A 72,089-nucleotide genomic window follows, 5' to 3' on the forward strand; every position below is an offset into this window, starting at 1 on the left:
GAGGGTTACTGAGATGCCGAAATAGCTCACCAGTTATTTTGAAAAATAACGGGTGGCTTGTTAAGGCATCGGATAGTTTGGGATACCTTATCCCAAAATAGCTATGCAGTGTAGACGTACCTTGAGAGGGAAACCCGTTTGGTGCAGGGAGGTTATTTTATGTCAGCTACTGCAATAGGGATACAAATTACTCCCTGGAGCTGCTGCAACCTGCCCTGAGGTCTATGCTCGACCTGAGCAGATAAGAAAGACACACAGTGTCCCCTTTTGGTCCGTCTGTGGTGTGCAGTGGTGTGGGGTGAATTTCGACTGTACAGAATATGATCTGGGCAGAGCTGTGTGTCTTTCTCTCAGCCCTGGTCTACACTGGGCGTTATTTCAAAATAACCTCTCCTTAGGTTGAATTTATAAGCAGAGCGTCCACATTATCAAGCTTGTTATTTCGAAATACCAGGCTGGTTATTTCGATATCTGTCCTCCTGCTTTCCAAAGGAAATAATGCTAATTTCAAAATAGTTACTTCAAAATAGTGGTAGTGTGGACGCTGGTGCTGCTATTTTGAACTAACGACTCCCCAGAGTAATTTGAAGTAACTATTCCCCAGTGCTTCCTGGGGCTCTAAGTTGAGGTACCATGTCCACATTAACGGAGCCTGCCGCGGACTAATTTTGAGGCTCCTCCATTGTGGGGACACACGAGTTTGATTTTGTAAAATTGGGAGTTCTGACGTCCAATGTAGTTATTTTGAAATAATTTCCTCCTGTAGACGTGGCCTCCATGAGCGCCTTACCTCAGAGCATCTGAAAGCAGCAACGGCCAGTCACGCAGATCTGAGCGCATTTTTGAGGTGTACAAAGGGACTATTGGGTGCGAGCCGCAAGCTTGTTTTCACCGGTGAAAGACTAGCGTGTTAACCTATGGGTATATCACGTACCTCCTTTGGGAAAACCCTTTCTTCCCGGCAAAATACAGAGATGCTCCCTAGACAAATAAAAAAAGATGCAGAACACCAACTTATAACTCAGCAACACTTCAAAGTACAAAAAAATACCAACAGGAGAAATTTACAAAAGCCTTCTGCCGTCCAGTAATTTTCCAAAGGATTTCACTTGTATAAAATTACCACCAGAAAAAATGCCTTCATGCATAAACAACACGAACCTTCTGTTACCGGATTTATTCACAACGAGCCTTCTCCTGGGTAGCTTTTAAAGCATGACTGTTGCTCTAGCCTCTCCTCTTTAGACAGTGGCATTTTGTTGCTTTACTCATCTAAAGGAGCAAGCAAAATTAGTCTTGTAATTAAATGGACTTAATGGTGGTGGTTATGCAATGGGTTGTCTTGTTAGAGTGAGACAAAACTCAGAGGTCTTGGGTTGCATCATTTCATTTGCCCGCTCTCCGGGGGCTCTCGATGTTACCTCGGCATTTGCTAAAAGCATGGAAAAAATTGCAACTCAGAGTCACATACACTGTTTGAGCGACAGGGAGTCCGAAAGAAGAGGAGATTGCAAGAAGGGGCATGGGGTTAGGTCACCGATGGAAGTTTGGGACGTCATTACTGAAAGGGGCAAGAACGTAGGGATGAAAAGCTTGTCATTATCGCAACAGAAGAGTGCACCATGAGGAGGCGGAGTAAATTTATCTCTAAGTAGCAGGCTGACCTTGTTCAGAACGGTAATTTAAATGTAAGGCTAACCTTTGAAAATAGATCAAGTGGTATAAATTATTAAGGAGCAGGCATTTGTCAGATAGATGGTCCCTTTTAGTTATTTTATGCATGGACAGTTCCCTTCTGAGGTAGAGTTGTTGCCTGTGGAGAGGAAAAAAAAGTGAAGAACCCAGGTTTCCTTTGCGGGCCTAAGTTTGTCTTCTGATCCACATTTTGCCTCCCCAACCCAGTGCAGAGAGTGAAATTGGGTCTGTTGTCTCTTTCCCCAATATGGTGCCCCACTTGAAACAGAACAGAACCACTTGGGAAACTTGTGCCTGAAAAATGCAACATTTTCAGAGTTTGGCTCCGGTGGCTGTTTATCTTCTCCTGTCAGCTGCTGCTCTGTGTGTGCACGGCTGAGCAGTAGAGAACATCAGTTCAAGACCAGCTGGCACCGCTGGGGTGAAGTTGGGCAAAGGTCCCTGGCTGAGGGAGGGAGTCATCTCTTTGTCATGCAGGCTCGCAGCCGTGGAGTTCTGCTACGTTCGAGGCCGTCTCTGGTGGGCTGCAAGGCAGCTGCAGCTGGGAGCAAACTTCCCCCCCAAAGAATGTGGTCAGGAAAAAGATGAAATCCATCATTTGGAGGCACTTTTTTTGGTCCGTTTTGGCATCTGGAGGCAAAAAGATGAAAGTGTTGTGTTGGATTTTTAACTCGTTCGACTTGTTTCCTTTTGGATGCAAGCCCCCCATCCAGACCTCGTCACACTGAGCTCACACCAGGGCCACAAAGTCCACCTCAGGGGAAGCCAGTCTCTGTGTAAACTGCAGCTGCCTGCCTATTGGCCCTGCCTCTCCATTCTGCGGTTCCTGTGCTTGGCACTGGGGCTGGGAGCGGGAAAAGTGGATTTCAGCTTCGTATTTCCAGCCTGGTCACTAGTGTTGGCTGGAGCCACTTTGGGCCTCTTCCCAGTTCATCTCTGCTCCCTTTAGCCACCGTTAGGGCAGGTGGTGTGCAACCTTTTTTTATTCGCAGCCCCCCACGCCTCAGGGGCCGCCAGCGGCCGGGCCCAGCCCCCAGTTGGTAGGGTTGCCAGATGGTGTCACCAAAAACACCAGACCCGCTGCTTTAGGGTATCACGCATTCCCAGGAATGGACTCTGCTTTGTCGTGGGCTCTGGTGGGGAGTGGGCAGGGTTGGGGAGGATCCCGGAGCTCTTCCCCCTCTGTGCAGAGATGTTCCCTGTACGATTGAGATACACTTGGATTCGTTTTCTTCACCGCTGCTACCAAATCCGATGTCGAAGATAAGGTGTCCCATTGGCCATTCTCTGCCATGACTCTTCTCCATTTCCCACCTAACCGGGGGAGTAAAATGCGCATTGTAAGTGGAGCCTAGTGCACAGCCGCTGATCTCGTCTGACATTTCCATTCGCTCCAGGGGCAAGAGGGGAATAATCAACAACAGCTGGTCTCTGCAAATTCCCTTCGGTCCCCGCAGACAACTTAACCAATCAGATCAGAGCGTGCAAGGATTTCAGTGAAGCAACTCCACAGGCGAGAGCTGGTTTAAATCATAGCCGGTGCGTGTCGGCCGGCTATCCCGCTCAATGGGAATTCTCAGTTTCTCACCCTCCAGATGTCATTCCCAGCAGCCCGGTCTCCTCTCTCAGGACTACTCGGAGGCTTCCCTATGGACATATTAATTGATGGCTCTGCGGAGGAAATACCAGCAGAGAGAAGACATTTATTCTCCTGTTCGGCTCTACTCCTCTGCAGCATGAAGCAACTGTCAAAGCACAGCTGGAAATGCGTGCATTACTCCAGCACCTAAGAATGTTACCCGCCTCCCTTGCGCTTCTCTCTTCCTGCCTTCATTCTTCACCTGATTGATTTCCTCTGAGGTTTCTTACTAGGGTGCTGGAGAGCTGAGTTTAATTCTCAGCTCTGTCACCGGCTCCCTTTGCGACCTGTGGCAAGTTATTTCAGGTCTCGGTGGCTCAGTCCCCCGTTTTGTAATCTTTCCAAGTAGGGCTTGTCCACATTGAAAAATTACATTGTGTCAGAGCAAAGTAACTAGTGCCATACAAAATAGCTGGGGCCAGGTTCTCCTCTCCCCAAAGCCCCTTTACACGGCTTTGCCTTGTCAGAATGGTGTAAAGGGGCCTGATTGGAAAGAGAATCACATCCTGGAGTGTCATGCTGGTCATGGTTCCCCTAAATCCACCCTAACAGGCTTGTTTAAAAGACGCAGAATAGCTATTTCAGGATACCAGAAGTATCCCGAAATAGCACCACTGTTTACACGCACCTAAGGTGCCACCGGACTACTTGTTGTAATCTAGTGGGTGCACATCGGATTGATAGCATGTTGCTGTCAGTTAATTGTGGCTGCAAAACCAACCCATTTACTAATACACTCAAATTAGACCCTTTAGAATTAGGCCCCTGCTAAGGCTGTTTGCAGCCTTAGCATCTTACATTTCCCCTGCTGCAGGAAGAGGCTTTGCAGTTTTATTAATTTGTTTGTACTTAACAGGAATTCAGTGTTCTGCACATTACAGGACCAGGTCTGCTCCCTCCCTGTTTGTTGCAGTCGCTTGCTGTCTTTTGTGTGACAAGGTGAGCTCTTTGGGGGCAAAGACACCTTTTTGTTGCATGTTTGCACCATGCCTAGCACAGTAGGGTGGCGGCATCTAGACACTATTATACAGCTTGCTGTCGCTATACACGGTGCTCTACAGACACGTAAGATAATGGGTATCAACCCAAAGAGCATCTTGTCCTCTCTAGCCATTTACCCAGAGAATGGTGGTTCATTTCTGTGGCTTAAATTTACAACCTTGGAAGATTATTTTAAAGCAGCTGAGCTTCTGAAATTGGTGTATGTGAGCAGAATTCGGGACTCGTGGATTTTCTTCTTCCTTCTACCTTAACCTCTTTTTGCCTGTTTCTCAATCAGAAAAGCAGGCACAATAGAATTAAAAGGGCTTGCCACATTGCTGGAGGAACTTGCACTAAGGCTGTGTCTAGACTGGCCAGTTTTTCCAGAAAATCAGCCGCTTTTCCGGAAAAACTTGCCAGCTGTCTACACTGGCCGCTTGTATTTCTGCAAAAGCACTGACTTCCTACGGTAAGAAATCAGTGCTTCTTGCGGAAATACTATGCTGCTCCCATTCAGGCAAAAGTCCCTTTTGCGCAAAACTTTTGCGCAAAAGGGCCAGTGTAGACAGCTGAGATTTGTTTTGCGTAAAAAAGCCCTGATTGCGAAAATGGCGATTGGGGCTTTTTTGTGCAAAAGCGCATCTAGATTGGCACGGACGCTTTTCTGCAAAAAGTGCTTTTGTGGAAAAGCGTCCGTGCCAATCTAGACGCTCTTTTCCGAAAATGCTTTTAACGGAAAACTTTTCCGTTAAAAGCATTTCCGGAAAATCATGCCAGTCTAGATGTAGCCTAAGTGTTTACTTTTTAATGCCAATCACTGTCTAGAAAGGAGTTCAAAAGCTTCAGAGGGGGAGCCGAGTTAGCCTGTAACTGGAAAAACTTAAAAACCAACAAGTAGTCTTGCAGCACCTTAAAGACTCACAAAACGTGTCGATGGTATCATGAGCTTTCGTGGGTGCAGCCCACTTCTTCAGGTGGATGGAGTTATTAAAGATCCAGTTTTGACATAATTAGGGGGGTGTGACGGGGCGATCCAAACCCGCACTGGCCAAGGGGAGAGCAAACTGGCCTGCTGGGTTGAGAAGGCCCCTCCCCCGCAGCAGTGCTGGGCATGCTCCAACTGAGGGCCAGGTATAAAGGCCAAGGAGACAGCTCAGTCTGGGCTGACCTCCAGAAGGGAAGGAGCTCTTGCCCGCACATAGGAGCAGCTGCCACCGCCTCCTGAGCCAATGCTCCAGCTACAGATATCATACCAGTCTCTGCCGCCCCGTCGCCCACGGCTTGCAGCCACCCTCGCCGCCATCACCGCACCAACTGCCGCCGTGCCAACGGCCAACCCCAAACCCGACACCGCCGTTGCACCAGACGCTGTGCCTACCAGCACCGCTGCCACAGCCAGACCTGCATATACAGGTGTGACCTAAGCCGGCCAGGGAGACAGGGCAGGGAGCCCAGGGCAGGGAGCAGGAAAGGTCCTGGCGGGCTCGGCGCGTTTTAGGGAGATCTCGCCGCCAAGCCAGTGGTGGGATCCACCCACCACTGATAGGACCCTGGGTTGGGGCCCGGTGGAGAGGGAGGGCCCGGGCCCACCTACCCCTCCTTCCCAGATCCCAGACTAGGAGCAGATCCTAAGAGACGCGGCCTGAGGGTCTGTTTGTGAGAGACTCGGCCCCAGGCCGGATTGCGGGGGGGGTAGACACCCCACCACGGGGTGGGAGGGAGAGTTCTTAAGTACCCATGGTTTGGTTTTTGATGTCATTAGGGTGTGGAATGTAGCGGGCCATCCAGCCAATGTCTTTATTCGTACCTTTAGTCATATTTTTGAAGGGAGTTGTTAGGCATCGTGTTTCTGAAAGGCAGGGAGATCCTCCGTGTATGTCCACACAGCAGTTAAATATTGGCAGCGCGTCCCTGTGAGCTCCATTGCAGTATAGACGTCTGGGCTCGCACAAGGTGCTAGGGAAGGGCTCGTGGCTTGTTAGTGAAGCATTGTCTTTGGCACAGCGCTTTGGGAAATCTCCGGCACGAACAGATTTCAGAAATCCAGCTCCATCCTTCAGCCTGACGAGGAAGCTTTGCCTCTGCAGCAAGGCGCTGCTTTTCAATCTTCCAGCCTTTCTCATGTAATTAATAACCAAATTTGTCAGTAGCCCTGCTTAAAATCGTCCCCATTTTGCCATGGTTAACTTCACCCCCGTGTCTGCTGAGTTCCTGCTCTACGATAATGAGAATACCTCCAGAACAAAGGAAATTCTAACACCGTGATTTAGCTATCTAAGGCAATTGAAGAGATCTAAGTTGGATCACTGTGTCTATTTCTGGTTGTTTCTGATCTCCCTCCCGGCCATCTGTTTAGATTGCCAATTGTTTTGCATAGACAGACCTGCAGGGTTAATATCCCGCTCTGCTGGTATTATTTTAAAGGAATATTAATGAACCGCTTATGGGTGTGACATCTTTAAAAACTTCCATCAGGGTGGTTTTTTGTGATGGTAAAAACACTGTTGAAGTGCCCCTCGGGTACATGCAGCTTAAAGTGGTTCATGCATTTTAATTAGCAAAGAAATCCACAGATAAGGACGCAACATTTGTCTTCCTCAGGCAAACCAAAAGAACATCAGGCCCACAGGTAGCAAGATTTAACTCCAGAGAGATTCCATTTATATCTCCTAGTCTAAATCTTTAAAATGCCTTCCTGAGACGGGCAGCACATTTCAAGACGACGTGCAAGCAACTCCTCTGTGGAAGCTTTTTCTTGCTGCACTGCATTATAGTTTCTTAGCTAACCAAAAACAATGGGAAATGACTGTACAGTCTGTGTGTGTCTTTCTGTCTGCATACTGTGTGCACGTATATGTGCATACATAAAATGTGGGTGATTTGTTCTATGGAATGGATTGTGCCTCCTGCGGCTGCCAGTTCTGTACCAGCAGCTAGGCAAAGTACATTTGTATATTGTGCCTAAAAATCGGTCAGTTTCTGTGCTGTTTCAGATGTAAGGTTCAGTGAGTTTTTAAATGTTGGGCACTAGCTGGATCAGCTCCTACCGGCTTCACTGGGTCCGTGGGCAATTAAAAGCAGGTAGTTTTGTCATATTGTTATCCTCTGTAGGATCCTCAGCTTTCCTTCCACTGAGGAGTCAACCCTCCCTCTGCACATACAAGCGCTACCGCCCATCCCGAACCCTGGAAGCCCCCTTATCTCTTCATGGACTCCCTTTGAAGTCTGTCACTGTTCTGGAACCAACCGGAGAGGAAACTGAGTGAAGAAGAGGCTCCGTGTTCTCTTACTGGAGAGTGGGAGGCAGGGCCAGGCGGGGAAGGACGCCGAGGGTGAGTTCTAGTTGCTAGAGCAGGAGCGGGCAAAAGCCACACAGCATGTGTAGGGCTTTGATCTGGCCCATACGGTTGCTCCAGGCCCTGCCCCCTAGCACGTTGCCTAGGGAGCTGGAGCCGCGAAAGCCCTTTCAACTGCTTCTATTTAAAGGCTCCTCCCCTTCCACCTGAGGCTCCGCCTCTTCTGCCTGAGGCCACGCCCTTTCTGGGGTGGCTCACGGCCACTTAGAAAATTTTTGACGTGATCCCCGCTCACAAATGATTGGCTCGCCCCTGTGTTAGAGGTTGGTCCTGGAGTCAGGACTCTTGGGCGCCTTGTCTCTGTCGCTGATCGTTACTGTGGAGCTCAAGCAAGGTGTGCACCTGTCTTTGTCCCAGCTCCTCTGCTGGCATAAGACTAGTCCCCATTATACCTAACAGCCCCTCCTCTCGCTCCTGCCGGCACAGAGGTCCAAAGACAGCAAACTGGAGACAGGCGGCTGCATAGGAGTGGAGAATGATTTGCAAGGCCTCCTGGGGCAGGGAGGGGGAGGTCCTTCTGTTATGGAGTTTGTGTATTGGTGCATGGTGTGAGGCCTGGGATTTGGGGCAAAGGTGAAGAACCCCGTACTAGAATATTCTACTGGCTATTGTCCTTGCAGAGTGGGGGGCTGGAGCTAGGGGTTTTCTGAAGCATCACTGGCACATGCTAAGCAATGCTGCCTTGAGCAGAGACTCTTTCCAGTCTGCCCTCGTAGAACGTCCCAGCACTCCACCTGGATATTTGGGCTGTGAACGCAGGTCGCGCTTTGCCCCTTTGTTGGCATGAATTTCTCGGGAATGGGATGACAGACGGGGCAGTACCAAATCCTGCTATATAACACCATCCTCGTGTAACGCCAACAGGCGGAATCAAACCGGGGACCTCTGGTGTTCTTTTATGTTCTCTGTCGCGTGAGCATGAAGCCAGCTGGCGCTCCACGAAGGCTGTAGAACGGGCTCATTATTCTCTCTCTAAGTGATCTTCATGCCACTAGCTAGGACAGTGCACCACACCCAGGAGGTGTAAGGGTTACTCTCACACATCCGTCTCTCTCAAACATGTCATGAGTCTACAAAAGTGGGGGGCTTTTTTGGAGGGGGGGAACATTGGCCCCTGGAAAGAAGCTCGATGGAGGCATTACTGAAGTATTTTGCTCAGACTGCAGTCTCGCGTCTCTGAAAGCAAGGACGCCTGCTCCTGGGAAAAGAGACGATGAGCACGTTTTGTAGCTGTGGGAGAGAGACGGAAAATCCCTAAGGGCATGGCCGTGGGAAACCGAGAAGGGAAGATAATTGATAAACCCAAGAAAGCTCATTTTAGCTGTTGCAGCTCTTTTTCAGAAGTACTTCCCCTCTTCTAGCTGCGCGTGTGGCGAGGGTGCGGGGAAGTCTGGGTGACTTGCCCAAGGTTATAAAGAGAGAGATGTCCAATCTAATCCTCCCTTTCTGCAACTGAAGCCCATTGCTTCTGCCCTGAGTAAAGAACCCAAGAGCCCCGTTTGTCAGTGAGATGAGTGAATCATGAATACAACCATTTACTCTCCCTTCTGTCCTTAGAAGACTGCCCCAGCGGCTGTCAGAGGGCATGGTAAGTGGATGACATCACGGCCGAAGTAGCATTGTTGAAAGATTTGCAAAAACTTCCTGGCCAAGACCACTGTGAAAACCAGTCAGATGGGTCTCCCATGAGGGACCCTGCTGCACATGAAATAAAACAATTGGATTAGAGCACCTTCCCGTTTTAGGATGGGCTGAGAAAGGATGTCCAACCCTGTTCTATGACAGCCTGCAGCTCGCGGCAAGGCCCCCTGTGCTGTACCCCAAGAAGATGCTGAACACAGCACAAAACCTGGGCAAGACACAGTGGGACATTCAGTATAGCAAAGCATTTCTGAACAGTGCCACTTCTGCAGGCGTGCAAGAGGGGGTTGATTTCCAGACCTTCCGGGTGCCTTGCGTCTGGCTGTGCAGTGCTCCAGCCCGGATCTGGGGAGAGAGGGAGGGAAAAACAACACTGCCTGCATGCCACCTCTGCCCTCCTCTGATCCCTGGTCCTCCTCAGGCCTGGCTTGGCACTGCTTGAATTTATGCCAGCAGGAAATAGCCTCCAAAGGGCAGCTACATGGACTGGGGATTGCTAGCGTGCTGCTGCCCTCTTCCGGCTATGCCTGCACTTCGGGGTGTCAGAAGGAGGCGGTATAGAGCCAGCTGTGCCGGCTCAGGCATCTTGGGATTGCACACTCAGGTGGAACATGTGTATTGAGAGCAGCCTAGAGCTGGTGCTTATGGGCACAGGATCCGCCTTGATGCATAAAGCTTTAAGGAACAGCGCATCTTCAGCCATCCGGCAGGGTTACGTACTCTTGCAAGTGGGCGCATTAGCGAATGGATCAGGAATATGGATCCTTTGACCATCTGAGAGCTCTTCTCTGGAAATCTTTGTCACGCGGCCACTCTTCAGTGTGGCCTTATGTAACATAAGTTGTTGCTGCCTGCAGTCCAATTCCTGGTACAGTCAATAGCTTTTCACTTCTCCAAAACCAGCCAGCCCGGGGCTTCCCCTTTGGTTATAGATGGTGGTATGTTGGTGGAATGGACTCGCACAGCTTTTGCACTTTGTGGAAGACCAGCGTTTTCAAAAAATGAAGGCTTAAATTAAGCTCCCATGTCAACTTTAAACTTCTGCTGGATTTTCAGAAGTGTCAAACACTCAGTTGTTCCCATCGGAAAACCAGGCAGGTGCTAAAATATCAGTGTAGGAGCCTACCTTTGGCATTCTCTCTTTGAACATCTGTTCCTGAAGAGAGAAGTTACGGTTTCCAGTGGCCTGAATTGGACACTTTTTTCAACAGGACAAAAAAGGTCAATTATTAATAAAAGAAATGAAAAAAGATAGTTGCTGCAGGGATGACACAATCTTAGCTTTGACTTTCTTTCTTCTCCAGCACCGACTCCCTTATATTCTATAGACTTCGCAAGCCCCTGGCAAACAACCAACTCCATTTAATGTATTTGAAGATCAAATAACTCACAGGAAACAGGTGTTGTTTGGTACCAACAATACAAAAATATTTAGCCTGTTGTGTGTGTACTCACACATCATTTGGGGGAATTAAGTTTCTTTGAAGCAAACGGCTTATTTCAAGTTTACAGCATTATGTAATTAGCAAGTTTGTTATATTAACTCCATTGACAGAAGATATTACCAATGTTGTCGACTTCCACCCATGTTTACAAGGTTGTATTAGTTTCTTGCTTGCTTAGGGATCTCTCTGTCAACAGTAAAACTGATGAGTAAATGTGGCACATACGTGTCATGGTATTTCATTGCTTGCTTCTCTTATCAGTCAGCAACACACTTGTTGCAAATAAATAAAAGCGACAAGGGACCAGATGAGTCTTAGGGGCTTCTTTTGCCACTGTCGGCATTTTGTCACGTTGCTAAGTTACAGCCGATCAGGCTTGTCCTTTAGGGAGCAGACATTATTTTAAAATGGATAATGGACAGATTACCCGGGCCCCCAAAGCCGTTCTGCATGTGGCAATAAGATTGCAAGGGGACTCGGGAGACCCTCAATGCAAAATGCCTGAGTTCTATAAAACCAATTCCCAAGGCTGAATCTAATTACAAAGAAGAGTAAATCGCTTGGAAAATAAATACCCCAAGTGATAAGTGTCTTAACTGTAACCAAAACAATAATTAACAACCAAAGATGATGCTACCCTTCCGATAGCCTGACAGTGATTAGCACTGAGAATGTGTTTGTAATGTATGGCTGAGACTGCAGGAACGTTAAAGAATTAATTACTGGAGCCGATTAAAATTTATCATTTTCCAATTAGCACCCCTGCAACTAAAAGAATGAGAAGATGCTGCATCATAAGTCTAAGAGACCTTGCTGTCCCATTTCTGAAGGGGTTCTGGGTCCTTGTTTGCATCTTCACCCTCCCCCCCATCATATTGCCGCCTCTGCTGACTGATGCGTTCCAGAGATGGAGATAAGGAATCGGCCATGGGAACTTTTTAAACAGTTGTGCAAGTTAATTCTTTGAACCAGCAACTAGCTAGCTAGCGGCAAATTCAATCAGTGGGAAGCATCCCTACAGAAGAATGGTGTCTAGGAGCACCTAGAAGACTAACAAAACATGTAGACGGTATCACGAGCTTTCGTGGGCACAGCCCACTTCTTCAGATGACCGGAGGATTAAAGGTCCATTTCCAGCACACCTCCATCATAATCATCCAGGAACCCACCCCTGCAATCAGCCCCAGTGCCAACTCTGTCAACACATCTACACAAGCGATTTCATCACTGGACCCAACCACATCAGCCACCAAATCAAGGGCTCTGTGATCTATGCCATCAAACGCCAGCAATGCCCCTCTGCCATGTGTATTGGCCAAACTGGACAGTCTCTACGGGAAAGAATCAATGGACACGAATCCAAGATCCGACAGGGCACCACACAGAAACCTGCTGGAGAACACTTTAACCTGCCCTGGCACTCATTAATGGATCTCAAAGTCACCTTGTTGTTTCAGGCCAATTCCACAAGCCAAATACACAGGGAAGGATTGCAACTTAACTTCATGTTCAGGTTTGGAACCCATCACAAAGGTCTGAATAAAGACATTAGCTGGCTAGCACACTGCCTTCTACATCCTAATGACTTAAAAAACCAGTTGCACCTTCTCTATCAGCTTCATGTAACATGAATACTCTAACTGACTTCCCCCTCCCTTTTCCCTTCCTCCTCACTCCCCACCCTCCATCCCCTTTTTATTTTGGAACTGGACCTCTCATAACTCCATTCATCTGAAGAAGTGGGCTGTGCCCACAAAAGCTCGCGATCCCATCTACGTGGTTTGTTAGTCTCTATGGAGCAGCAAGACTGTTGTTTTTTAAGTTTTTCCAGTTACAGGCTAACTTGGCTCCCCCTCTGAAGCTTTCAGACATGGAAGGTTGGTTTGGCATCATCATGAGCTTTCCACCTTTCGCCTTGGGAGGCTCTGTATTTACATGGGAGCAGTTTTAGATGAACATTGAACTTTATTGGTTATCAGCGTAAGACTAAATTGTGTGACTCTTCCTCTCACTGATGAACACAGATTGCCCCTGGTAAGTTTAACAGGCTGCTAGTGTGAGAGAGCCCTCCTCAACTCGAACGAGGGTTGTTAGAATTCTACGGCCGTGCTGCCTGGCATGGGTCACAGTTAAGAGCACCAACCTGAGGTCAGACTTCCGAAATACAGGGCATGAGCCCCAGCCTGGCGGTGTATGTATCATAAGATATCACCAAGCCAGGAACAAAAGTGAATTCTTGCAGCACTGCACTAGTTCACAACAGACCTCTGGGCACTGTAGCCTCTGTTACTACCCAGACAGATGGACTAAGTGATGGAAGATTATTAAAACCAAAATTCACCACACCTTGGGTTCCTCCAGTCCCAAAGGATCAGACACTCACCCCAGGTCAACATAATCTTTCAGAGTCTCACCAACTACTACACTGCAACCAATCTTTAGTAAGCTAACTACAGATTTATTTAAAACGAAAGGAAGTATTAAAGGGTTAAAGGAATCCTATACATTAAAGTTGATGTCAGAGTCTGTAGGTCAGGATATCATCAGTGATGGAAATTCTGCTGGCTTGCAGTAAGTCTCTTGGGGTCACCCAACAAGATTGGAGGGCCCTCAGTCCTTTCTTCAAAGCTTCCTTCTGCTTAGAAAATCACGTGTTGGAGAAAAGGAGCAGGAATGGAGAGGAGACGAGGTCACATTCTGCAACTGATACCTCTTGGCCTTCATGCATGTGTAACCCACACACCTGCTGGGTGTGGTTCACTGTCCCGTGTAGTGGCACTGAGACTACTTATAGAGAAAGAAAGTTTGCTCTCAAGCCTTAGCTGAGAGCCTGCTGGCTTTTAGCTCATGCAGTAGAGACTCACGCATCAAGCTCCAGCGGTCCTAGGTTCGGTTCCGCCTCTCGGCGTCACACATGGACATGCAAAATTACTGGCACACACATGGCGTCTTGATCACATGTGCCAAGCTGAGTCATGTGGTGTTCATTGACTACATGAAGTTTTCAAGGAGGGGTCCACTGGAAGAATTGATTCTCTCTAGTGGGCCATGAACAAACACACCGCCGACCCGGTTAGATGTCAGTCTGCCTTGAGGGTGTTACCCCAAAACACAACACGCACATAGCATATACTCGGAATGTCAGATACAATGATACATGGATACAATACAGTGGCGATACAATAGTGCAAACAAGGCCACCATTCCTTTATATAGCGTCACACCTACATTTTCATTGCAACGTAATTCTATTGGCCGTTCTTCATTCCTGATACCTGCCTGCTGCCTTGTCAGCCTCCTTTTTCACTCTAAGGCATTCACCTGAATTTTTACACCATTACCAGCTTTCCTGGACCACGTTCCCTTGACAACTGCTTGTATTAGTAGTATATGCTGTGCATGTCTGTTCCATTGCCTGTAATTCCTTTGGCTTTTGTTTTGAAACGCCCTCAACCCCTGGTGTCAAGAGGCAGAGACTGTCTGACTGTTGTTCTTGACTTGATTTGAATGCACAAAGATAAAGGAATTGCTTCTTCTGAGCTCCAGGAAGCTGTTCCTACCTGGGATATCCTCCGTCGTGTGTGGAGCGCCAGGGTTATCTACACTTTATTCCTCTCTCTCTTTAGAGGAATGCAAATGCAGACACCCAAAATTGCAAATGAAGCAGGGATTTAAATATCCCGCGTTTCATTTGCATAATTGTGGACTGGCGCTATTTCGCTATAGCGCTATTTTGTGGAAAAAACGGGGTTATTTTGAGAGAAAACTCTTCCCTTGAAATAACCCTTACTTTTCAAAAAATGAGGTTTAAGGGTTATTTCGAGGGAAGGGTTTTCTCTCGAAATAACCCTGCGAGGGCTGAGTTTGATGTCCCAAAATAGCGCTATTGCGGAAAAGCGGGAGTCTGTGATTATGTAGATGAAGCGCGGCATATTTAAATCCCCGTTTCATTTGCAATTTCGGATGTCTACATTTGCATTCCTCCCTCGAGAGAGGAATCAAGTGTAGTCATATCCCCAGCCTCAGTGTGCCCATCTTGGGAATGGGCAGAAGGCAGTGTAGATTGAGCCCTAGTGAGGGTTAATTATTGTTTTGCTAACAGTGTATTCAGCTGCCCTTCGGTGTACAAAATTTAAGACTTATCTGCATAATTATCATGTTTATGGCTGCCTGCAGCTGGAGAGATATGAAGAGTGTGCAGTTTTTGAGACACGCTATAAGTCAGAGCAGCTATAAGGGAAAAGGAAGATCTTTTACAGCCCGTGCAAAGCTATCGGCTGTAGTAGGAGAGCTGTCTGAGTTTGAAAAGCAAAAATCCCAGAACCAGATTTACTGGTGACATTGACATATGTGCGGGACTGCCTATTTATTTACTTCCATATGGAAACAACCCTGTTAGCATTTAACAGAGATGAGCGGTCAAGATTTTCTAAAGTGGCTCTTCCTTGGGTGCCCAATTTGAGATGCCTTAAATGTCAATCAGTCTTAATGCATGGAGGTTAGGTCCATCAATGGCTATTAGCCAGGATGGGTGGGAACAGTATCCCTGGTCTCTATTTGTCAGGGGCTGGAAATGGATGACAGGAGAGAAATCACGTGATGATTCCCTGTTCTCTTCAGTCCCACTGGGGCACCTGGCATTGGCCACTGTTGGAAGACAAGATACTTGGACTGGATGGCCCATGTGGCTGCTCTTATGTTCTTAAAAGAGACCAATTTTCAGCGGGGATGGGGAGCTCAGCATTTTGTGAACATCAAGGGACCGTTCAGTAGAGCTGGTTGGGAAGTTTTTCACACAATGACTTTTCTTTGGAAACCATCAGTTCACCTTTTCTCCAAAATGGATCTGCTTGGACCAAACTTTCACCGAGGAAGATTTCTCAGGTCCAGGGAGCAGTTGGGAGGGGTTGGGACTTGAATCTGAGTCTTCCATATGCCAGGTGAGTATCCTAAGGGCTGGGCCACTGGCTGTTCTAGGGTTAGGGTCTCTCTCTTTGGCTCTTGCAAAAGATTTGGTGAGGCCTTGGTTTCCTCTTGATGCCAAACGAGTAGTTTTTGGAAAGGACAAATTTTCACAGGATGGGAAAGCCATTTTGCATATAGCTTTGCCTCCTCCGGTGTCACAAATCGGGGCATCTAAAATCACTAAGCACAGTGAAAACCATACCCATTCCCAGCAGGCTTCTAAAACTATTAAACAGGGCCCCGGTTGTATGAATAGGAGTATACAAGTGTGACAATTCTGCAGTCTAGTCTGTAGTATTTGGCTACCGTTTTTAGCAATGTATAAATCCTTTAAATATTGGCTATAGTGTAACCTTAGGTGGACTAGACTTAATTGTCCTTCTCCAGTGCCTTAAAAGAACCCAACTGCCAGAGAAAAGTATCTGGGGACAACAGAGTTCAGTCTCTAAGGACTTTCAGTGAGGACTGCACAGGGTCTGCCTCCCCACATTCCAGTCCCAAAAGGAACTAAAGAAATGAATGTAATTAAATAACTTTATAAAAGTTTAGGAAGAAGAAACAAATAATAATGACATGTTTACAACCGAACAGGGCTATTTTACAACCCAGAGACATTATCTTCACCGTGACAACAAATGTAAAGAGAAAACCAAAAGTAAAATGCGAACAGTTTAGTCCACACAAAACTCTGCAAGAAGAAACGGAGAGATCCCAAAAGGTTGGGTTTAGTTCGCCTACGTCTCAGTGAGTGTCTTTGATCACCAAATCTGCACAATTTGCCGAGTCTGAAACAACTTCCCTCCACTTGCTTGTAGGAATCCTCAGTTGGAATCCAGGCCTTTTGTCGACAAAGCTATCCTTGCGTCTACACTACCGCCAAGTTCTGTTGACAGTAAGTCGACAGAACGCGGCAGATTTGTCGACGGCGGTAAACCTCATTCTACGAGGAATAACGTCGAAAAAAGGCGCTATTGCATCCACACTGTGCTTTTTCAAAAGAGAGCATCTAGACTCCCTGTCAAAAAAGCGGCTTGCTTTGTCGACAGAACTGGTTGTAGTCTAGACGCTCTTTTTCGACAGAGGCTTTGTCGACAGTATCTGTCGACAAAGCCTCTGTCGAAAAAAGCCTGTAGTCTAGACGTATCCTCAGTTAGGTCACAAGTACACAAACTTAAAGGAAGCCCTGTTACAAAAAAACAAAACAAACCAAGCCAAAAACAAAAGCTGAGAACAACAAAACAGAAATGGCTCTTTCCCAATGGCTACGTGTAAAGAAAAGGGTTTGAATCACACTGCTTGAGAAAGTGAACTAGGACAGTGTGTCTAAAATCCAAACAACATTCACAGCATACAATTAGAACAGAAGAAGTTATTTTTTCTTCCTCGTTTCCCTTTGCTATAACTAGCATGGCCCGTGATCCCTGGCAGAGGGCTAACATCACCACTACCTGCTGCAGAGGGAGGGGCCAGCAGCCTGCTCTCTGCTCCTGGCTCAGCCTCTCCCAGCTCACCCAGAGCACGAGGCCCTTAGCAAAGCCGCTGCCCTGCCTCCTGGCTCATGGAGTCTGACCCCAGCAACAGAGACAGAACCTCCTGGAGCAGACCCCAAACTACCACCCCCTATTCCAGAAGCTTCTGGGTGTGGAGAGCTAAATCTGTCTAGCATGGGTGGTCGGTTGAAAGTAGGGCTGGAGGAGGCAAGTGCCCAGCACCCACCCCCAGCCCCGCCCCTTCTGCCGAGGCCCCGCCCCCACGACTCCTTCCACCAGGGGGAGGAGAGGAGGCCAGGTGGCACATGGCTCCAGGGGACGGAGGACATGGAGAGGGGAGGCAGCAACACTCCACTCCCAGAATGCCTACAGTAGGCATTGTGGGGGCGGAGCTTGGGCGGGGCCAGGCCGGCGGTTTGGGAAGGCAACGCTTTCCGCCACCTAGCAACAGTGACCCAGACACAACTCACTCCTGCCTCCCGCCATGGGTCTCTTAAAGCGCTATCTCCCTATCAGGTGCCGGGGTGGCTGTAGCACCTCCCCGCGGGATGACCCCTGAAATCTGCAGCCAGCTCCATTGTGTGGGGGGAGGGCGGGAAGGGGGTTGCGTCTACAGTACAATCTGAAACCTGTGAGATACGCCAGTTCCCCAGCAGTGCCAACAAGGGAAGGAGACGGCTCTTGTCTCATCTTCACTACCCATGCCACATTTCCATGGCATCAGGGGCCGTCTTAGCACAGATGCCACATTTTCTGTTTAAACAGAGCATGTCAGAAAGCACTGGCCCCTGGCTTATGGAAAGAGGCTACGGAAGAATTAGAGGATGTAATGTTTCAGTTATTAGAGCCTTAACCATGAAGGGTAGGCTGCTACCGAGGAGATCAACACAGAAGCTAGGAAAGGAAGTGACACACCCAGGCTATGTCTACACTCGCGGCTTCTTGCGCAAGTAATATGTAAATGAGGCTAAGCGTGGAATATCGCCGAGCCTCATTTGCATACCTAATGAGCCACCATTTTTACACTGCCCCTTCTTGCGCAAGAAAAACCCTCTTGCGCAACGCCCTTAAACCTATTACTTTACAGGAAGAATGGATATATGGTTGTGACTATTTTCTTCCACTATTCGATCTGAGGAAGTGGGTCTGGCCCATGAAAGCTCATCATCTAATAAACCATCTTGTTAGTCTTTAAAGTGCTACATAGTCCTGTATTTTGTTTCAGCTACACCAGACTAACACGGCTACATTTCTATCACGAGAGAAAAATTGTTCTCCTTGGCCTCTGAGGACAAAGCAAGAAGCAATGGGCTTAAATTGCAACAAGGGAGGTTTAGGTTGGACATTAGGAAAAACTTCCTAACTGTCAGGGCGGTTAAACATGGGAATAAATTTTTGACTGGTCTCAGCCAGGAAGTTTGCAAATCTTTCAACAGTGCCACCTCAGCCTTGATGTCATTCACTTACCATGCCCTCTGACAGCCGCTAGGGAAGTCTTCTAAGGACCGAAAGGAAAGTAAATGGTTGTATTCATGATTCATTCATTTCACTGGGAGACAGGGAGCTCTTGGGTTCTTCCAATCAGGACATACTCAGGGCAGAAGCAATGGGCTTAAACTGTAACAAGGGAGGTTTAGGTTGGACATTAAGAAAAACTTCCTCACTGTCAGGGTGGTTAAACATTGGAATACGTTGCCTAGGGAGGTTGTGGAATCTCCATCACTGGAGATATTTAAGAGCAGGTTGGTTAGACACCTGTCAGGGATGATCTAGAAGTTGCTTGGTCCTGCCGTGAAGGCAGGGGACTGGTCTTGATGACCTCTCAAGGTCCCTTCCAGTTGTGTGATTCTATGATTCCATGGTTTGAGGAGTGTCTGCAGGTTTCAGATGAAGAATTCAGACTCCTGGTAGTTCTCCAAAAGAAACATCTGAATCTTAAGCTTGCTTTTCGCTAGCAGACTCCATTAATGTTATCGCCCTTGTTCCTTTTGAAATCTGATACTAAGATGTCCTTGACGTGTTGCACCACATTCAGCTGCGCCGTGCGGTATTATGTCATGTCATGTTCTATCTCGCCACTCACCAGCAAAGTGACTTCACCCAAGTGAAATGTGCTTAAAGCGGCTGAGACTCTGCTGGCTACCATCTGTATCCAACTTAAACAGCTGAAGAAAATGCTCAAGAACAAATGTACTGTGCTTGGCAGCATTCTTAATAAATAGTATGAAGGTCACAAGATTGAGGATAGAAAGTAAAGCCAATGGAACAATTCATTGCGCATTTAGCCAATTTTCCCGTTAGAGGGCTTGTAACAAAACGCTGGGGTTAGTTTCCCAAATCATTTGCCTTCTGCAAATGAACTTCAGCGTATGGGAGGTTTGTTCTGAGTACTTGTTCTCAGTACTAATTTCTCATCGGAGTAACATGGTGGTGTTTCTGCACCTTGAGCGGATGGCTGACTCTTTAAAGCTGGAGAGTGGCAAGAGGCGCATAACGCACCGTTAAATCGGATTCCTTCACCAAATGAACATGTATGCTAAATAAGAGAAACCGCCACAATGTGCTTCCTGCATCCTCCCAGTCCAAAGCCATCCTCAAGCCCCCAAAGCCCAGCAAACAGAACTCGCTTCTGGCATTACCAAACGTAGCCGCTGGTACTGACCTGGGGCGTAGCCAGGATGAGACAAGTGGGTGGGCCCTGGCAGTAGGTGGGCAGGCAATGTTGGGGCTGCCTCTCTCTCCCCCCCCACCCAGCTGGCCGTGGGGAATGGAGGGAGAGATGCACTGGCGAGGGGCCCCTGTAAAAATGCCTTGTACTCCCCACCTGGCACTCGGGGCTTGGCTGGATTGCCGGGGCTTGCCCCCGCTCTGGTGCTCCCATCCTGAAACAGGATCAGGGGGTTGCCCCTCTTCCCCTGCCCACCCGGTGCTCCCGCTGGGGAACCGGCTCAGGGCATGGGGGGCTTGCAAGTCCCCAACTCCGCTCGCTGGCAGGAATGCCAGGCAAACAGACCCAGGCTAGCCCCTGGCTCCACTCCCCAGGCCTGGCTGGAGCACTGGGCAGAGAGGGGGCAAGCTCCTGCCAATCACTCTGCAGTGCGCCAACAGAGTCCAATGGCACAACCGCCCTTACAAATATGGGGGGGGAGGGGAGGTTCACGACATCGGTACAAAGTGCAAATCACCCACAGCAGTGAAAAATGTCAAGTACAACCGTCGGCGGCGGTAACCCACACACCTCCTGGGTGTGGTGCGCTGTGGCACGGAGACCACGTCCCGAGGGTATAGAGTCTGCTGTACAGGCGTAGCTGAGACCCAGCCACCTTGTAGCTCGTGCGCTAGAGACTCGTGCCCTGAGCGCCAGAGGTCCTAGATGAGGTTCCCTCTAGGCCGCGCACCGAGCTGCCTGACTGGGCGGGGCTGACTAAGCAGCCGTGGGGCTGTGTTGCTGTGCAGCTTAGAGGGAGCCGTGGCCCCAGGTCAGGCCTGGGAAAATCAGGAGCTTACCAGCCGTCTGCCCGGGGAGGGCTGCACTGGAGACGGCCCAAACACACTGAATCATAGAACCATAGAGCTGGAAGAGACCTCAGAAGGTCATCAAGTCCGGCCCCCTGCTCTAAGCAGGACCAATCCCAACTAAATCAACCCAGCCAGGGCTTTGTCAAGCCGAGACTTAAACACCTCTAGGGATGGAGACTCCACTACTTCCCTAGGGAACCCATTCCAGTGCTTCACCACCCTCCTAGGGAAATAGTTTTTCCTAATATCCAAACCTGGACCTCTCCCACCACAGCTTGAGACCATTGCTCCTTGTTCTGCCATCTGCCCCCACTGAGAACAGCCTCTCTCCAGCCTCTTTGGAACCTCCCTTCAGGAAGTTGAAGGCTGCTCTCAAATCCCCCCTCACTCATCTCTTCTGCAGAGTAAACGGACCCAACTCCCTCAGCCTCTCCTTGTAGGTCATATGCTCCAGCCCCCTAATTATTTTGGTTGCCCTCCGCTGGACTCTCTCCAATGCGTCCACATCCTTTTTGTAGTGGGGGGCCCAGAACTGGACACAACACTCCAGATGTGGCCTCACCAGAGCCAAATAAAGGGGAATAATCACATCTCTGGATCTGCTGGCAATGCCCCTCTTAATGCAACCTAATATGCCATTAGCCTTTTTGGCTACAAGGGCGCCCTGTTGACTCATATCCAGCTTCTCATCCACTGTAATCTCCAGGTACTTTTCTGCAGAACTGCTACTTAGCCATTCCGCGCCCCGCCTGTAACAATGCCTGGGATTCTACCATTCCAAGTCAACTTGCCAAAAGGTGCAAAGGTTTACACGCGTCCTTAATGAAGCTAAAATGCGGATTTACTTGTAACATTCCTCCCCCAGTCTACCTCACTCTCTTGCTGCCTGATTCCTTCCTACTCTCCACTGCTGGGCTCAGGGATGTGGAGAGGGCATCTCATTCTTGCCATCTTGCTATCAGAAAGATATTAGGGAGAAGAGCTGTCCTCGATGTTTAGGGCTAATCCAAGGCTCTTATGGGAGGAGATAGGGAGGCTGGCATGTTTCTGTGGGGAGGGAGGTGAGAAAAGAGCAACAGCGGTTATAGGGCCTGAGGAATGGACTTATGAAGACAGACTAAAACCGTTCTCTGCGGTACCTGGAGCTTTGGCCAGTTTACTGCCCGGAGGACTTGCCATTCTAATGATCACATGGCGCCTGGGGAAAGAATGGTGGGTATGCACATAGCGTGTGTTTTCTACCCAAACTGGGGTGCATGCTCCCAGCTGTAGTGTAAGTACCTTAGGGTACGTCTACACTGCAAAGCTATTTCAGGATACCGGAAGTATCCCGGAATAGCTATTCTGTGCCTATTGATCAGCCTGTTCTTTTGAAATAGATTTTGAAATAACAGGCGACTTATTCCGATGTCCCAGTAACCCTCGTTCCACGAGGGTGAAGGGGCATTTCGGAATAGGGAGTTATTTTGAAATTTGGCGCTGTGTAGACACACCAAATTTTGAAAGAAGCTATTTTGAACTACACTGAAAATAAGTTACGCAAATTGCGTAGTGCAAATTGTGTAGCTTATTTTGAGCTAAGCATGCTGTGTAGACACACCCTGAGAGTCCTTTCCCGTCTCAAGGTGCTGAAATCTGATTTTGATACACAGCATTCAGAAAACAAAGACAGCTTTTCTAGGATTGAAAAGAATAATGGTTCAACAGTGTGCTCTCTCCAGTGACGGTAGCTTGGCTTAGGTAGGAGGAGAAAAGTGAGAATTCCGGTAAAGACACTTAACATTTTTATTATAGAATTCTAAAAAAAAAAAAAAAAAAAAGGAGTCAATATTTCTTGCCTCCAAAATGAAAAAAGACGGGGGAATGGGGGGAAGGTTAAGTGCTTCATATCCCAGTTCCTCTTAGAACTGAAACGCTTGGATAAACCAGAAGGGAAAATTGCAAAATAAACTGCATTGCCTGAGGGATAAGACAGCCGCAGCCTAGAGATGTTTGGGCTGTATATGAAATGGACTAGAATTGACTTTTATAAAGCAGCAGAAAAAAAGAAGAAAAGCCGAGCAGTAGCTGTGTCTGGGATTCCAATCACACATCAAGCTTTCAAAAGTATGAAATCTTGCCTTTCCCTGGATTAGGCCCTGATCCCGCAAAACACAGGGTGTGAGTGGTGCCCTAAAGTGCATTGGAACTTCTCAGACACTTAAAGTTAAGCAGGTACGTCGATGCTTTTCTGGACAGTTGGTAAACTCAGCTCTGTGTGGATTTGTGTCAGTTCTCTCTGTGACAAGTTAGTGGCAAACACAATCTTGTCAAGAGCCCCAATTGGTCAGCTCAGAGGACATAGCTGTGCCATATGCCTCAGAGGGAATGAACAGAGCAGGGAATCATTAAGCGATCCATCCCCTGTCACCTATTTACAGCCTCTGACAAACAGAGGCTAGGGACACCATTCCTGCCCATCCTGGCTAATTACCGTTGATGGACGTATCCTCCATGAATGTATCTAGTTCTTTTTTGAACCCAGTTAAAGTCCTGGTCTTCACCACATCCTCTGGCAAGGAGTTCCACAGGTTGACTGTGCACCGCGTGAAGAACTCAGATCAGCATTCCAGCTCCTCTTGGCTCAGAGGGCCCTTATCAGTCTCCTGATGGCAGCTTTGACTTTGTTTTGCAGCTTGGACTCTGGATATTTTTTTCCCTCACTGACTCTCTTGGTTGCTGGTGGTGTCTTCCTCCCTCTCATGCTGGGCTTTGCAACCTGATAGGCCACCCCTGCAACATGGCTTCTGGGCAGTATATACCTTGCTTTGCCAGACCCCTCTCTTACACCAGCCATCTCTTCTCCTCCCCTTCTTCAGCTCTGAGCACCTCCCCTCCCAAAGCCTCATTGTTGTTTTAATGTAAATGACAAGCTGTGTAATCCACAGGTGGGCGTGTCTCAGGTCTCCTGGGTGCCAGCCAACTGAGCATATACATTTGTTACATCCTCCTCTGGTCAATCCCCGGAGCATCCATAACGCCGCCCCTCCAAACCAGCAGCCATGACCCAGCCCACAGCATTAAGAAGAGATGTGCCAATGGCAACCCTCCTCCATTGGCTTGTCTGTTGTCCCCTTTCTCCCCCCTTCGTTGGGTTGGTGGTTCAGACTGCCAGCACGCCAGGCTGGAGCGTTCCCATGTGTTTTTATCTAGTGCTTCATGGGCTGCAGGCATGCACCGAGCATTACTTAGCCCTGTCGCGTGTTACACATTCAAACCACCACACAGACATTACACGGGCCTTGCAACATCTGCAGGAGCATCAACCATTTGCAAGTATTTATCTCCCAATTTTCAAGTGAGGTGGCGGAGCACGGCAAGGGGGGTGTCTACATGGAGGCTTTCCTGAAATTCTAACAGTAGTGGTGTTCCCCTCGTGTTAACACCAGGACCACTAGTGCCAATCAGGATTGGGCATTTTTACCACCCCAGTCTAAGCCGCGTTGGTGCTAGACAATTGAGGGAAGGACTTGACACTTCTCAGCTTACGGAAGATGGAAGAGCCAAGGCTGGAATGAGGAACTGTAATCTAAACGCGTACTGGGTGTGGTCTACTGACCAGTGTTGCAGCACTTACACTGCAGACACAGAGGAAGAAGGAGCGTGCGCTACAACCTTCGCGGGCTTTTCGCTCAAGCTGGAGAAGCTCATGCGCTAAGCTCCCGAGGTCCCCAGTTCGGTTCCGCCTGGCGGCGTTACAGACGCGTGTGTGTCCCAGCTCGGTGCTGAGACTCTTAATGGTGACACATAATAGCTTCAGGGACGAGCCTCTGAACCAGCATTTATATGAAATGAGCATTTATCTCATTTCATATAAATGCTCTGATTTAACCTTTGCATGGCCGCCCCAGGCTGCTAGCTTGACGAGGCCCCGGTGGGTCACTAAAACCGTCTGCATGGGAGAATTCATTTTATAAGTATAAATGGTGTGGACAGTTTGTTGGGCAGCTGCTTAAATTATTTAGCAATAAAAAGGCACTTACCGTCTCCCGAGTGCGGCAATTTGATAAGTGGGCTTCGCAGAGTTCGGCTGCTCTGACTTAACTGATTAGTTGAGAGTCACACCAATAATCTGCTAAAATAGCAGGCTGATGCAGTAAGTACTTTCCAGTGATAGTCCAGATAAAGCCAGTGTGACTTATGAACAGCAGTAGGGTTGCCTGAGAAATGCGGGTACGATGATGTCAACAAGAATATACATTGTACAGGGCTCGATTGATCACCTTCCATTAGTCACCCCGTAGTGGCCCAAAGTCTCAGCCTCTGCCCCTCAAAGCCGATCTGTGATCGAGCCAAACAAATGAAGTCATTGTGCACCTCCCAACTCCCCGCAGGCTGCGTTGCTCATGATAAATGTGTGGGTTGCAATCGCTCAATGGCCAAAGGAATACGTTGACTCGGATAGCGGCCTAACATGATCCAGGAGTCGTTGGTGCCATCATGGAAATTACTTAATTCCTTAAATAGAACTCAATGGTAATGCAGTTCTGTGAGAATTCAGGCAGTCATCACCGGCAGATTTAACGTGCCACTCTGTTGCAGTGTCCAATCACTTTCCTCTTCCACAGAGGACCTCGTCGGTTCATCAGAGAAACTCAGAAGAGCCTTTGTTTCCAAAGCTTAGCTGCCTTTCATTTCTTTCCTGCGCGTCTGACTCCACACAGGCAAGCTAAGGTGCTGTTGCGATAATTGGGCCTACAAATTTACCGTACCTGCAAAATTGGGCCTACAAATTTAACTGTAATAGGTGAGTGACCATTCTCAAAATGCCACAGTGCCTGATAATCTTACATGGTGAAGGGAGAAGTTGCACAAGGTAGACCGGAAGGAAGACTTAACTCAAACCAGAAGGCCTCCTGGCATGCCTCAAGGACGGCGTTAAGCATGCGATATAAGCTCCCCTTCTCCCAGCTCCTTCCATGTATTCTTTCCCTTCCTTACCTTATTTCTCTTTCCTATCCCTCTCTTTTTTCCTTCCATCTAATAAGAGTTTGGCTTAGTTTGTACATGAGGTCTGATGCAGAATTGGGAATCAAACCCTAGTGTCCTGATTATGAAATCCTGCTTTCTTAAATTAAAACGTGAAATTATAACCCTCAAAGCTTTTTTTTTCTTCCCACCAAAAGTAAATATATTTAGCCTTCAAAGCAAAAATTAACATACCTTTCAACTAGAACTAATTACAACTAATGGGGTTTTTTTTTCAGTTTGCTGGCACTTGTAGAAAGGATCGTTTGTTTTGGGTTGAAGAAAATATCTTTTGCTTTTCACCAAGAAGGTTGGTGGCAATTGGACTCCTAACCAGTGTTCCCTCTAATATTTTCAATCCGTGGGTGGGTTGCATTTTCTTTTGGGCAGGTTGAAATTTCTTATGTGCACCACCAATATTGAGGTAGTGTGTGTGTAGAGGTGCACCACCAATGCAAACAAAACACACGCACATAATTTTAAGCAGTCCATATGTGTGGAAGAAAATATATTAAAACAAGGGATAATTAACAAGGAGCAATGCATACAATATTGACTATGAAACCAAATAAAAAAGAACATTAACACTACCCTTGGAGAGTACAAGTATCAACCTTTCTAACAGCTCAAGCTAGTGCTTGCTATGTCTGATTCATAAGAGCCAGAATTCTACCAAATAGCAAGGAACTGGTCTTAATGCAATACAGTCTACCATGTATTATTTAGTAACACAGATTTTAAAAAAATCATTAAGTTCAGAGTTTTAGAGACCTGCAACACTCCAACAACATTCTGTTAAAAGACTCTTTTTCTTTCTTATCTTAAGCCATTAACACTTATGCAAACTTTTTGTTTGAAGTACCATCATGCAAATATCCTGGCACACACACTTTTCTTGCAGCCTCCTCTCCTCCTCAACCCAGTCAGACAGAAAGAACTGCAGCTAGTCCTAAAACTGAAATGCCCCCCTGGAGAAGTGAAAAAACAGATTGACAGAGCCAAAAAAGTACCTAGACACGAACTACTTCAAGACAGACCCCAAAGAGAAAATAACAGAATTCCACTTGTCATTATCTACAGTCCACAGCTCAAACCCCTCCAATGCATCATACACAATCTGCAACCCATCTTGGAAAAGGATCCCTCACTCTCAGAGGTTTTGGGGGAAAAACCTATTCTCGCTTACAGACAACCCCCCCAGTGGAAATGAATTCTTTCCGGTCACCATGCTACACAATCACATCATAAGGTCTCTTGAGGTCCTTTCCAGTCCTAGTATTCTATGATTCTATGATGAGCATCCAGGAACCCAGCCCTGCAATCAGCCGCAGTGCCAACTCTCCCCATATATCTATACAAGCGAATTCATCACTGGAGCCCACAACATAAGCTACCAAATCAAAGGCTGATTTAACTGCACATCCAGTAATTTGATCTGTGCCATCAAATGCCAGCAATGCCCCACTGCTATATATATTGGACAAACTGCACAGTTCTTACGGGAAAGAATCAATGTTCACAAATCAGATATATGAAAGGGACATACAGAACCCTGTTGGGGAACACTTCAATCTACCTGGTCACTCTTTAAAAGATCTCCAGGTGGCTGCCTTGTCACAAACCAATTCTACAAGCCAAATACACAGAGAAGCGTTGGAATTCCAGTTCATCCACAAATTCAGTTCTCACACTGATGACCCCCTCAGTCGAGATAACGGAAGCCTGGGACATTATCAACCTAACATTCAGTGAAGGTGCTAACAGCTCTTTGTCTGTGTAGATTCTTGCGTTAGTACCCTTCCTATCTAATTGCTATCCTTTGATCCTTATCTGCTTCTTTTATCTATCCAATCTTCAGGTGCTTACAGATTACCAGTTCTGCCTACTTCGATATTTTCCCGTCGATATTTTCATACCCTCTGCTCCTTGTTTCCCATCCCCCTCCTTTTTTTCCTTCCCCCTTCTCCCCTATTTATTTTGGGTCTGCACATCCTAAACTCAAAACTCCGGTTATCTGAAGAGGTGGGCTGTGCCCACGAAAGCTCATGATCCCATCTGCATGTTTTGTGAGTCTATAAAGTGCTCCCGGACCATTTGTTGTTTTTTAAGTTTATCCTGTACAGACTAACTCAGCTACCCCTGAAGCATGCAGCTAGTCAGACACCCCAAACAAACTGCTCCCTGCCTTTACCTCACTGCCCAGATGCCAGCACCCATCCATCCTTTCTTTCTCCCCCCTACCCCATGCAGTCAGCCCCTTATCTCTCCCTTCCCAGGAGGCTTGAGAGTGCTGAGTTTCTGCCTCTTTCTCCTCCTGCAGAGGGACACTCAAAACTCCCCTCCCCCCTGATTCCTCATCAGCCAATTACTTACTTACTCACTCCCCCCCCCACCAATTGTCTCCTTATCTCCCTTTTTACGGGCTCTCGGAGCTCCTCAGTTCAAGCAGGCAGCTAACTCCGTGTAGCTGCTTGCTCAGTGAGATGACCCTCCCCCTGCCAATCAGCTGAGCTCCCTCCTTGCGCGGGAGCTTAGAACTTCTGAGCAGGCTCAGAAAACTGCTGTGGCTTACAGGGAACCTTGCTCCTAACGTAGTGCCTGCCAGTGAGAATAGTGTAGGATCAGATGCAAAAATAGAACAGAAGTGTGGCCAGACTGCATCAGACCAAAGGTCGATCTAGCCCAGTGTCCTGTCTTCCGACAGTAGCCGGTACCTGATGCCCCAGAGGGGATGAACAGAATCCTCAAGGAATCCCTCTCCTTTCACTCATTCCCAGCCTCTGACAAACGGAGGGTAGGGACACTATTCCTACCCATCCTGGCTCATAGCCATTGACAGACCTGACCTCCATGAATGTATCCAGCTCTTTTGATAGGAAAAGAACAAGTTACATATTACTTACACAACTCAGATGTCTTCACATCACCAAGGCAGGGCTGTCCTGACCAGTTCTGGTGCCTCACACAGCCTGATCACCTACACGCGCACACACTCGAAGGGAAGGAGGATGGCTGCTCTGTTAGGGGGAGGGTCGCTCAAGGGTAGTGGTAGCAGAAGCAGTGGGGGGCAGGAGCAGGGCAGGGAGGCTTGATCTGACTGCCAAGGGGAGCAGGTGAAAGGCCTGGGCGGCAGCAAGTAACACTTCTCCATCTGGTGAAACATGGCGATGGCACACCATAAGCATGAGCTGGAAAACAGTCTTAAGCAAGGAGAGTTGCACACCATACCTTAGCTCGCGGAACCCTACCTGGGCTTTGTGGATGCCGAAGACCACGCAGAATATTTCATAACACAGAAATATTTCTCCCTCGGCCCTTGTCTGAACTCTGTTCAGTCTGGGAATGCAACTCAGAGCTGCCTTGGAGACTGGCAAAAATGTGGGCAGTTCAAAATGTATAAATATTTCAAGTCTTCTTCAAAAAATGTCTCTTCAGAGATCTCAAGTTGAGCACCCAAAAGTTGAGGTTCTCCAGCTCTCTGAGTTCAGAAAATTGTGGCATTCTTGTTTGCCAGACGCTCCTATGAAGATCTGAGCCCTGTTACCTTAGGCTGCAGCAGAAAGGAAAGAAGGTGACGGAGAGGAGAGAGGATGATGGGGTTCAAATTAGGTAGTTACTTTGGTTCTGAAAGAGCAGACCGGGAAGATGTAAATCTTTATAGCAAATTCCAAGATAAAATAAATGAACATTTTGAAAGTTCTTAAAACTATCCTATCGATCGGGTAAAAGGATGATGAAAATGTTAGCAAAGCAGACATTTGCAGGGAATGCCAGAGAAATATCACTGTACAGCCCTTGAAAGCAATATTCCTTTTTCTCCTTCGAGTGGTGTCCCTGTGGGTGCTCCACTCTGGGGGTGTGTCTAGACTACAGAGTTTTGTTGACAAAAGTGGACTTTTGTCAACAAAACTATAACAGAACTCAGCAGTTTTGTCGACGCTGGTAAACCTCATTTTACGAGGCATGACGCCTTCTGTCGACAGAGTTCTGTCGACAGAAGGTGTTATTGCATGTAAACTGTCCTTGCATCTACACTGCCATGTCGACAAAGCAGCTTGCTTTGTCGACAGAACTGAATGTAATGTAGACGCTCTTTGTCGACAGAAGCTTTGTCGACAGTATCCATCGACAAAACTTCTGTCGACAAAACCCTGTAGTCTAGACGTACCCTGGGTGTTGGTGCGTCCTCGCGCCAGCGGCCAGAGACTTTTCTAGCAGTTTCCACCATGCCATGCACGTGCCGTGGTGCTCCCTTGTGCCATTGCTGTCGGTTAGGCGTGCGCGCAGTGTGGTGCCTCAGTTCCTTCTCTACTGTCCTTGGCAGCAGATGAAGCCTCTCTTTCTCCAAGCGACCTATGAATAAAACCAACAAAAAACCTGTTATTTCCCATCAGTTACCTCAAGTCCCAAGTTTTCTTATCCCTGTTCCTGCCCCAACACCCCCAAAAAAAAGTCTTTCATTGCAGTTTGCTGCTTTCCCTGTGTCTCATGCCAGGATCGCCCGACTTTAAAAGGGGCGATTCATGCCAAGATGCTATGCCCATTTCGGATGGGCATTCAAAGTGCATAAAGTGTCTGGGGGAGACACATCAGACACAAAAGTGCCCCCATTATTTGAAATTGATAGCCGGAGCACGCCACGATCGAGCCAACAGGCTGAAGACTCTGCTCTTTGAGAAGTCTCTCCAACTGTCGTCAAAGGACATCCCAGTGGGCCCAAAACCAGTTTCTCAGCCGAAGGGTATGGATAAAACACGTCCCTCTGCTCCTTTCAGCCAAACTACCTCAAAAGTGGGTCTGTCTCCAGCCCTATTGCTATCCTTGGCACCGACTGCCACAAGGGTCAGCACCGTGGACAGGCCCAGCATGTCTGGTACAGCACCATCCAAGACGCCGGCACCATGGAAGAGGGTTCATTCAGAGCCGAAACAAAAACAAGCGGCACTGGAGGCACCAACCACACTGGTGGACCATCATAGAGACCGCTCAGCACTGAGGCACCATCCACATTCATCACCGGCATCCGTGCCTAAGAGGCTCCACACCAGCATGCCTTCGCCAGACCAGATGGCATTGCCCACACCATCAGTACCGAGTACATCTCATAGCTCGGCACCGTCTCAAGAGCGCACACAACATCAATCCCCAGTTAGGAGCCGCACGCCAATGGCACCGATATCACCAGGATCCTCCATACAGTCGGTGCGCTTACACAGATCATCAAATCCTTCATGGTCTCTGAGCAAAGTGGGCACTGAACCCAGGAGCAGATTCTCCTCACAACACTCCAGCCCTGCTCACAGACCTCCTTCCTGGCAACCTGGCCAGATGACATATGCATACCCATCACCCCCACCGCCATGGTATGCTCAACAATACGACTATCTGTCACTGCTAGACACTGGACAATGGCAGCAATGGGACTCACGTCCTAGGAAGAGCCACCATCCTTCTCCGTCCACAATATCCAGACCACCCCCGGCTTCTCCTCAAATTACCATCTCAGCGACATAACCTAACTCCCCTGCCCATTCCAACATAGAGGACTCTCTGTCAGAGGGCGAGGATAGTTCCCCTATGCATAACTCCTCTTTTTCACCTGACGAGGCAATTATTGCCGACGCCCCACCATCAAGTGATGACTCCAAAAAATTTCAAGATCTCTTTAAAAAAGTAGCTTAGGCACAAGAACATGACCTACAAGAGGTACCAGAGAAGCAATACCGTCTTCTATGGGAATTACAGCCTCCCGCCACTTCTAGAATAGCACTCCCTATGGATGAAGCCATTATGGACCCAGCGGATAACATCTGGCTTCCATTACTCCAAAAAACAAGAGGGCTAACCGCAAGTATTTCATTGCACCAAAAGGGAGGGACTTCCTTTTCACATCCCCCCCACAATTCATTAGTAGTTGATTCCGTCAGATATAAGGCCAGGCAGCCCAACATCAGGTCCACACCGCAGGATAAAGACCACAAGAAAATGGACATCATGGGTCATAAGGTTTACTCCCCTGCCACCTTGCTCCTCAGAGCAGCGAATTATACCGCTGTGCTCACAGACTATGACCATTCCAATGATTCAAAACTGCAAGACCTGGTACAACATTTACCAGAACACAAAAGACGGGAACTTCTTAGCATCATGCAGGAGGGCCACACTATTCCTCGCACTGCCCTATGGTCCGCAGTGGACATAGCAGACACCGCGGCCTGCATAACAGCGTCGCCCGTCATGATGCGCAGGATTTCATGGCTCCAGGCATCCGGGGTCCTGAGAGATCTGCAGCAGAAAGTCAAGGATTTGCCCTTTGACAAGACTAATCTCTTTGCTGCTAAGACTGACGAGGTATTGCTTTCCATGAAGGACTCCCATACCACCCTCAGGACCCTGGGAATGTATACTCCCACATTCAAAAGGGCCAGGTATGCCACCTGCTAAAGACCAAGGGAGCCATACAGACAACAGACCAGGTACAACTTTCACCAAAAATAGAGACCCCAGTGTTGCAGACCCCAATGCCAACAACAGCAACAGTCCACGTCGACCCAGCCATCCACATCCAAACAGCAGATCTGAAAAATATGTCGAGAGCCAGGAAGCCATCTCACTATCAATTACACCACCCGACCATCCTCAATTCAATCTCTGCCTTTTTTCAACAGTGGGCCCAAATAACATCAGACAAGTGGGTCTTAGAACTCATCCAACATGGTTATGCCATCCCCTTTACCTCTCCACCTCCCACCCACCCTCCCACGCTGTCCCTTTTCAGAGACCCCTCTTACGAGACCCTCCTCCAGCAAGAGGTGTTGCACCTCCTACACCTGGGTGCCATAGAACAGGTACCAGTAGAGTTTCAGGGTCAAGGGCTTTATTCAACTTACTTCCTAATGCAGAAAAAGAGTGGAGGATGGCGGTATATACTGGATTTGAGGAAACTCAACAAGTACATCGCTTACCACCGTTTCAAAATGGTGACTCTAGCAACAATAATTCCCACATTAGATCAAGGAGATTGGCTTTCGGCTCTCAGCTGCCAGGATGCCTACTTTCACATTACAATTCATCCTGCACACAGACGTTTCTTATGATTCATAGTGGGTCACCAATACTACCAGTACCGAGTGCTCCCCTTTGGCCTCTCAATGGCCCCCAGAGTATTCTCCAAAACTCTAGCGGTTGTAATGGCCTCTCTATGACATCAGGGAGTCATAATATTCCCATATTTAGATGACTGCCTGATAAAGGGAGCATCCTTTCAGGAAACAAAGAGCATGATCAATACTACTACAGACTTTCTGCTCAACCTCAGGTTTCACATAAACTATGCAAAGACCACGCTCCACACAACCTAGAAATTGGAATTTATAGGAGCTTTCATCGACACGGTGGCGGCAAAGGCTACCCTACCCAAACACAGGTTCGATACCCTGCACAATCTTATTGCAGGGGCACAGTCAGCACCGACCATGACAGTTCACAAATGCCTCAAAATTCTCAGACACATGTGGCTTCCACCACATAAGTTGTCAAGTTTGTGAGGCTCCACATGAGAGGCCTACAGTCTTGGTAGCCACAACCTATATGCCATCTAGAGACCCACTCTCCAAACTAGTTACCATTCCACCACGGATCCTCAACTCCCTTCAGTGGTGGACAAACCCACAAAATATGCTAGAGGGGGTACCATTCCAACAACCTTCCCCCACACTTACAATGATGGTCAATGCATCATTCATGGGTTGGGGGGCCCATTTAGGAACCATCACCGCTCCAGGCAAATGGTCCTTTACAGAACACACTTTCCATATCAACCTCCTAGAACTGCGAGTGGTTTGGTATGTGTGCCAACACTTTCTACCCTCAATAGCCCGCAAGTCCATTGCTATAATGATGGACAACACCACGTGCGTGTACTACATCAATCGACAGGGAGGTGCACGATCCCCATACCTCTGTGCGGTGCCACAGGACTTCTCACCACTTTTGCAGGTTCTCCCAGACGGTCAAGTGTTTCTTGCAGAGAGGAGTTCTCACCTTGCCACACTGATTACGATTTCTTGGATTCATTCCGATCTGATTTGGGGCTGCTGTGGCTGTAGAGCATGTGTTGGGATAACTAGGGGGAGTGGAGGCAGTCTTCTCTTCTTGAGTGTCACCCAACTCCATCCAATGAGGTTCAGGGGCACTTCTGTTGCAACCACTGTTTGGCTGGGGCCTTTGCTCCCGTTCTGTAAGGCCATTTTATCTCCAGATTAGTAGTGAGAAAAGAAGTGGGTAAACTAACTTAGTTGGTGTTCCAGGACAGGCATGGGTAAGCATTAGAGGGGTAAATGAAAAGTGAATAAATTCCATTTACTCACATTTACCCTCTACTACACTATTGCTCTAGATTCTTGTAATCCAACGTTCTCTGCCTAGGGTGGGAAAATAGCACATTTACTCCGCCAACTTCTTGCATGGAACAAAGCACTTGAGTGCCAGGGATCAGAGTATCTTCAAATACATTTCTGGGGGCAGTTGGTTTTACCTTCCCCCCCCAAAGTCTGGGTTTTTTTTTTAACCTCTGTTTACTTGCAAAAAGATAGTGAACTTTCTTCACCTTAATGTAGACAGCGATGCTTGCTTTGGATCCAATCCAGTGTCTACTGATGGGAAGTTTTGCACTGATTTCAACAGAAGTCGTGTTGTGGCTTACACGATTTAATTATTTTCTTAGATTTTAGACACTCAAAAAAAGTTTGGTGACTTAACCTTCTCTGTAATTAATGAGAACTCTTACCATTCACATTGAAGTCAGTATGACATCACCTCTGAATATCACACCATCACTTGTACAATGATATCTTTAATCATTACACCAGATTAAGACCCATTTTCAGAGCACAGGTGAAGAGGTAGCTTCTCGTGTCAAAAAGCATTGAAGTGCACAAAGGATTTTGATGTCAGCTAAACCAAGTGTGTCATCCAATTATTTTCAATTACCATTACAATCCTTCCTTTAACGTTTTCGTATGCCGATACCCGTGTTGCTAATGCAGCCAACTCTGGCTTTATGATCTCTATTGTTGCAACGTGCTGTGCTTAATTGCTTTATGCCTGTAACAAACAGACGTTCTGAACAATTAGACAATAATATGAAAACAAGATAGGAAAATAGCTTGAGATCCCTTCGTTTTAATTATGCTGATAGTGCGCCCCGTGGTTTTGATTCTCTGCTGGAACAAAATTATTTTAACAGCCTTCAATAATTTTCAATGAGATATAATAAACTTGTATTTTTTTGCGAAGTCTTGGAGCAGAAATCCGCTTTGCTATCCCCTTTTTAATTGAAGTTCTCAAGACCTGTGATTGGCTCACTATGGTCCCTCTTTCGCAGGCCAGCCCTGTTCAACAAATCGCTTAAGCACTTGCTTACGTGTGCGGAATAGGAAGAGACTCAGAGCACGTGTTCAATTCTCTTCTGATTTGGGGCCTTTCTTTGGCAATAAGCATTCTATACGTTAGGAATTTTTAAAGGTAGCAAAAGAGGCCTTAGATTTTTTTTTTCATGGAAATTAGTGTGCTGCACTTGATTTTTCAATTAGAAAAGAACTTGCCCTCCTCTGAGCAGGGAAGGACAGGTGATCCTGTCAAATGAAAGGGAAGTTAAGGAAAAGCAGCACGCAGGCTGTTTCAGCCTTTCAAATGAAATGAAGACCATGTTGGAAGGGCTATTAACTGAGCTGTACTGACTCTGACTGATAAGTCTGCTGTACTGTGTAGCGCGGCCCCAGGCTGCTTAAATCTTCTTCACAACTGCCGCAATAACAGTATAAAAGTGTTCTTACCAGCCAGCTTTCCAGCGTGACATGAGACAAACCCGTCGCCCCCGCCGCAGTCCCAGTCCCCGTTAGCACCGTTGCACAGAACGACCACCATGCTTGACAACTTGATTTTAAAACACACTTTTGACATCGGTGATGCCCGGAGCTTCCCCTTCCATGAGCAGCTGGGTTGCAACCTTTGAAAATCTGAAAGTTGTGGTTTCACAAGCAACTTTAAACAGCACAAGCTTTGATGAGAAACCGGAGTCCATCCCTGGAAGATGTGCAGGTGGTTGAAGAAGAAACAAAATTGTGCTTTGTTTTTAATCGGCACAGCACGGCTGCTGCTGAGCTCGGGCCTATTTTACACACTTCATTCTCTCACTTTTCAAGGGGAGTCTTGGCGTGAGGGAATGGGCTGCATAATTTGGATGAGGCCCCAGGGGTTGTTTCTGGGGTCCAAAAATCTTCTGGGTAGAAGTCGGGAGTAAAACTGATTTTTCCGGGTGTAATTGAGAGCACAGTTCATCTTTAAGGGACTTTCAGGTTTTGAAGCACTCTGTCGCGGTACACGACTGGGTGATATTGGTAGCCAGCAGACAGAAGTGGCTCCTAAAGCTCTGATTTGATTTGCATCTTGCAAGGCAAGGCAAAAATACCCTTCTGAATGCCTGCTGCCCAAAAGGAAAACCGCATCATTTGCCATTTGTGAGTCACTACCTTGGCTTCCTGGCCAAGACCTTGGCTAACTTCTAGTAGACAACCCTATAGACCCAGGTATGGTTCATATGAACAAGGATTTATTCTAAAATAAAGTATAGACCGATTACTTGACCAACACGTTTTTCCTTAAAACGATTATGAACTAGGTCAGAATACAACCAAAGGAGGCAACCCAACACAGAGGGACAACAGGTGATTGGAGCAGAGGTTGGCGAGGGGAAAGCACAAAGACGAGGGGCCGCAAATATGATTTTGGGGGAGGAAAGAGAATACTTTTGGCTTGAGATGAGCAGTATAGACAGGGCCAGTTGACACTTCTCTCATAATGTCGACAGAATTCAGCAGTTTTGTCGATAGCTGTAAACCTCATTCTACGAGGAATAACGCCTTTTGTCGACAGAGTTCTGTCGACAGAAGGTGTTAATGCATCTACACTGTAATGTTGACGAAGGGGCTTGCTTTGTCGACAGAAGTGGATGTAGTCTAAACGCTCTTTGTTGACAGAAGGTTTGTCGACAAAAGCCTGTAGTCTAGACGTAGCCTCGGAGAGCGGGGTTCAAAGCCCAGCATCGCCCACAAGTAAAAACGAGCACATCGGTCCGAGTCTATTTCTCATTCATTCATGTCAACCCAAAGGAGTTGTAGGTTGGGTGACTGGAATGAATGAGAATTAGACTCAGACCAATGTGTTCATTCGTACTGGTGGGCCTAAGTGGGCTTTGACCCCCCGCTCTCCAGAAGCAACTGTAACAACAATACTCACCGTGGAGTTCATCGCAGTGTTTTAATTATGTCTCCCCTTTGCACCACCCACCATACAGCTGGAAATAGAAACCAGGAGTGGAGGGACCACCTGTGTTGAGTGGAAATGAGAGAAAACCACACAAAAAACATGGCACAACACTTTAAGGGACATTGTAAGGAAATACCATTTCCCTTAGCTTACCATGGATTTTTCGCTCATGTGACATTTCTATTCCTCTAAGATATACAACACAGTTATCATAAGGGTCAATTTAATGTTTCATATGGTACTTATTGGTTTTGGCACATCTTAAAATAGGGTGGCCAACTGTCTCTTGCAAGTCAAATCAATGAAATAAGGGGCAGTCTCTTGAAATAAGGGACAGGTTGTCACTCTGTCCTGGAGGCATAATTACCAGACCCCGCTCAAGCCCTGACAGACATGCTTCCTCTCCATAACTCTTTCTGCCTCCATTGACTCTCTTCAGCAAAGAACCCAAAGCAAAACCAAAATCTGACTTGAATTTATGATGCCGAGATAGAAAAGTGCTTCCACTTGCCTGGTCCAAAGCTGTTTGCTTGCTGCTCAGAGATTTAGCTGTCAGTGGGGAAATTATTCGATGCTGCCTGAGTTTCTCAGCCAAAGCAGAAGTGAAGTGCTTCCTATATTAGAAAACATTTATGGATAATATTCCTGGGTAATTGCCCTGTAATCACTGTTGGAAAGTCAAGGATTTCCGTCAGCTGTTGTGAATCTATCAGTAGAAATCCTGTGGCTGTGAAAAAGTGAGCTGAAAAAAAAAATCTTTGGCCAATTACGTCGAGCCCATTAGTGTGATCTGTCCGGGTGCTGTGTTCTCGTGTGCTATGTGAGTTGCCTCAGAAGGCCCGGGGACAGATCTCTTCAACTCCAAACAGGAACAACGGAGAACCACTGAGATGATAAATTGGTTGGATGAAAATGCAACCTAGCAGCACATGCAGTGCCGAAAAGCATATGAAAGTGCATGGCAATCTTCAGATGAATCTATTCATGTGCCACGTATCGCTGGTAAAAGAACTCAGATAGATGGATTCCATGGCCAACGTGCCTCTTATTCCGAGATACCCAGGGCTAGTAACTGATGTCTTTCCACACAGTGATCCCCTTTCAGTTTGTATTTGCAAAGGCGGATAGCCAAAATGCCTTGCGGTTTTTGTTGTGTGTTCTTTTTTAAAAGAAGGAAAAACTTTGCCCCTTTCATTTCTCCCTCTGGAAACGGCATGTGGCAACACTAAACATGCTCTTTCTTGCCAATTTTTCTGTAGGACACCTACTATCAGAAGGTGGCACCTTTTGTTTGAGGTCAGTTTGAGAGTTCACTACCTTCTTCTGCCTCAGTCAGTATTTATTTTTTGCTGTGTCAGAGCACTGGCTTTTCACAAGCTGGACATGTGATATATATAATGGATGTCTAACTTGAACACTCCCTCCTGTTCGATATTGGGACCGGGAGAGAAGAGCTGTTTGGTGTCAGCTTTAAAAATCTCTATCTGCATTCCTACACACACACACACCCAGCAGGGGTTACTATAGTTACTAGTCTATTGTAGCTCGAGTCAATCTCATGGCCAGTTAGATTGAGCACAAGAAGAGGAGCTGTGTTCTGCTGATCATGATCCGATGCGCTGAAGCTTTGGATGAGCCCAAAGAACCATGACAAAACGCCCTATTTTTATAGTTGTAAATTCCCATTTGTGTTTATGGATTTTTCAGGGTCGTGCTGTGATTATTAATCCTTAAGGCTATGTCCTCGCTGCACTCTTATTTCAAAATAACTCCCGTCTACACAGGGAGCACATCTACACTGCAAGCCCCTTCAAAATAATTTCGAAATAGCAGGCTTCTTACTCCGACTTCTGTAACCGTCATTTCACGTGGAGTAAGGGGAGTCAAAGGAAGAACGTTCTTCCTTCAACTTCCTGCTTTGTAGACAGCCCCTAAAGCTGAGCTAAGCTACTTTGACTTCTGCTACGCAATTAACGTGCAGCTAATGTTGCATAGCTTATCTTGACTTTAGCCTGCTGCGTAGATGTACCCTAAGTGACATTTTATCCCATCATCATCACCAGGATTTCCCATCATTACTCTTCATCAGCATTTCGATGGTTGTTACTAGAGGTTTCCTCACGTTTAGTTGCACCTTTATTTATTATCTTGCCTGCATAGGTGTATGCCTATGCTGTAGGGTTGTCAATTTGCCCCTCTGTTATCATTATGCCCTGATGGTGCCTCCTCCTTAACCTTCTAGTACTGGTGTCTTTTGTTTTATCTAATGGTCCATGCATGCCTCAGGGTGTGTCTAGACTACAGGGTTTTGTCGACAAAAGTAGCCTTTTTTCGACAAAACTATACCTGCATCTACACTACCACTGCGTTCTGTCGACAGAACGCGGCAGTTTTGTCGACAGTGGTAAACCTCGTTTTACGAGGAAGAACGCCTTTGTCGACAGAGATCTGTCGACAAAAGGCGCTATTGCATGCAAACTGTGCTTTTTCGAAAGAGAGCGTCTAGACTTTCTTTCGAAAAAGTGGCTTTCTTTTTGACAGTAGTGATCGTAGTATAGACGCTCTTTTTTGACAGAGGCTTTGTGGACAGTATCCCTGATTGGCCTGGGTGTGGGGGAGCATGCCAAGCCTCTTCCAGGGCATGGGTGCCTAGTGGGAAGGGGAGGTAAAGGGGCTCCCTCACCCCCAGACCAATCGTGGTCTGGGGGTGGGGCAGCCCTGCCCCTTCCCATTTAGGTCCCACCCATTCCTGTTTAGACCCCACCCCTTCTAGGGTGGCCCAGGACTACAGACATTTTTGAAGTGGCCCCCAGGCAAAAATTATTGGTCACCCCGATCTACCAGTCATTAGCTACTTTTCGCTGATTTCTTAACATTCAGACAGGGGAGAGTGTAAATGCTGATGGAATGAGAGCACTTTGCTTTGACCCACATTCACCAGTGAGTTGCGGTTTTTTTTATTCAGTTCTTGTTTTGGGAAAACTAGACATTCACATTTAAAGCAGGCAGGCATTTTTGCATGATATGGCTGCAGAATTCAGTGAGAGATTTGTTACAGGAACATGCAGAAAACAGTTCTGTAGTGGAGGACGATTCAGTGGCCCTCACCAGAGCTAAAAATAAGAGGACTCTTTGAAGGGATCTATTTTCATTGTTGCTCTAAAGCAATTATAAATGGAGGGGAGAAACGGATATTGTTTGCACCACAAAATGTCAGACCGAAACATCTTTAATATCTGTGCAAGGATTCTTACAGCTTTAGATAAAATGCGAGGTATTGTAAACAGACTGCTAAAAGTAATCAGCAAAAGTTTTTACAATATCCCACAGTTGACTAGTTTCAGAGCATACAGTATTAACACCAAGCATGTCTGGGAGATTTATTGGAAACGTATTAGCTTAAATGTATTGAAAAATATTGATTTTTGACATTCAGAGGTTAATGAGGTTTGCTCCTTCATTCAGCATTTCTGGTCTTGGGAGAATAATGAAATTGCCTCGGGTTATAAACCATTCAATTAAAATAAACAGATGACTCAAACATAGCATGGTCGATTTCTGGTGTTTTTTGCCATTTTTATTTTGTTCATTTTAACTTCACTGTTTTGGGTTGTGACGGGGCGGGCATACGCCGCACTAGAGCGGGGGGTTGAAAACCCGGTGGGCGGAGGAAGTCCCGCCCCTGCAACCAGACTGGGCATGCTCCAAGTGCTGGGGTAGCATAAAAGGCAGCAGAGTAGCTCAGTCTGGGCTGGCCAGCGAAGGGGAAGGACCTCCAGCTGGAACTCGGGAGCTGCAATGGCCAGTGATCCAGAGAGCAGGAACTGAAGTTCCAGGAGACTACTGCTATACAACCCCAGTGCAGCCCCAAGGAGAAGCTGCTTCTGGGGAGCCGGGAGACCCAGCCGCTACGTGAGATGATGCACTGGTAGGAAGCAACCCAGGGAGGGTGCAGGAGCGGCTTCTCCTGCCTAGGTACACTTGGCGTGTTTTGGCTGGATTCCCCACCCAGGGAGTGGTAGACCGATCTACTGCTCACAGAGCCCTGGGTCAGGACCTGGCGGAGCAGGGTGGGCCCAGGTCTCGCTACTGGGGTTCTAGCCCCCAATCCTACTGACTCTGGCCCTTAGGCCCCACTGCCCTGAGCCAAGGGCTGCCTACAGACTCTGGCTACTAGATCATGTGGCCCTTAGACAAGGATTGCCTAATGACTCTGGCCCTTAGGCCACACTGCCCTGAGACAAGGGCTGTTTTCAGACTCTGGCTATTAGGTCACACTGCCCTGAGACAAGGGTGGTTTATGGACTCTGGCTTGTAGGCCATACTGCCCCACGATAAGAGCTACTAACTGACTCTCTGTGCTGCCCCAAGATAGGAGCTATTTCCTGACTTTTTGGCCAGTAGGCCATACTACCCTGTGACGAGGGCTGCCTGCAGACTCTGGCCATTGGGCAATACTGCCTTGCGAGCAGGGCTGCTTTGGACTCTGTGTTACACATAGACAAGTGGATATTTATGGAACAGAGAGATGGCCGATGACCTTGTGGCCAATCAGGCAGCATCCTTACCCTAGAATATTCTCACTCCTGTAACGGGGTGTGCATACACCACCATATGGGTGTTTTAAAATTTGAAATGATTTAAGGAGCTGCTAATCAGAAGTTATTCTTAAATTCCTTTAAATACAGAAGATAGAAAGATACAACATCTATCAAGGCCTATTGTTTTTAATATATTTAAAGCCCTTTGTGTCTCATTGATACAAACACATTCAGAAGAAGACAAAATTACATACTGTAGACTGACAGGTCCGGATTGATTAGATTTCCACTCTAGAGAAAGAAAGACATGGGGTAGAAGATGGCAACTATTTATTGATATTAAAACTTTTTTTTATTGGCTTTCTAGTACATGATCTCTATATTATCTGGTCTGACTATGTGGTTTCTGGCTCATACTTTGTGACTATGTGCAAAAAAACCAGTAATTTTTTAAGGGCAGGTCTACACTACACAGGAAAGTCTACCTGGTATGCAACTCCAGCTATGAGAATGATGGAGCTGAATCGGCATACCTTAAGTTGAATTTCTGCAGCATTCCCACTATAGGAGGTTGACGGGAGAAATTCTCCTGTTGACTTTGGCTAACTCCTCATGACCCCATGAAGCACCTGGGTTGACGAGGGCACCATCAGTGGTTGATTTAGTGGATCCTTACTAGACCCACTAAATCAAACCCTGAAAGATCAATCTCAGGATAAGAGCAGACCTAACCTAAGAAGATGTGCCCAATAATTTCACTGCTGAAAGAGCCCTGCCTTTCCATTCTGAGCTGGACTGACTCATAGATTCCAAGGCCAGAAAGAGCCATTGTGATCCTTCAGCCTGACCTCCCACTATAACAGCCAAAGAACTGTCCCAAAATGTCTTAGAAAAACATCCAATCTTGATATAAAAATTGTCTGTGATGGAGAATCCGCCATGACCCTTGGTAAGTTATTTCAGTGGTTAATTATCATCACTATTAAAAATGTACATCTTGTTTCTGCTCTGAATTTCTCATGCTTTAACATGCAGCCTTTGGATTGAGTTAGACCTTTCTCTGTTAGACTGAAAAGCCCAGTGTTAAATATTTCTGCCCCATGTAAATACTCACAGACTAATCAAATCATCTCTTCACCTTCTCTTTGTGTAGACAGAGCTCGTGTAGTCTATTGCTAAGCCTATAAGGCATGTTTCCTTAATCATTCCCGTGGCTCTCTTCTGACCCCTTTCCAATTTATCACCATCCTTCTAGTATAGCGGACGTGAGAATTGGACACAGTATTCCACCAGCAGTGCCAAATGCAGAGTGTGGCAAAGCCCCAGCTATTCCCCATGGGTCTCGCACTACTGGTGGACTGTGTTAGCCTCAGAGGCTTGCTGTGGCTCTCCACTCGGCCTCTTTCTCTTTACGAGAGTCAGGAACCACAGTCTACGGAGCCATCCTCATCACAGACTAGTTCATCGTTTTGGGGTAAAAAACCCCTCTGGAGTCCTGGTCCCCCCTTCTCAGGGGTAGACTTTGTGATGGTGTGGGAAGGAGTGGGGGGGGGACTTGGGCCCACCTACTACTGAGGTTCCACCACAGAGAACCTAAGACAGCGATTACAGACAGCTGTTTTCACTTCCAGCCTGGCAGCTTCCAGTCCTAGTATTCTATGATTCTATGATGCTAAGGGGGCTGGAACATTCACGTTGCCCCCGTATATGGACTATCTCCAGCTTCTTTATTTCCTCTTCCGATTAAAAAGGACAGAATGCGAGTGTGCTGAGTGCTGACCTTTTTGCTGCACCTATAGCCGGCAATATTTCAGCTGAAGAGCCATGGGTCAGTAGCCAGGGCTGCCACAACTCATAGAAACTGTGTGGAATGCTCACCAGGGAAAATATCGCACCAGCCCTTTGCGCTGGTGATTCTGCAAATCCATCCGAGATGTGCTGGGCACAGGAGCCAACACTGTGAGAGGGACTCCCCTGATCCTGCCTTTTTTAATTGAGAGCAGCGTTTTAGGTCAATGGAAACATTCTGCTGGCTGGGGACTGCTAGAGCACATCTTGCTCCAAACATAATACCTCCTGCCACCAGCCATAGTCTGGCTAATCCGATACACCCCAAAGGCAGAGGAGCAGATGGGCTATTATCCCAGAACTCCCAAGTGGTGGGGTAATCTGGCTGACTCTTCAGAATGGCTTTCTGGCTGCTTTGCTCTGCCTGATCGTCTGGGTCTGGCCCAAGAACACTGACTGCCATGACAGCAGTCCTTGGGAAGCTCTAGGGCACTAGACCATGTGTCTAGTTGAGCTGCTTCTCTGCCCAGGAGCAATGGTCTCAGTCACAATGTCCGTTCAAACCGCAGGTCGGTGTTGTAAGTCCAATCTTCCTTTTTGGCACCATTGTAAATATGGAAGGACTCTGCTGACTTTAGAGTGGTGACACCTGGTATAAATACAGAGTAGCTGAGGGCATGTCTTCACTAAGCAGATGATTGACTCTGTCACGATCGATCTTCCAGAGTTTGATTTAGTGGGTCTAGTTAAGACCTGCTAAATTGAACTCAGAGGGCACCCCTGACAGTGGCTGGTACTCCTGCAAGAAGCCTTTGCTTCTGTTGGCCTCCTGCTATAGAGGGCTGGGGGGGGGAGGGGAAGGAGAGTGGACTTAAAACAAGGTATGTTGACTCCAGCTATGTAATTAACATAGCTGGAGTTGTGGATCTTGAGTTGACCTTCCCCTTTAGTGTAGACCTTGCCTGAGAGTAGACATTGTCATCCCTATGGTTTTCAGTGTGGCTTCCCAGACACTCCACCATATGACTATGAAAGAGAAATTCAGTTCATTAGCATAAATCTGTGCAGAAAATGAAGCTTCTCTACTGAAGCAGAGAGCTTTTTAACGAAGGTGTGATATAGACTGTGCTCTAGCCTATTCCTGTTGCATTAACAGATCAGACCCTAGTGCCTAGCACTTTCCATGGATCGCGTCCACAGGAGTTTGGCTGGAACTTTGTGTCCACCTATGTTGGTTTCTGGATCTTCTGCTAAGTACCAGAAGAATTCCACTAAGGCCTGGACCGGCAATAATTCCTTTGCAGGCCTGAGGATCTGCCTACAGCGAGTTAATTGCAGGATTGATTGCTGTACGGACTACAGAAAGGACAAAAGCATCACTACATTTTAGGTCCCCAGCTGTTTTTAAAATGATCCATCCGTTTTGCCATAGCTTCATAGTTTCTCATAGAATCATAGAACACTAGAACTGGAAGGAACCTCGAGAGGTCATCGAGTCCAATCCCCTGCCCTCATGGCAGGACCCAGTACTGTCTAGACCATCCCTGATAGATGTCTATCTAACCTGCTCTTAAATATCTCCAGAGATGGAGATTCCACAACCTCACTGGGCAATTTATTCCCGTGTTTAACCACGCTAACAGTGAGGGAGTTTTTCCTAATGTCCAACCTAAACCTCCCTTGCTGCAGTTTAAGCCCATTGCTTCTTGTCCTGTCCTCAGGGCCAAGGAGAACAATTTTTCTCCCTTCTCTCTGTGACACTCCTTTAGAAACCTGAAAACCACTAACATGTCCCCTCTCAGTCTTCTCTTCAAACTAAACAAGCCCAAATCTTTCAGTGTTCCTTCATAGGTCATGTTCTCTAAACCTTTTATCATTCTTGTTGCTCTTATCTGGACCCTCTTCAATTTCTGCACATCTTTCTTGAAATGTGGTGCCCAGAACTGGACACAAAACTCCAATTGAGGCCTAATTGGTGCAGAGAAGAGAGGAAGAATGACTTCTCATGTCTTGCCTGCAACACTCCTGTTAATGCCTCCCAGAATCATGTTTGCTTTTTTGGCAACAGCATCACACTGTTGACTCATATTTAGCTTGTGGTCCACTATGACCCCTAGATCCATTTCTGCAGTACTCTTCCCTAGACAGTCGCTTTCCATTCTGTATATGTGAAACGGATTGTTCCTTCCTAAGTGGAGCACTTTGCACTTCTGCTTATTAAACTTCATCCTATTTACCTCAGACCATTTATCTAGTTTGTCCAGATCATTTTGAATTATGACCCTATCCTCCAAAGCACTTGCAACCCCTCCCAGCTTGGTATCATCTGCAAACGTAATAAGCGTACTCTCTATGCCAATATCTAAATAGTTGATGAAGATATTGAACAGAACTGGTCCCAAAACAAACCCTTGCAGAACCCCACTTGTTATACCCTTTCCAGCAGGTTTGTGAACCATTAATAACTACTCTGAGAATGGTTATCCAGCCCGTTATGCACCCATGTTATAGTAGCCCCATCCGAGTTGTATTTGCTTAGTTTATTGATAAAAAGATCACGTGAGACTGTATCAAATGCCTTACTTGATATTTGTTCTGCTGAAGAACAAAGCAAAAAGACCATTTTGCCCCCAAGGTTATCATTCTCCTTTCATCAGCATTTTGATTAAGGCTGATTGTAGGCTTCTCCACCTGTGTGGAAGAGATTGATGTCTTTTCTGACTGGATCTGATTCCTACAGAGTGACCATGTTTTGCTGGATTTCCTGCTTTATTTTCTGTCCCTTTCAATGGACAGAATGCAGTTAGTTACCTAAATTACGCCTGATTTCAATTCTATCAAACCATGGCGCCATAACATTTGTTCTCCTTGCTTGCAGGCCTCAGGTCTTTCAAAAAGACATGGCGAGCTGAGGTGTTAAGAGGGATTCGGGAAGGTTAACCTTTATAGCAGAGGGCTATTTGTCACTGGTGTGCTAAAGAGGTAGGAACAGCTTTGGAATCAACTGCTAGCAAATTCCAATTGATTTCCTTGCATGTTCAATGAAAACATAATTGTCTCTCCCTATGGTAGCGTTTTTCTGTGAAACACCAGAACATGATTGTGAGTAAATTTATAAAGCTAAATGCTTGTGACTTATGAACATTATTGAGAGCTCCTGGGGCCACTTTGACCTGGTTTGGGAACACAGTGAAAGGATCATAGAATATGTAGCGCACTAAGGGTACGTCTTCACTGCACGGCTATTTCGGGATACTGGAGGTATCCCGAAGTAGCTACCCCACATCTTAACAAGCCTCCCGTTATTTTGAAATATTTTTTGAAATAACGGGCCTGCTATTTCGGCATCCCAATAACCCTCATTTTATGAGGGTTAAGGGATGTCTCAAAATAGTGCATTATTTCAAAATTCAATTGAAATAAGATACGCAATTTGCATAGTGCAAATTGCGAATCTTATTTTGAGTTTAGGGTGCTGTGTAGACGCACCCTAAGTAGTTTGGTAGGCCCTAGAAATAGTCTAAGGGTGGTGAAAAAGAGGAATGTGATTTGCCTCTAGAAATCCCTGTGAAAAAGAACAAGGGCTGGTTTGTATTTTCAGTAACTTTTGCTCTTCCATTTTAGAGTAGGTAGCAATAGTGCGTGCTGTGATCATCGATCAGTTATAACCATAGCAACTAAGAAGCCAAGATCACCTCAGTACACTCATCCTGACTTGTTTCCTCCTCTCTTGCTTGTTTCCTTATGACTCATGTGACAAGGTGAACTAGGCCCAAAGTCCCCTGCTGGAGGCTTGGGGCCTTGCCACACCCCACCTCAGGGAAGAGAGCAAAGGGGAATTCCTCCAGGCATGCTAGAGTGGCTGCTTTCACTGCAGCCAATCAGGGCCCAGCAAGCCAGTATAAAGAAGCAGTCCTGGCAGTTCTTCTGTGGAGCTCAAGCTAGACAGACCCAAACCCAGACGAGTGGACGGACGGACGGACGGACGGACTGAGAGGGAAGGCAGCAGTACCTTGGACAGCTCAGTGTGGAGGGTGGATTGCAGAAGCCCAGGTCTAGTGGCTGAAGACCAGGAGTGGTGGGCTAGGGTGAATTGCAGAACCCTGGACAGGGAGCTCTGAGGACTTTGAGATAAAGCCCCAAAAGAAAGCAAGGACAGCCCAGATGCTTGGGGGAAGTGGCCCAGGGCGCGAGGAGCAGTGGACAATAAGGACTGGCACTTAGGCTATGTCTATACTGTGCCCGTTTTGCACAAGAAATATGCAAATGAGGCGAAGTGTGGAATATTGCCACGCCTCATTTGCATAATTGAGTGCCCACTTTTTGCGCAAGAGGCTTTTGCTCAAAAAGGAGCCCATCTACATGGCTCCTTTTTGCGCAAAACCCCCCTGTTGCGCAAGAACCATTCTTCCAGAAAAAAATGTGGAAGAATAGCTCTTGTGCAAGAGGGAGGTTTTGCACAAACAGGAGCCGTATAGACGGCTCCTTTCTGCACAAAAGCCTCTTGTGCAAAAAGCGGGCACTCATTAATTGTGCAAATGTGGCTCGGCAATATTCCACGCTTAGCCTCATTTGCATATTTCTTGCACAAAATGGGTGCAGTATAGATGTAGCCTTAGTGGGCAACTTCTATTTACAGGGTCCCTGGGCTGGGGCCCAGAGGCGTGAAAGGACCTAGGTTCCCCCTAAGCCCCCAGTACCTACTCAAGGGGGCAGGAAAGAAGCCGGATCCTAGAAACCCAGAAGAAAGGGCGTCTGGGATACCCTCCACTCCCAGATCCAGTCACCCCAGTGGGAGCATGTGGACACACGCCCTCAGCCAGAAGGGGGAGCTCGGGAGAGGGTGAGCCCTTTACACTTGTTTTGGGAATGGTGACTAGATTTTCCAAACAGCTGAGCCGTGCCCCACGGGCACCCACCAGAAGGGGCAGGCGTGAGCCGCACGATTGAAATTCTCTCCCTCATGGTGAGTACTGAGGAAAAACGCCGCCATTTTGTTGTTCTCTTATAAGTAGCATGGCGCGTGCGTACACCCAATGAACAGACTTTGTCCCGTGCTCGGCAAAATGGGACCCAGAACCCGATTGGCTCTTCAGGCTCTGCTGCAGTACAAATAAACAGTAACGAGGTTCCCTTTCCTGGGCTGGGAGTACAATAGAGCGCTGCGCAGAGCATGGTCTACAGCAGGGCTACTCGACTTTGGAAGCCCCGGGGGCCACAATGATACTCACCGCACATGCCGAGGGCCGCAACTCAAGTGTGGTTGCATATATGCAAATATCTTCTTTCATACTGACGGGGATGAATACAAAGATTAAAGCAAGACTACACAACCCGCAGGCCCCAGTTCTTCTGCTATTAATCAAAGGCAATATTTACTCCATTTCCACCCATATGACAGCATTGTTAATGAGCAATGACAGCCCAGGAATTTAATGACTAAAACACATCTCAACAGAAGACCATTATATTGACTGTCTGTTGTGGCGTGTGTTCCCGGTGGAGGCCATGTTCACAGGATCCCACCCGTGAGCAGTGTGTTGAGCCCCACGTAAACCTAAACCGCACCACAGGCCGCAAAGAAATGGGCCGTGGGCTGCATGTTGAGTAGCCCTGGTCTAAAGAGAAGGGACATGACAGCGATTTTCAAGTCCCAAAAAGGGTGTTACGAGGAGGAGGGAGAAACACCGTACTGCCTGCTCTGGGGAAAGCCGCAGCAGCATCTCTTGCCGGAAAGATGCTTTTGCTATGCCCCATGCCGGCTCTGGGGAAGAGCTCCAGGGACCTGCATGGGGCATCGCAAAAGCATCTTTCAATCCAGAGACTGCTACAGCGATTGCGGCTCCCGGGCCCTTTTAAATTGCCAGACCTCTGGGCAATTGCTCCCTTGGACTCCCCCATTGGCGGGTCTCATTGCATCCTTCCCAGATCCTGTTCTCTTCACAAAACACTGATGGTACCCCAAAAAGGCACTGCTGGGGTGTGTAAGGGTTAAATAAGGGATGTGGGTAAAGGCGACCGTGGTCATGGGGCACATCCCAGGCAGACACTGCTCCTGTTGATTTACAGACTTGTTTTGATTCCTCCTTCCCTGCTAGTTTGGGATAGATAGGTACCTAGCTGTACCCAGGATGTAGTGTTTCAAGGTCTATGTGTTAACCATGCTGCCCTTCTTACTCCCCTACCCGCTCCCATTTCATAGAATCATAGAATCATAGAATAACAGGACTGGAAGGGACCTCAAGAGGTCATCGAGTCCAGCCCCCCGCCCTCAAGGCAGGACCAAGCTCCGTCTACACCATCCCTGACAGATGTCTATCTAACCTGTTCTTAAATATCTCCAGAGAGGGAGATTCCACCACCTCCCTTGGCAATTTATTCCAATATTTGACTACCCTGACAGTTAGGAATTTTTTCCTAATGTCCAATCTAAACCTCCCCTGCTGCACTTTAAGCCCATTACTCCTTGTCCTGTCCTCAGAAACCAAGAGGAACAAATTTTCGCCTTCCTCCTTGTGACACCCTTTTAGATATTTGAAAACCGCTATCATGTCCCCCCTTAATCTTCTTTTTTCCAAACTAAACAAGCCCAGTTCATGAAGCCTGGCTTCATAGGTCATGTTCTCTAAACCTTTAATCATTCTTGTCGCTCTTCTCTGTACCCTTTCCAATTTCTCCACATCTTTCTTGAAATGTGGCGCCCAGAACTGGACACAGTACTCCAGCTGAGGCCTAACTAGTGCAGAGTAGAGCGGCAGAATGACTTCACGAGTTTTGCTTACAACACACCTGTTGATACAACCTAGAATCATATTTGCTTTTTTTGAAACAGCATCACACTATTGACTCATATTCAACTTGTGGTCCACTATGACCCCTAGATCCCTTTCCGCCATGCTCTGGCGTATACACTGAGGGGCACCTCTCCTTCCCTGTAAGGAGCTGATGGAAGGAGTTTTGTGATGTGAAAACTGCCTACATTGGCTAAAAAGCTGTAAGCGGCGTGGGTATAATTATACTCATCACGTGGTTGTGGTTATGCACTATAGGGGGGGCTCCCATTACTAAATGAGAGCTAAAGAGGTGACGTAATTGAGAAGGGTATTTACACACTAAGGCTACGTCTAGACCACAAGCCTCTTTCAAAAGACAGCTTCTAGACTACGAGCAGATTTTTCAAAAAAGCGAGCCACTTTTTCGAAAGACAGTCTAGACGCTCTCCTTTGAAAAGCACAGTTTGCATTCCATAGCGCCTTTTTTCGAAAGAGCACTTTTGAAAAAAGGCGTTATTCCTCGTAAAATGAGGTTTACCGCAATCGAAAAAAACTGCCCTGTTCTTTCGATTTACTTTGGAAAGAACGCGGCTGCAGTCTAGACGCAGGTGAAGTTTTTTTTCGAAAAACTACTTTAAAAAGAAACCCTGTTGTCTAGACACACCCTACGATAAAAAGGTGTTGCAGGGTTTAATCTGTGGCTCACTCACATCCCAGGTTGGGGGGTCTGAGGTAGAATGAGAAGCTGAAATAAAGGTGCCTTCTGCCCCATCCGCCTCTGGGAAACCTGTTCTTTTCTAAAGCCTCAGGACTCCTGGCACATGAGCACAGACACTTGGCAAACACCCCAGGAAGCGAGTGTTTTTAAAGCAGGTTGAGCTGGGCTAGCTGGCACTTTGCCGTTCTTTTGTGCCGCGGAGAGGTACGCCACAAGGCAAACGTCCATTGAAAGACATTGAGTCTCTAGCCCTTAGGGGGTAAAGACACACCTTTGCTCAGCTCTCAGTTAGAGATGGGCTCCCTGCCTGACCCTGCAGATGGCCGGGAACGGCACGTCTCCGTTCTACTCGCGATGTGTCCTGTCTGACGCCTCATGGTGATTCCGGCGCTTGCGATAGAGACTCCCGGCACAGACCGCTGTGCGTGGCATCTCATTTTGGCACCTCTCTCATTCGGAGACTGGTTTCTAGGCAGAGGTTGAGTGTACACCAATAGGCCCTCCAACTCCCCTCAAGTTCCACCCCATCTTTAAAATAACAGAGGAGGAATTTTTAATGACAGTGGTAAGTGTAAGCGAGGAGGTGACGTCTGGCCATTCATTCCAGGAGAGCCTTTCCGACTGCTCTCCTGAGCAGTTATTTACATCTGCCAAACTTTCTTTGATCCTTTGTTCCCAATAGAGAGAATCCTCATCTGTTCCAACAGATGCCTGGCTGAGCCTTAAAACTGACTCTTGCCCCTCACAAATCTAGCTCCTGCCCAGGCCCACTGAAAAAGGGCGGGGAAAGGGGGCAGTTATCCTGGGTCCCAGCGATTCTGAGGCAGCAGCGGTGCCCGGAGCCCTTTAAATCGCCACCAGAGCACCACATGGCACACTCCGAGCGGCTGGGGAGATGGGGACACCGAGGTTCGGGCAGAGCGGAGGGTCGGCTGCCCTCGGACCCGCCTCTTCTACCTGAGGCCCCGCCCTTTCCAGGAACATGGAGCTGGGCCCGCCCTCCTATCTTGCCCCGGGGCCTGGCATGGCTGTCGGCTCCCCTGTTCCTGCCAACTGCCTTATTTAAGCCTGACAACCCTTCTATTTGAGCATAATATTCACCATTTCCCCTGCAGAAATCTCTCCTAGTCCAAGTTCAAAGAAGTGTCCTGTGGATCACAGCACACATCCCCGTTGTGTCTTTCAGACATTAGCTAGCGTGCATGATGTGGCTTTCAAAAGCATCGCTTTTTGGTTTCAGGGGCAGAGAGTTGTCTAATACAATAAGCACATTTGAAAAGAAAATAAGACCCCTAGCTAAAAGCATAATCCTGACTTTCTCTAGCGTGGGCACGTTACAAAGATATGCGGGGAAAGCATTGTGTTTGTGTTACAAAACACTTCCCAGAGCAGCGGAGTATCCAGCTGTGGTGGTACCCAGGAAATAGGGGGTGGCTTTCTGACTCACGGGAGGGTCAGGAGTCGATTGTGGCTTAGCCAACATTTTTCCAGACTCACCGCTTGTGGGTAGATTTAATGTTGTTCTTCTCGCTATTGATTTTGTTTTTTTAAATTGAGCTTAAAAGTGGAAAGCGAGTAAATAACATGGCTGTCAGCCTGTCATATTTCATTGAATTCCAGCCGGTACCTTTATCCATATAATGCCAGATAGCCCCTCGCTGCTCCATGTGAAAGTAAATCCAGCATAAAAGGGATTAACTGCAAGGCTCTAAGAGAATCAAGAATCTGGTTTGGAAGGGGAGGAGCTGAGACAGGGAGGGGATGCTCCGGGGAGGAGGCAGGGTGGCTATGGGGCCCCATGGCTGGGGACCAAAACACAGTCCCATGCCTGTGGGCTCAGTATGCTTTCAGGGTTGTGCTCGGCAGCCACCCCCGAACCTCCCTGCTTTGGTCCCTCCTCAGTCAATACCGGCCCCTCTACTCCCACTGGAACAGAGCCCCATAGCTGGTGGCACTAGAGGGGCTGGCACTGACATCCCCTGGTCCTGCAAATTCCCTGGTTTGGCCCCAGCCAGGTCCTGAGGGTGCCAGACCAGGCAGGATGCAGTTAAAACATGTGGCGCTGATCCCATCTTGACCCCCATTCTCATCGGCCTTGCACAGCAACCAACTGGTGCCGCAAACATCGCTGTTCCTCTTCATGTGGCTTTTTGCCCTCCTTCCTACCATGGCCTGTAAGCACATGAGCACTAGCATTGCACTGCACTGTCAGGGAAGAATTGGTAGACTTGGCTTAACTTGATCGATTTGTGAAACCTTGCCAGAATATCGTGAGCAAGACACGAGAAGCCATTCTTCCTCTCTACTCCGCCCCGATTAGGCCTCAGTTGGAGTCTTGTGTCCAGTTCTTGGCACTGCATGTCAAGGAAGGTATGGAGAAATTGGAGAGGGTCTAGAGAAGAGCAACAAAAAAGGTTAAAGGTGTAGAAAATATGACTTATAAGGGAAGACTGAAAGAACTGGGCTTGTTTAGTTTAGAAAAGAGAAGACTGAGAAGGGCCATGATAGCAGCTTTCAGGTACCTAAAAGGGTGTCACAAGGTGGAGGGAGAAAAATTGTTCTTCTTGGACTCTGAGGATAGGACAAGAAGCAATGGGCTTAAATTGCAGCAAGGGAGCTTTAGGTTGGACATGGGGAAAAACTTCTTACCTGTCCGGGTGGTTAAACACTGGAATAAGTTGCCCAGGGAGGTTGTGGAATCTCCATCACTGGAGACATTTAAGAGCAGGTTAGACAGACGCCTGTCAGGGATGATCTAGCTCAGCAGTTCCCAACCTTTTCCAGATGGGGGCCCGTTTTGACAATTCAGGAAGACTTGTTGACTCAAGGCAATTCAAAAACCGGAGGGAGGAAAGGTGGCAGAGCCACCTGGGGAGACACTTGGCGACCCTTTTGAAATGTCATGGCGACCCATATTTGGATCCCGACCCATAGGTTGGGAAACCCTGATCTAGATGGTGCTGCTGTGAGGGCAGAGGACTTGGTCCTGCCATGAGGGCAGGGGACTGGACTTGATGACCTCTCAAGGTCCCTTCCAGTTCTGGTGTCCTATGATTCTATGAATCATATTTAATTTTAATCTGTTTAAGTTTCTTCATGTTCATAGGGTTAGCAACTCCCATTGCAACAGAGCTCTGGCTCGGTACAAACAAAGCACAACATCCTTATGCTAATGAAAAGAGTTTCCAGATTACAATTCTCCTGCATGAAGGGTTGTCCAGTGATCAGAAACACGACCGACATTCCATCCCTTGAATTATGCCAGCTAACCATGGCTTGATTTGTATACTGCACATGGCTAGTCCCTCCCTACTGCTAGCAGTGGGAAAACTGCTCCTAATTCATCCCTTAGGAACATCAAAAACCCAGGATAAGTTTTTGTTTGTATCTCTTCTTTCTTTTCTGGTGTAGCTGCAGCAGCAAGTCATCCTAGGAATATCAGCATTCATCCTCCAGCCTTCAGTGTTACCCAGTGTGAATTTTATGAATGCCATCTAATAATCATGGAGATTAACCAAATGGAATAGAAAGGTCACATACTAAAAAACAATTAAATGAGCATTTCCATCTACTGTAAAAAAATCAATCAAGAATGAAATATGGTTTTCCACTTCCAGCAACCTCAAACATATGTGAATTTATATCTCTGATAGGCCGAAAAGATACAAGTCTTTTTTTTTTTAAGTTGTCAGGAGGAATAAAGAATCTACGGGTTAGGGTTTTCTTCCCCAAATTTTTAAGCACCAGCTTCTCCAATTGGCTTGAAAATGGAGTTCCCGACACCTCTGAATATCAAGCCACTCACAGAGCAAATTTTTATGTTTGTATTTTTAAAACCACTATTTTACCTCTCTTACAGCATTTTACAATTCTTAATTATCTCTGCAACTCTGCCACTCAGCTTCACTTCTTGGAAAAATGCTGCAGAATTGAATAGAAAACACTAACCCGTATTTCTTTGGATCATTCTACAATTGTATGGCATGGTTCAAAGAACCTATAGAAGGGTTAGCATTTTCTATTTGATTCTTTAGACTCCTGTTGCTAGTAGATTCTTCTAGAAACCTGTCTGTTAAATTCCAGTATAATTTAATAGAGATTTTCAGTATGGTTCAGAAATAATCACATAGTCTTCTCCTGAATGTGAGTATTTTGGGGGCAACGGTGATGGATGTCAGGGGAAGGAGCTGGTACTCTGCGGATAAGGCCATCAAGCAAGAGGACTACATAAAAGCATAGAGAAATGCATCCTTTTGATGGTGAGGAAAAATGGACGTATGCTTTATAAAATGGACGTATGGACACAAATAGACATAACTCCCAGATGCTTTGAACAAATTATCTCATGTAACCTGTCAATCTTCATGTCATAATCCGCTGGATCTGTTTATCATATTTTGGTGTATTTATTGTTCTTGTGTGTAAAGTTAGACATCTGGAGTAGGGAATGCTGTATGATTTTCAGTGTGTAAACGGAAAGCCATGATGGGTGATTCCACTGCTGGGAAGTCTCAGTGTCTAGGCAATCATATGCAAATAGCCTTTTGTCCTTAAGTCTTGGCAGTGGTTGGTAGGGATTGGCCAGGTGACTTTACATGCATCAAGGGAATCTTGAAAAACAATAGGAAAGTAGGAGATTTTTGTCTTGGGTTGACATAGGGGAACCAAAGACCCCCCGGGGAGGAGCAGCCCTGGTTTGAAGGCTTAGCTGGAAAAGAGACAGGTTTAGGGCGAGTTTGTAATATGTTTGTACTGAGGTTTCAGTGTTAGAGTTACCAAAGTGTTTTCTGTTATTTTGAGTTTGTAATCTACTTTGCGCTGCCTGTTCTCACTCACAACCTCTTCAATCCTACTGCTCGGACTTAATAAAATCACTTTTATTTACTATCAAGCCCAGAGCAAACAACTGTTACTTGGCAGCGAGCACGTTCCCCCTTTCATTGCTAAAGGGGGCTTGCCCACATCATTCCTTGGGGTTTGATCCCATGTGGGGAGGGGTATCCCAGGAAGCTGGACTCTAAACTGCACTTTCCTCAGACCTGAAGAGACTCAGTGTCTGTACTGCTTCTGGAGGGCAGGGGGAGGGGGGAGGAGGGCAGGTATCTCAGCTTGGGGCCTTGCCTAGGGGAGACCAGAGGAGCTGGCCCAGCAGGACAGAGTGGTGAAAAGCCCTAGAGAGTGGGCAATGGCTTTGTCAGCACTCCAGAAGGGACCCCGAGGGGTCGTCTGCGACCGCCCCCCATCACAGTGGGAACCCAACATTGTCTGCCCATAAAGTTCATTTTATTGGGGTTCTTTTTCATTCTGTTGAAGATGTAGGGCCAGAACTTGTACTTTGTAACCAATTGGACTTTGGCCTTGGATTTCAGTGTAAGCAGAAGCTCAGGTATGGCTGGGTTATCGAGCTTTTAATAATTGCTGTCATCAAAAACTCCTTACTGACCTACGTAGAAATGAGCATGTGCACCCTCTTCTTCTGAGGTCTCACTGAGGAGCATATGCATCTACCAGTTACAGCATGCATTCGTTCCCTGACGTTCAGAGGTAATATATTTTAATTTAGTATTCATTCTGTGGTGAAAGGTCATTAATTCGGATAGACACCGCTTGTTGGGAATCCTTTTTTGTGTGGATAGTGTTGAGTGCATCACCTGAGAGACGGGGAAAGCTTTGATCTGAGGTTTTGGCTTGGCCCATTATTCCACCAGTCGCAGAATTCTGAAAGAGCGTGACTACACTGGGGAGTTATTTCGAAATAACTCCTCTTATTTTGAAATATCAAGGCGAGCGGCCACACAACAAGCCCATTATTTTGAAAGAATTTTGAAGTAACAGGCTTGTTATTTCGAAATAATAACTCCGGCTTGTGAAGAGAAATAGCGCTTATTTTGAAATGGTCATTCTGAAATAGCGGTCGTGTGGATGCTGCTCTGCTGCTATTTCGAAATAATGACTCCCCAGAGGCATTCAAAGTAATTACTCCCCAGTGCTTCCTGGGGCTCTAAGTTGAGGTGACACATCTTGTCTGGCCCCTTCTTCAAAATGTTCAACTCTGTAGTTCTGCCACCTTGGACCCCCGGAACAGTGCCTCAGATCACCAGAGCCGCCCGTTTGCTTACACATGCTCCCTGGTCAGAACCTGCGCAGTGTCTGTCTTTGATGTGAAATGTTGTAATTTGCAAAAAAACACACTGTTTAGTCTCATAGAATCATAGAATACTAGAACTGTAAGGGACCTCGAGAGGTCATCGAGTCCAGTCCCCTGCCCTCATGGCAGGACCCGGTACTGTCTAGACCATCCCTGATAGACATTTATCTAACCTGCTCTTAAATATCTCCAGAGATGGAGATTCCACAACCTCCCTGGGCAATTTATTCCAGTGTTTAACCACCTTGACAGTTAGGAAGTTTTTCCTAATGTCCAACCTAAACCTCCCTTGCTGCAGTTTAAGCCCATTGCTTCTTGTTCTATCCTCAGAGGCCAAGATGAACAAGTTTTCTCCCTCCTCCTTGTGACACCCTTTTAGATACCTTAAAACCGCCATCATGTCCCCTCTCAGTCTTCTCTTTTCCAGACGAAACAAGCCCAATTCTTTCAGTCTTCCCTCATAGGTCATGTTCTGTAGACCTTTCATCATTCTTGTTGCTCTTCTCTGGACCGTCTCTTTTGAACTGAAAACAACATGTTATTGCTATCAGCCCGTGCAACACTCAATGGTGGCTTGAAAGCTCTAATGCCCAGCGTTAGTTTCACAATTGCTCAAACGCTGCCATATCGCTAACAACGCAGCATTTTCTGTGACACAGCTCTTCCTCCTGGCTTGTTCCAAAGGACACGATTGCTGTCCAAAGACTTGTACCCACCTGGGGCTTATTCGTGTGGGGCAGCGAAAGCGTGAGCCCAGGGAAGTCCCAGCTTTCCAGAATAACCGTTCGTTATGGGTCTCTGCAAGCGTCGCACAGCCGTCCTCTTCAACGAGCAAAGTATCATGGGTAATGCTTACCTCATATTGCCCCCACTGAAGTCAACGGGAGCTGCGCCATTCATTTCAGTGCAACCAGGAGGTCATCCTCAAAATGTAATCCTATAGCTAGTGAGTAGTATGAACCAACATCGTCAGTTGACTTCAGCCCAGTTACTCCCAACGTAATTCGATGTGAGGTCATGCTCATTTCCTGTGCCCCAATAATGACAAAACTTTGCTGTTCATGATGCTGCAGAATGGAAACCAAAGCAGTTTAGACTGGAGGGAGGCTGGCAGGGTAAAACACTTAATTATATTGCCACCCGCTATTATCACTAAAGTTGATGGAGCTATGCTGACCTATAGAAGCTGACGTCTGGTGCATTGGTACCTCTTGTGTTCCCCTCGTTTTCTTTTTCTCTTATCGATATTCATTGTGAAACCAATATTTGAGGTGCAGCAATCTCCCTTCTGCAAAGATCTCAGACTAGTCCTGCGTCCGTTATTTGCTTCAAGGGAGTCATGGAATGGATTTCCTAGAACATAAGAACATAAGAATGGCCACACTTGGTCAGACCAAAGTCCACCTAGCCCAGTATCCTGTCTTCCAACAGTGGCCAATACCAGATGCCCCAGAGGGAGGGAACACAACAGGGAATCCTCACGTGATCCCTGTCACCCACCTACGGAGAAACAGAGGTTAGGAACACCATTCCTACCTATTGTTTCTAATAGCCATTGATGGACTTAACCTCCATGACCAGGGCTCGACAAATAACACAATCTACTTGCCCATGGCGAGTAGATTGTAACCCAGAAGAGACGGGTTCAGGTGATCTGCGCATGCACAGAACGATCTGCACATGCGCAGATCGCCGGACAGGGTTCGGCGAGCCCTGTCCATGACTATGTTTAGCTCTTTCTGAACCCTGTTAAACTTCTAGCCTTCACCACATCCTCTGGCAAGGAGTTCTACAGGTAGACTGCGCTGAGTGAAGAAAAACTTCCTTTTGTTTATTTTAAACCTGCTGCCTATTAATTTCATTTGGTGACTCCTAGTTCTTTTATCATGGGAATAAGTACATAACTTTTCCTTATTCACTTTCTTCAGTCATGATTTTATAGACCTCTATCATATCCCCCCCTCTGTCTTCTCTTTTCTAAGATGAAAAGTCCCAGTCTTTTTAATTTCTCTTCATATGGGACTTGTTCCAAACCCCTAATCATTTTTGTTGCCCTTTTCTGAACCTTTTCCAATGCCAATATATCTTTTTTGAGATGAGGCGACCACATCTGTACGCAGTATTCAAGATGTAGGCGTACCATGGATTTATATAGAGGCAATAAGATATCCTCTGTCTTATTCTCCATCACTTTTTAAATGACTCCTAACATTCTATTTGCTTTTTTGACTGTCGCTGCACAGTGAGTGGATGTTTTCAGAGAACTTTGTCGTTTCACTTTGTCGAGCTATTTGTCATCCTCCTTCAATTAGAACCAAACTTTCCAGCCTTAGCTAGCATGTTCATTGTTCGTGTTGCAGCAGCAATCGTCTTCCAGTGAATCACTTGATCGTATTTTTACACACAACCTAATTATGTACCATCGGCTTTAAAACACAGAAGTCAATATCGTCCTATTCCCCCCTCGTGCTCACCCCCTCCCGGTAAGTTGGGGAGTTTGGTGCCGTATCACTTTAAATGAAGGTGACACTTCTGGCATTCACTGTGACAGCTGACCTTTCTTTAGATCATTGCACTCCTAATGGATCTCTTAATATAAGTGGCACAGACACATGACAAAAATCCTTATGCCTTAGAAAGCTTTACACAAGTCAATACGATGTTACAGTCTACTGTCAGCTCCAATCAACTCCCACAACCACTACTGGGAACTTTGAGTATTTCTGCAAGTGATGGCAAGAATATGTCATCCAGCCAGGTGCCTGCATGGTGGTCAAAGCTGGGAATACTGTCAAGTGCACTCAGCTAAAAAATCGGCCTTTCTGGATAGGAAGGGACAACTGAATAAGTATGCAGCCTAGGCAGAATGTGAGTTATTCTTTTCCCCTCGCCCTGGCATTACAGAGAAATCACGCTGTTGTATTGCATAGTATCTCTTGGGGTCTCCCCTCGTGGTGCAGGGATTCCAATTCCCTGCTCTATTACAAATCCCCAGCAAGACCTGCTAAACATTTTCTGGTTGAACCTCTCTAGTCCAGAACTCTCTAGTCTGGCAACATCCATGGGCCAGCATGATATTAATGAGCCGGATGTCCACTTATCGTGGGGGTGGCCAAGTTTCCCATGGTCCCGTGAAGTTTGTTTACTACCTCCCGTTCTGGCTCTCAGAGTTCTGTGCTGTGGTTTAGCTGTAATTTACCCCTACGTGTCTCCTCAAAGCCCAGCAAGCAGTGGAAGTGTGTGTAATGTTGCTAGACAATACTGAGCTACTGTGGTTCAGCAAGTTGTCTGGTTCGGCTCTGGGCAGGTCCCAAGGGTGCTGGATTAGAGCGGTTCAACCTGTAGCACCTTCAGTAGCAGTAACATAATATGATAACGGGGTAGGCTCCCAGAAATAAGGAGCACAGCAGGCAGGTAAGGGGACTCGTATGGAGCATTTGTAACCCCACAGAAACCCACACGGAAGTGCTCTCTGCTACTGAAACAAAGGCACTTTTAATGGGATCAGTCTTGTCGCTTATCACTTCTCCCTCTGCTCTGACAGGGGTGCTGGTTTGGCATGCACGGTTGTCTGCTTCTCCCGCACACGTCTCCATGCTTTCCTCCAGGCAGCGCTTGTGCACAGAGCAGTGTTTCCCAATTTTATTTGGCCACGCAACCCTTTCCAGCTGGAAAGAATTTCAAGGAACCCCTAGGATTGCCAGGGTAACGTTTGTCGAGCAAAAAGAAAACAAAAAAACCTCGTTGAGTCCCACCACAAAAAGGGGATGGCGGAGTGGAGTGCCAAGTTCTCCGCAGAGCACCAATTGGGAAACACTGACATAGAGAATAGTGATAGAAATGTAGCCGTGTTAGTCTGGGGTAGTTGAAGCAAAATGCAGGACAATGTAGCACTTTAAAGACTAACAAGATGGTTTATTAGATGATGAGCTTTCGTGGGCCAGATCCACTTCCTCAGATCAAATAGTGGAAGAAAGTAGTCACAACCATATATACCAAAGGATACAATTAAAAAAAATGAACAAATATGAAAAGGACAAATCACATTGCAGAACAGAAGGGGGATGCGGGGGGGTGGGAAGGGGGAGGAAGGAAGGTAAGTGTCTGTGAATTGCTGATATTAAAGGTAGGGAGAGTGGGATGTTTGTGAGTTAATGGTATTACAGGTGATAATTGGGGAAACTGTCTTGGTAATGGGTGAGAAAGTTCAAAGTCTTGTTAAGTCCTTGTTGGCAAGTGTCGAATTTTAACATGAATGACAGTTCAGAGGATTCCCTTTCAAGTGCAGATGTAAAAGGTCTTTGTAGCAGAATGCAGGTGGCTAAGTCATTTAGAGAGTGTCCTTTCTGGTTAAAGTGGCAAGAAACTGTTTTCTCTTTGTGATCTTGTCTGATATCTGTTTTGTGGGCATTAATCCTTTGGCAAAGTGTCTGAGATGTTTGTCCAATGTACATAGCAGACGGACACTTTCGGCACATGATAGCATAGATTATATTTCTGGATGCGCAGGAATATGTGTTCTTGATCTTATAACTCACTTGGTTAGGTCCAATAATGGTATCAGCAGAATGAATATGTGGACAAAGCTGGCAACGGGGTTTGTTGCAAGGGAAGGTACCAGGGTTGGTATTAGTGTGGTATGTCCTGTGGTTGTTGGTAAGAATCATCTTGAGGTTAGGTGGTTGTCTATAGGAGACTATGGGTCTGTCTCCCAGAGCCTCTTTGAGTATGGTATCCTGTTCCAATATAGGCTGTAGTTTATTGATAATGTGTTGGACAGGTTTAAGTTGGGGGTTGTAGGTGATGACAAGTGGTGTTCTATTGTTGGTTTTCTTGGGTCTGTCTTGAAGTAGATGGTTTCTAGGTATTCGTCTGGCTCTTTCAATTTGCTTTTTTTATTTCTCTGGGTGGGTAGTTGAGATTTATAAATGCTTGGTAGAGATCCTGAAGCTTCTGGTCAGTGGGGTTAGAGCAGATGCGGTTGTATCGAAGGGCTTGGCTATAGACGATGGATCGTGTGGTGTGTTCTGGATGGGAGCTGGATGCATGTAGGTAACTGTATGAGTCGGTGGGTTTTCTGTAGAGAGTGGTGTCTAATTTTCCATTGTTGATTTGTACGGTGGTGTCCAGGAAGTGGATCTCTCGTGTAGAATGGTCCAGGCTGAGGTTGATGGTGGGGTGTAGGTTGTTGAAATCTCTGTGGAATATCTCCAGTGTTTCTTGGCCATGTGTCCAGATCATAGAGACATAGAGAGTTCAGGCAGGTTGCGTCTGCACAAGGGCTGCCTTGAGGGATGCAGACAGGGGAGTTTGAGAGGGAGATATATTTATTAGGGCATCAGCTTTCAGGGGTAAAACCCATTTCATCAGGTGAATTAGAGGGGAAACCACAGAGGCAGGGGTGTGTATATATAAAAGTACAGCAAAAGAAAAAAGTCACAGCAGGGGAGCTGTGTTAGTCTGTAACTTTAAAAACAAGTAGTCCTGTGGCACCTGAGAGACTAACAAATATATATGTAAGAGCATGAGCTTTCGTGGGCAAACGCCACTTATTTTTGTTAGTCTCTAAGGGTATGTCTACACTACAAGCAGTAATTCGAACTAACTTAATTCGAATTAGTTAATTCGAACTAAGCTAATTCGAATGAGTGTATCTAGACCTAAAAATTAATTAGAATTAGCATTTTGCTAATTCGAACTAGCATGTCCACATTGAGTGGACCCTGAACTGAAGTTAAGGCTGGCCAGAACCAGTGCCGGCAGGGCATTAGGCTAGGACTTAGTGTGTGGAGCTGCTGCCTCAGGCTAGCTGAGGGCTGTTATCCTGCCCTAGACGGCCGCTTTCCTGTGCCTAGTGCGGAGGTCGTGGACATTGGAGGCCTCCCCCCAAACCTCGATGAGGTCCACGATCTTCGCACTAGACCAGGTGGGCACCCACCTCTTGCGGCCCCAGGCAGGCTCCTGGGAGCCGCCAGCCTGGTCCTGGGAAGAGGCGGAGAGTTGGGTGGCAGCGGGAGGCTGGCTCATCTTGTGCCAGGTGAAGGGTCTGCTGGCTGGGTGCTGGCAGGCTTGCAACTGGCACAAGCACCTACCCAGACCGTGTCCCTTTAAGGGCTCCAGGGCCGGGAGGGGGGCAGAAGAGTTTCCTTGGTTTGGCCCAGAGTGGCCACCAGGGCAAGCTGGGAAGGGCTAGCCTCCAACTAGTTCGAATTAAGTGGCTACACAGCCCTTAATTTGAACTACTTAATTCGAACTAGGCATTAGTCCTCGTAGAATGAAGTTTACCTAGTTCGAATTAAGCGCTCCGCTAGTTCAAATTAAGTTCGAACTAGCGGTTTGTATGTATAGACGCTATTAAAGTTAATATGAACTAATGGCTGTTATTTCGAATTAACTTTGTAGTGTAGATGTACCCTAAGGGTACGTCTACACTGCAGTGTTATTTTGAAATATCTAATTTTGAAATAGTTATTTCAAAGGATCTTATTTCGAAATAACGCGTCTGCACACACAGTGCATTTCAAAATAGTTTTTTGCTATTTCGAAGTAGCGCGTTCACACTGATTAGATGCTGGTTCTGGCAGGGCATCAGGTCAGAAGTTCCCTTGTGGCCAGGGCGGCCAGCAGGGCACCCTGGGAAGGCTGGAGGCCCCCTATTTCGAAATAAGTGTCTACACAGCAGTTATTTCGAAATAGCAGTTTCGAAATTGGTGCTATTCTTCTTGGAATGAGGTTTACCAATTTCAAAATAAGCCCTCCGCTATTTTGAATTAATTTTGAAATAGCAGTTGGCTTGTGTAGATGCTAGGAAAGTTATTTCAAAATAACTTTGCTGTGTAGACATACCCTAAGGTGCCACAGGACCACTCAAAAGGAAAAAGTTACTTATCAAGTGTAGGACCGGCGTTAATGGGACTAATCAAGTCAGGGTGGATGTGGCTCATGTGGTTTTATCCACAAAAGCTTATGCCCTAATAAATCTGGTCGTTTCTACAGCCATGTTGACACTAAGGAAATTGTTTCAAAATTACTCAATTCAACTTAATAACTCCCGATTTAACAAATTCGAACTGCTGTGTCCAGAAATTAGTCGGAGGCGGGCTCTGTTAATATGGATGTGCTGCTTTGACTTAGGGCCCTAGGAAGCCCTGGGGAGTCATTAGTTTGAATTACTCTGGGGAGTCGTTATTTCGAAATAGCAGCACCGGAGCGTCCACACGGCTGCTATTTCGAAAAAGTTATTTCAGAATTAGCGTTATTCCAAACAAAAAGAAGAGATTTCAAAAGAAGTGGCACATTATTTCAAAATAACAGGCTTGGTAGGGTGGATGCGCCGCTTATAAATTCAACCTAAGGGGAGTTATTTCGAAAGGAAGTCCTAGTGTGGAGCATGGCCAAGGTGCCACAGGACTCCTAGTTGTGTTTTTAAGATAGTTAAGCAATTCTAGGGTTCGTTAGGCTGTGCACGAACATGAGATGGGGAACACACCCTCTTGTGTTTTGCAGTAACTCTGGGAAGTGCTTTGGCAAACGTCCTTCATATAAAAAGAGCAGCATTGTGCAAACTCCCCCAACACAGTGTCAGTGGAAGGTGAATGGGGGGCGCTTCCCAGAACAGTTTGGAAACAAAGGAGGCTCAGAAGCTTTTTCTCCTCTGATTCCACCTGTGCTAATAAATCTAGATCAGGTGCTAACCCTCCTTCCCCAACCCGTCTGCTGGGCAGAAGTCTAATGACCACGGGGAGCTCACTTAACTGAAATAGTTTCACATCATATCATGTTCCGGAGCATCATGTTGTAAAACAGCATGGCCACGTATGCGGATGTGACAACAGTTGATACGCTGCATGAGCCATGTAAACGAAAATGAGTTTGGATCATGTTCATTCTATCAGTGGCACAGGCATGGGCTTGATCGGACATAGGTGAATAAGTTGAGCATAAGAGAAAAGATGCATAATTTATTTCTAGTCACTAACACACATTCTATCCAGGTGGGCACTTTCTCTCTGGACACCATGCACTTGATGGTACAGTTGTGATAGGGTGGTTTAATAATACAATATACAATTTTGGGGAAGGGAGGCCGGCAGCATATAACTAACATTACCTGCTTCTAGGATGGACTTTCACAGCAAAAAAAAAAAAAGAGATGTTCACAGAAAGAAATCACTCGGCGACTGTTTTGTGCTTTCTTTGCTATTGTTGAAAGTATTTGTAATTTTGTATGAACATCTAACTCTGTCACACTTCCCTTCCTACCTTATTTATTTCTGAAGTCCTCAGGCTAATTTTACCTTTGGTTGTGCTGTGAAATTTTAGAGTAACTCCCCATAATTCACTGGAATGTCTGCCCATTAATTTGGTAAAGCTGAAAGCAAAAATTTGGCCTGTAATCTCCTGCACTTTAGAGACAGACTGAACCAATTTATTATAGAAACTCGGGGGCAACTCAAGGGTAACCTTTTACTGTGGTGGAAACAGATAATTGTTCTCTATTTGCTTTTTGTCCCTTAGCAAATTTCTAATCCACAACAGAACTTCACATCTCAGATTGCTTAGTTTGTTAATGTATTTCCCAAGATGACATACATCAGAGACTTTTTGAAAATCCAAATAAGTGATGTTTTCCGGTTATGTTTGCTCTATTCTGCTGAGTCTGTCAAGGAATTCTATTGGTTAGGGAGACACAATTTTCCTTTGCAGAAGCCATGCTGGCATTTTCTGATCATATATATTTTCTCTAAGTGTTGTTATAATTCCATTTTGAATGATCATTTGAACCAGTTATCTTTGGGTTGATTGTCCCAAACCACTTTTTGGTGAAACTTTTGAGCATCTGGCAACCAGTTTACAACCTTGACCTTCTCTTGCAAGACAGAAGCCTTGTTAAATGGTTTTAAGCATTTTACAGTGTTACACGCCTAAAAAGGAGGTGGAACAGAAACACTGTAAATGGAAGTTTTCAAAACAGTCAGCTGGTTGATTTTATATTTTGCCTATAAGCAGGGCTTGACAAACAATATAATCTACTCGCCTGTGGCGAATAGATTTTAGCCACGCGCTCCGTTCATTCGCGGGACGCGCATGCGCATTGCGGCTCTTGCGCATGTGCAGCACAGGGCTGGCGAGTGGTTTTCGCTGCCGTTCGTCAAGTCCTGCCTATAAGGTTTCAGAAGCTAGAGAACTGATTTTTCACATCAGACATATCAAAGCAACCTCCAATTACTTTTCGACACCTGGGGTACGTCTAGACTGCATGCTTCTTTCGAAAGAAACTTTCGAAAAAGTAATCTGGATGCTCTCCTTCAAAAAAGCCCTGTTTGTGGCCAAGAATGCCTTCTTTCGAAAGAGCTCTTTCGAAAAAAGGCATTTTTCCTCGTAAAACGAGGTTTACTGCTGTCAAAAAAAAAAAAAAACCAAAAAAACCCGGTGCATTCTTTCAATTTAATTTAGAAAGAATGCAGCAGCAGTCTAGATGCAGGTAAATTTTTTTCGAAAAAAGGCCACTGTAGTATAGACTTAGCCCTAGCCTGCGGTATTTATCATTTAATATGCTGTAGCCATTCCAACAGCAAAGATTTGTATCTAGTCATAATTTTATCTGATTGGTTCTATTTGGATCTTAGAGCCAGACAGAGCTATAGCCGATGTTTGATATTGCTAGACAAGGGGATAAAAACGGACACAAACGACTTGCAGATGAGATTATTCAGTTGGTAAGAAGAAAAAGGGTACTCCCCCCTCGCCCCAAGTCTTATTCTTTATCGTTAAGTTTTAACCAGGGATGGTGAGTGAAGGTAGGACTGGGGAGAGGCAAGACCCCGGACCTGCTCCCAGCCCCGCCTCTTTGCCCAGGCCCCGCCCCTCACAGGAGCCAAGGCCCCTCCCCGCCCAGAACAGCACAGGGAGGTGGAGTGGGGTGTGTGGCCTCAGCCGCCTCATCCCCACAGCACATGGAGGGCAGATGTTGGGGGACAGCAGAGGTAGGCATTCTGGGGGGCGGCGTATGGGTGGAGCCAGCCTTCGTGTTCTGCTGCTCTCCCTAGTATTGGGAAGAGGAAAAAGACGAAGTTTTTTGTTGAACAAGCAAGTCTAAGAGCCTAAGACCTTTGTGTGGTTGCAACAGGCAAGAGTGAGCTTTGTTCGTATTTTCACACAGCTGTCGGGCATTCACAGCCTCGCTAAAGGGCTGCTTTGCCCCATGAAACGTTTAGCTGTCAGCTTTTCGAAAGCGAGAGCATCTGTCTTGTCAAAGAGCGCAGAAGGGTGGCTCCACTCGGGCGCTTTATAAAGCCGTGGGGTTTGTTAAGTCTGCGATTCGGCACAAGCGCGAGTGTTGCTGCTAGACAACGAACGCTTGGGGAACCGCATATGTGGGAGCCAGTATCCATAGAGGTGCTGGGCATCACAGGACCTGGAAGGGCTGGGGACAAAAAAAAAAAAAAGGGACCCAAACTCTTGTCTGTGTTTGGATCAGAGGGGCTGACTCTGGCCCGCCTCCAGCTTTTGTCTGTTTTGTTGTCCCCAAAATGTTGGGTTCTCTCCTAGCTGCTCTTTCGTCTCCTTCCTCCTCCAGGTCCCCAACGGGCACGTTTTTCCTCCCAGCCCAGCCCACCGACCTGAACTACATTCCCCTTTACGCCCTTCCATCCGGGCAAAGGTGCCATGTAGCTGGCAGCTTGGAACAGGGAATTCCCCTGGCCAGCAAGAAATCCCTGCATGGAGCAGCAGCTCCACACCTTTGCCTTTTGGATTGTCAGCAGAGGGGGGCTTGGCACTTTCGTAGTCACCACGAGCGCCCCCGTAGCGCATCAGGCAGCCATCGATGAGGGCAGCTGGTCCCTAGAGGAAAGAGAGATCCAGTGGCTGCATCTCGACTTTCTGCAAATGCTTTTAACTGAAAAGTTTTTCCGTTAAAAGCATTTGCAGAAAAGAGCGTCTAGATTGGCACGGACGCTTTTCCGCAAAAGCACTTTTTGCGGAAAAGCGTCCGTGCCAATCTAGACGCAGTTTTGCGCAAGAAAGCCCCAATCGCCATTTTCGCCATCGGGGCTTTTTTGCGCAAAACAATACCGCGTTGTCTACACTGGCCCTCTTGCACAAAAGCATTTGCGCAAGAGGACTTTTGCCCGAACGGGAGCAGCATAGCATTTCCTCAAGAACACTGATTTCATAGAATCATAGAATAATAGGACTGGAAGGGACCTCGAGAGGTCATCGAGTCCAGCCCCCCGCCCTCAAGGCAGGACCAAGCTCCGTCTACACCATCCCTGACAGATGTCTATCCAACCTGTTCTTAAATATCTCCAGAGAGGGAGATTCCACCACCTCCCTTGGCAATTTATTCCAATATTTGACCACCCTGACAGTTAGGAATTTTTTCCTAATGTCCAATCTAAACCTCCCCTGCTGCACTTTAAGCCCATTACTCCTTGTCCTGTCCTCAGAAACCAAGAGGAACAAATTTTCTCCTTCCTCCTTGTGACACCCTTTTAGATATTTGAAAACCGCTATCATGTCCCCCCTTAATCTTCTTTTTTCCAAACTAAACAAGCCCAGTTCATGAAGCCTGGCTTCATAGGTCATGTTCTCTAAACCTTTAATCATTCTTGTCGCTCTTCTCTGTACCCTTTCCAATTTCTCCACATCTTTCTTGAAATGTGGCGCCCAGAACTGGACACAGTACTCCAGCTGAGGCCTAACTAGTGCAGAGTAGAGCGGCAGAATGACTTCACGAGTTTTGCTTACAACACACCTGTTGATAAAACCTAGAATCATATTTGCTTTTTTTGCAACAGCATCACACTGTTGACTCATATTCAACTTGTGGTCCACTATGACCCCTAGATCCCTTTCCGCCATGCTCCTTCCTAAACAGTCGCTTCCCATCTTGTATGTATGGAACTGATTGTTCCTTCCTAAGTGGAGCACTTTGCATTTCTCTTTATTAAACCTCATCCTGTTTACCTCTGACCATTTCTCTAACTTGCTAAGGTCATTTTGAATTATGTCCCTATCCTCCAAAGAAGTTGCAACCCCACTCAGTTTGGTATCATCTGCAAACTTAATAAGCGTACTCTCTATCCCAATATCTACATCATTGATGAAGATATTGAACAGTACGGGTCCCAAAACAGACCCTTGAGGAACTCCACTTGTTATCCCTTTCCAGCAGGATTTAGAACCGTTAACAACAACTCTCTGACTACGGTTATCCAGCCAATTATGCACCCACCTTATCGTGGCCCTATCTAAGTTATATTTGCCTAGTTTATCAATAAGAATCTCATGCGAGACCGTATCAAATGCCTTACTAAAGTCTAGGTATATGACATCCACCGCTTCTCCCTTATCCACAAGGCTCGTTATCTTATCAAAGAAAGCTATCAGATTAGTTTGGCATGACTTGTTCTTCACAAACCCATGCTGGCTATTCCCTATCACTTTATTACCTTCCAAGTGTTTGCATATGATTTCCTTAATTACCTGCTCCATTATCTTCCGTGGGACAGACGTTAAACTGACCGGTCTGTAGTTTCTTGGGTTGTTCTTATTCCCCTTTTTATAGATGGGCACAATATTTGCCCTTTTCCAGTCTTCTGGAATCTCCCCCGTCTGCCATGATTTTTCAAAGATCATAGCTAAAGGCTCAGATACCTCCTCTATCAGCTCCTTGGGTATCCTGGGATGCATTTCATCAGGACCTGGTGACTTGCTGACATCTAACTTTCCTAAGTGATTTTTAACTTGTTCTTTGTGTATCCTATCTTCTAAACTTACCCTCTCTCTGCTTGTATTCACTACGTTAGGCACACCTCCAGACTTCTCGGTGAAGACCGAAACAAAGAAGTCATTGAGCATCTCCGCCATTTCCAAGTTCCCTGTTACTGCTTCTCCCTCCTCACTAAGCAGTGGGCCTACCCTGTCCTTGGTCTTCCTCTTCCTTTTAATGTATTTATAAAAGGTCTTCTTGTTTCCCTTTATGCCTGTAGCTAGTTTGATCTCATTTTGTGCCTTTGCCTTTCTAATCTTGCCCCTGCATTCCCGTGTTGCTTGCCTATATTCATCCTTTGTTAGTTGTCCTAGTTTCCATTTTTTATATGACTCCTTTTTTATTTTGAGATCATGCAAGATCTCCTTGTTAAGCCAAGCTGGTCTTTTGCCATATTTTCTATCTTTCCTACACAGCGGAATTGTTTGCTTTTGGGCCCTTAACAATGTCCCTTTGAAATACTTCCAACTCTCCTCAGTTGTTTTTCCCTTCAGTCTTGCTTCCCATGGGACCTTACCTACAAGTTCTCTGAGCTTATCAAAATCTGCCTTCCTGAAATCCATTACCTCAATTGTGCTGGTCTCCCTTCTACCTTTCCTTAAGATCATGAACTCTATTATTTCGTGATCACTGTCCCCTATACTGTCTTCCACTTTCAAGTTCTCAACTAGTTCCTCCCTATTTGTTAAAACCAAATCCAGAACAGCTTCTCCTCTGGTAGCTTTTTCAACCTTCTGAAACAGAAAGTTGTCTCCAATGCAGTCCAGAAACTTATTGGATAGCCTGTGCCTCGCTGTGTTAGTTTCCCAACATATGCCTGGATAGTTGAAGTCCCCCATCACCACCAAATTTCAGACAGTAGGAAGTCAGTGTTCTTGCGGAAATTCAAGCGGCCAGTGTAGACAGCTGGCAAGTTTTTCTGCAAAAGCAGCTGCTTTTGCGGAAAAACTTGCCAGTCTAGACGCAGCCAGTGAGCCCGAGCTGCCTGGTTCACTGAGGAAAGGGCAGGTAAGACTTGCTTGGGACTCAGGAGACTGAAGGAGGGCTCCTGGGAAAAGTTGCAGAAGGATCTGAGCAGACACCCACCCTCCCGAAGAGCAAGGTGATTATCAGGAAGCCAACAGAATGGTCTGCCCCAATGACCTTGCTGAGCCAGGAAGCCCTGGCCAGAAAAGCTGGGAGAGTGCTGAAGGCTGAGAGCAGCAGAGGGAGATCGATACCTGCTCCTGTTTTCAGAGCCAGAGAGCTGGAGCCAGAATACTGCATGCAGATGTGGTCTCTCCATCTCAAAAAAGATATATTGGCATTGAGTAAAGTTCAGAAAAAAAGCAACAAAAATGATGAGGAGTCTGGAATGGCTACAGTATGAGGAGACGTTAATGAGATTGGGACTTTTCATCTTGGAAAAGAGGAGGCCATGGTGAGATATGCTAGAGTTCTATAAAATCATGACTGGTGTAAAAAAAGTGAACAAGGAAAAGTTATTTACTTGTTCCCATAACATAAGAACTAGGGGTCACTAGATGAAATCAATGGGTAGCAGGTTTAAAACAAATAAAGGATATATTTCTTCACAAACGCACAGCCAACCTGTGGAACTCCTTGCCAGAGGATGCTGTGAAGACCAGGACTTTAATCGGGTTCAAAAAAGAGTTAGATAAACTCATGGAGGATAAGTCCATCGATGGCTGTTAGCCAGAGTGGGCAGAGATGGTGTCCATAGTCTCTGTTTTGTCAAAAGGTGGGAATCGGTGACAAGAGAGGGATCACTGGATAATTCCTTGTTCTGTTCATTCTCTCTCGGGCACCTGGCAGTGGCTACTGTCGGCAGACATGATACTGGGCTAGATGGACCTTTGGTCTGACCCTGTTATCGCTGTTCTTATAAGAACGGCCATACTGGGTCAGACCAAAAGTCCATCTAGCCCAGTATCCTGTGCCAGGTGCTCTTCACAACATTGCTTATGACTAAGCAAACAGGCCAATCATTCTTTTCAATCAACCAAGTATTCTGTAACTAGTCAGGCAGACCAATGTAAGCAAAAGGTTCGGAGGGAAAAGGAAGTGATTCGTCAGCAATTCTCACAACAGGGAAGTGAGGGGAGATTAGCAAGCATGACAAAATTGGGCTCTACAGGAGCTTTGAGAATGGCCTGAGAAGAGGGTGAGGAGGCTAGGAGTAAGGCCAGGTCTACACTTACCGGGAGATCGACACTCTGATGTTTGATCTTCTGGGGTTTGATTTACTAATACTAGTAAGGACCAGATAAATCACCTACT

Source organism: Pelodiscus sinensis, chromosome 17, assembly GCF_049634645.1.
Source record: "Pelodiscus sinensis isolate JC-2024 chromosome 17, ASM4963464v1, whole genome shotgun sequence".
Classification (NCBI taxonomy): Eukaryota; Metazoa; Chordata; order Testudines; family Trionychidae; genus Pelodiscus; species Pelodiscus sinensis.